Here is a 71,511-nt window from a genome sequence, read left to right as displayed (position 1 = left end):
AGAACCTCAAGGACGAGTTGGAGTCCGGCTTGGTGACGGTAGCGGAGGGACCGGCACGAGAAGAAGCACGAGTGGTTCGTCCAGCCGGCACAGCAGCAACCTTGATGGGACGGACTTGGTAATCGGTATGTGCCACCTCCTTGTGAAACTTCTTCTTGGACACAATCTCAATCATCTTCATAATGTAAGGCCCATAGCCAAGTCCTCGCTTAGGCATCATGGAGATAAGCCGGATTTCTTCAAAGATGAAGTCAAAGGCGTCAAAGAGCTGTGGGTGAGCCTTCATCTTGTAAAGCAAATTTCTTGTATAGGCAAGGACGTTGCTAGCATCACCTTCCTTGGGATTGAGAGTTTTGCGCAAGAGCTTGTTGAGATAGGCATAGAAGGGAAGGAGACCTTTGATGGTGCCTAACTCATAGTCCACATCTTGGTACAAGAAGTGAAGAGAATTTGTGTCCATGGGCTTCTCATCATGAATCTTGACACGATTGGTGCGAGAGCGAGTCGGAAACCCCAAAATGGCAGCAAACTTAGCATATGTCACGGAGTATATGATGCCATCTGTCATCCAATGAATAATCTTTTCTTTGTTGGGCTCAAAATAAAGTGTGGCATAGAATTGTGCGAAGATTTCTTTGCACCATGGGTATTGCAAGCCCATGAGTTCCTTCAAGTTTTGCCGAGCACAAGCTTCAATGACTTCATCAATAATTGAATCATGCAACTCCTCCATATACTTCCAATCAACCCACTGCATAAGAATAGGCCCCTTCTTAGGTGCATTCACTGTCTCATAGTAATCCTGCTGAAAAAGGTTCCAAAACCGAGGATCAGTGGACAACTGTTGAAATTTGTAGAGATCTTTCTTACGCTCTTTCTCCACTTCAGTCCACTTGCGGTTCCACCTTATGACTCTCCGATGATAATTAGGATCTCTAGAGGGAGCAGTGATAAAGAAAGGCCCTTCTTCCTGAGCGGCTTGCTGAGCGGCAATGTCCTCTTCTAAATGAATCTCTTCCTCAAAGGATGGTGCATGAGAACCACTACCTTGACCCGGCTCAGAAGAATCCGTAGGATTGCCTCTCCTTACTTTTTTAGCAGGTGCACTTGATCTTTCTCCACTGACTCGGCTGCGGCGAGGAGGAAGAGGAGCACCATGCTCCACATTAGCCACTTGAGCTGCTTGGTCAGAGGCTTGAGCTTGCGCGTCAATGGCATCTTTGCGAGATTCGGACATACGCCGTATAGCATGACGAGCCTTGGAAGCGGGAGAGCGACCTCGAGAACTCATTGTCCCACGGCGAGAGTAAACTTGATTCTTGAACTGACCCGTGATCATGAGGATACACTGATTTAGAACAGAGGATAATGATTAAGAAGAAGTGGAAGAAGAATATTTAAATGTGAAGCAAGGAGAAATTTGGACTGGGCCAAAAGGAGGTCGGATAGTCTGATTTGACGTCGGACTATCCGGTGTACATCGGACTATCCGACAGCATATCAGACAATCCGACGGCCTTTTGCCCTAGACCAACAAATCTCGATTCACACAAACATATCCAATGGAATCAAAGGATCTTCTAGGTACTAGATCTAGGCACTAAAACAAGAAGATTCACCGAAGGAAATCTTGAAATAATACACCATGAGGGAGATCGAGGGAAAACAAGGAAATACCTCAAGAACCACTAAGAGAATCACTGGGGAACCAGTGATTTGGAAGGAGTTGAGGGAGGGAAACCACCCTAAAGTGAAGGAATAGCAATCGGAGACTCCGAAACGAAGATTTTTGGTGGCCTAGAACTAGGGTTTGGAGTGGAGAAGAGGGGTGGAGAGAGAAACGACTGAGACAAATGACTGAAGGGGTAAGAAAGAGTTACCCCCGGGGAGGTTAAGTCCCCTTGCCCTTGGCCCCACGTCGGATAGTCCGATTTGAAATCGGACTGTCCGATTGTAGTCGGATAGTCTGACTTGATGTCAGACAGTCCGACATCCTTTGTGGCAGAGACAATAAAGGATGGCTCAAGGAAGATTTTTTTCAACAACATTTTGATAGGATGAACTCGATGGCTAGACTATTACTTGGACAAATGCAGCAAAAGAAAGAAAACTAGGCACCCTCGAGAGAGGGAATGTACGAATCTATAGCAAATTGTGCAAGGACCAAGATTCATTAGAGAATGAGATCCCCGTACACATAGATTTCAAGTTATCCACATAGATTATGACTAGTGTTTATTCATGAATTGAATGTTCACTTTGTCATGATATGGCAAGCAAACCTATTCTAGTAAATGAAAAACACATGCATGCAAAAGATCAAGCCACATTCCGAGAATCCAAGATATTTAGCTCACTTCTCAACTCACAAAACCTAGCTTCATCTAGAGGCTTGGTGAAGATATCCGCCAATTGTTTGTCGGTTCTCACATGTTGGATGTCTATGTTGCCTCTTGTGGAATGGTCTCTCAAGAAATGGTGGCGAATATCTATATGCTTGGTTCGGGAATGTTGGATGGGGTTATTGGCTAACTTAATGGCGCTCTCATTGTCACATAAGAGTGGGATTTTGGACACATTTAGGCCATAGTCTCTCAAGGTTTGCTTCATCCAAAGAAGTTGAGCACAACAACTCCCCGTCGAAACGTATTCCGCTTCGGCGGTGGATGGGGCGACGGAGTTTTGCTTCTTGGAAGACCAAGAAACAAGGGACCTACCCAAGAATTGGCAAGTACCCGATGTGCTTTTCCTATCCACTTTGCACCCGGCATAATCCGCATCGGCATAACCAATGAGATCAAACCTCGCTCCCTTAGGATACCAAAGACCAAGATTAGGTGTGTGCACTAAATATCTAAGAATTCTCTTCACGGCCACAAGGTGACACTCCTTCGGAGCGGCTTGAAATCTTGCACACATGCACACACTAAGCATAATATCGGGCTTAGATGCACAAAGGTAAATAAGTGAGCCAATGATGGAACGGTATACCTTTTGGTCAACGTCTTTACCTTGCTCGTTGAGGTCGAGGTGGCCATTTGATGGCATGGGAGTGTGGATTGGCTTCGCATTCTCCATTCCAAACTTCTTGAGCATGTCCTTCAAATACTTTGTTTGGCAAATGAAGGTTCCTTCCTTGAGTTGCTTGATTTGAAGGCCGAGGAAGAACTTTAATTCACCCATCATGGACATCTCAAAACGTTTGGTCATCATCCTACTAAACTCTTCACTAAAAGACTTGTTAGTAGAACCAAATATAATGTCATCGACATATATTTGGCACACAAAAATATCATTATCATGTCTTTTAGTAAAAAGAGTTGAATCGGCTTTCCCGATCTCAAAGCCGTTTTTCACAAGAAAATTGTGAAGACACTCATACCAAGCTCTAGGGGCTTGCTTAAGCCCGTAGAGTGCCTTGTGGAGCTTGTACACGTGGTTGGGATACTTCGGATCCTCGAAGCCCGGTGGTTGCTCCACGTATACCAACTCGTTGATGGGCCCGTTGAGGAAGGCGCTTTTAACATCCATTTGATATAGCTTAAAATTGAGGTTAGTAGCAAAAGCAAGCAATATGCGAATTGACTCAAGTCTAGCTATTGGCGCAAAAGTTTCACCAAAATCTAATCCTTCGATTTGGGTAAACCCTTGCGCCACTAACCTCGCCTTGTTCCTTATTACGACCCCGGCCTCGTCTTGCTTATTGCGGAAGATCCACTTTGTGCCAATCACATTTTGCCAAGGTCGCTCCACCAAAGTCCACACTTCATTCTGGGTGAAATTGTTCAACTCCTCTTGCATCGCCATCACCCAATCCGGATCATTAAGAGCTTCTTCCACCCTTAGAGGTTCAATAGAAGACACAAACGAGTAATGCTCACAAAAATTTGCAATACGAGAATGAGTGGATACTCCCTTGTTGATGTCTCCTAAGATGTTGTCGGTGGGGTGATCTCGTTGGATACTTTGGTGGATTCTTGGGTGAGCTAGATTTATCGGAGAGGGTGGCACTTGCTCGCCTTCTTCACCTTGATCCAAGCTTGAAGTGGAGGGATTGTCGGCTTGGGTTAATGTAGGTGGCTCTACTTGTGTTGAGGAAGAGGCCCCTTGTTGTGGCTCCCTAGGACGCACGTCTCCAAGAGCCAATCTTTTGATTGCTTCGCTAGGGTCCTCCTCTTCACCTAACACATGTGAGTCGACTTGCTCTACTTGAGAGCCGTTAGTTTCGTCAAATGTCACATCACGCGCGATCTCAACAATACCGGAGGTGTTGTTGAAAACGCGGTATGCGCATTCATTTGACCCATGCCCAAGCAAGAACCCCTCATCAACTTTAGGAGCAAACTTTGAGGATCTAGCCTTCTTATTAAGAATGTAGCACTTACTACCGAAAACACGAAAGTAAGAGACATTTGGTTTGTTACCGGTAAGAAGCTCATAGGGAGTCTTCTTAAGAAGGCGGTGAAGATAGAGGCGGTTGATGGCGTGGCATGCGGTGTTGACGGCTTCGGCCCAAAAACAGTCCGATGTCTTGTACTCATCCAACATGGTCCTCGCCATCTCGATGAGAGTCCTATTCTTCCTCTCGGCTACTCCATTTTGTTGAGGTGAATATGGAGCCAAGAACTCGTGCTTGATGCCTTCTTCATCAAGGAAACTCTCGATGCACGTGTTCTTGAACTCCTTGCCGTTGTCGGTTCGAATGTTCTTGATCTTGAGGTCGAACTCGTTTTGGGCTCTTCTTGCAAACTTCTTGAAGATTGCTTGTGTCTCACTCTTGTCATGCAAGAAGAACACCCACGTGAAGTCATCAACAATAACGAGACCATATTTGTTACCTCCAATGCTTAGATAAGCAATTGGCCCTGTCGGTGACATGGGACCGGGGGTATCGTGACTAGAGGCTTGGGTAGCCGCGGTCGCCCACGTGGCCTGACCCCCTCGGGGGGGGGGGGTCGGGCCCGAGGGTGACGCGGCCACCCCTCCCTCTGTCTCCCCGAGGGGTCGGGCCGCACCCGTTTCGGCCCCGAGGGCTGGGGCGCCCCGACCCCCTGTGGTTTTGGCGCCACGTGTGTGGGTTAGGTGAGCACAGCAGGCGCTCACCTAACCGCATTTATAGCGGGTTAGACGAGCGCGCCACGCCGCATTCAATGCGGCGCAGCGCATGCTTATCCGGTCCGTGACCAGTCGCGGTGTGTGACCGGTCAAAGACCGGTCAGATCGCGGGTTAGGTGGCAACAGGCGGCCTGTCACACGCCTCGCCCCGTCCCGTCGGAATGATGAGAGCTTCCTGGCTCTCGTCCCTAGCCGGAGCCGGCGTGCTAACTCCTGGAGTTGGTATGTCAGTCCCGGTCAGATTCATTCCAGACTTCAGCGCAAGAATGGCAAGGAAGTCGCCGGCCATTAAATGAAGTTTGAAATGGGCGTCCTCCGGAAAAGCTGACGAGCGGGGCAGGAGACGAGCGCACTGCTTGTCAAGGGTCACTTCCGGCTGTAGACTAGCCCTCATTGTAAAAAGCATGTTTCCTTTCTTAGGCAGCTAGAGGCCCCTGTGGTGACCGCTGACCAGATAAAAAGGAGGCCCAGGCCTAGAAGAAGGGGGATTTTCTTGGGGGATTTTTGAGGAGGAGCCTGAACTCTCTCTGGCTCTCGAGCTCTCTGTATTCCTTCACATACAGATCCACCAGAACACAGGAGTAGGGTATTACGCTTCTCAGCAGCCCGAACATGTCTACGTCGCCCGCGTCTTGTGCGATCCTTCTCGCTGACATTCCTCTGATCGAGGGCGAAGAACCTCACATAGCGCCCTCGGCCGAACCGGCAAAGGGGGGCCTGCGCGGTCTTCCGGTGAGGGGCCCCACGCTCCGTCATCTGGCGCGCCAGGTAGGGGGCGCGCGTGTTTTTCGAAGCCCTCGTCCTCTTTCGTGTGCGCCAAGCTTCTCCCGCTCAGCCCAATGGCCGAACGGGCAGTGGCGCACAGCCTCTCTCCGAACGCTAGCGGTGACGACGGGGAGCAGAACCCGCGCCGTCGGGCTCGCACCCCACCGTCCCCCTCTCGCCGAAATCTTGGGCGGGGGGAGGCGCTCGGGGAGGTCGGAGGATCCGCGACATCGCCGCCCGCGGGCGACGGGGGAGGACGGCGAGACGGGGCGCGTCGCCGCCTCGACTACGGCGATGGCAGCACGCCCCAGGGCGCGCTCCAGGCTGCGGGTGCGCTCTTGCGTCACCCGCCCGTCGTCCCCGATCCAGAGACTCCAGCCCGACGTTGGCTGGATGACGTGGCCGACTTGGTCATGACGGCGCAGCAGCGCCTAGGCGCCGGTGGGCGGCCCTCCGCCCCCGAGGCCTCTGGCGCTGCCGCCGCCGGCTCCACGTCGTCAAGGCGGAGGGCGCGGCGAGCGGCGGCCGTCACCCGCCGTTCGTCCGCCATTCCCTCGTCAACGCCTCCGACCCAAGAAGATGAGCGTGGGGGGTCGGATGCCCGGCTCGATATCGAGCGCCAGCGCGACGATCGTCGCGCCGCCCACGCAACGGAGGGCGCTTTCTCGTCCGGAGCGCCACTTCGGTCCGGGCACGGGGGCCGGCCCCCGTGTCCCCGGTTGGCGGTGCCGGCTGTCGAGCCTTTGTGGCGAGCCTTCGGAACGTCCGTTGGCCCCCAAGGTTCCGGCCCACCATCACCGAAAAATACGACGGAAGCGTCAACCCCGCCGAGTTTCTCCAGATCTACACGACCGGGATCGAGGCCGCCGGGGGTGACGACAGGGTCATGGCGAATTTCTTCCCCATGGCCCTGAAGGGTCAGGCGCGGGGTTGGCTAATGAACTTGCCACCCGCGTCGGTCCACTCCTGGGAGGATTTGTGCCAGCAGTTCACCACGAACTTTCAGGGCACATATCCGCGCCCAGGCGAAAAAGCGGACTTGCATGCGGAACAGCGAGGGTACGATGAGTCTCTTCGCTCGTACATTCAGCGGTTCTGTCAAGTCCGCAACACCATACCGTGCATCCCCGCACACGCGGTGATCTACGCGTTCAGGGGGGGCGTGCGGCACAACCGCATGCTCGAGAAGATCGCCTCCAAGGAGCCCCAGACCACCGCGCAGCTTTTTGAGCTCGCGGACCGTGTGGCTCGCAAGGAGGAGGCCTGGACCTGGAACTCCTCCGGCTCTGGCGTGGCAGCTCCGGCCGCCCCCGAGTCCGCCGCTCGGTCAGGGCGGCGGGACAGGAGGAGAAAGAAGAAGTCGGCCCGTTCCGACGACGAGGGTCATGTACTCGCCGTCGAGGGCGCTTCGCGGGCCCCCCGAAAGGGGAGGCCTGCGAGCGACAAAAAGAAGGAGGCCGGCGCTCCCAGCAGGGAGCGCCCGACCGGCAAGTGGTGCACCGTGCACAACACCTCCCTCCACGACCTCGCGGACTGCCGCGCGGTCAAAAGTTTGGCTGAGCGGACGAGGAAGTGGGAGGAGGAGAAGAGGCAGGAGCGCCGTGAGGGCAAGGCCCCAGCGGCTCCCGCCGGCAACCGGCGAGGTGAGGCCAAGCAGAAGGCCCCCGGCGAGGATATTGACGATGGCGACTATGACCTGGGGTTCTAGGAGCCTGAGGCCACCATCGCCACCGTCGATGGGGGAGCGTGCGCTCACGCTTCTCGCCGAAGCCTCAAGGCCATGAAGCGAGAGCTTCTGGCCGCGGCCCCTACCCATGAGGCGACGCGGCGGGCGTGGTGGTCGGAGGTTGCCCTCACCTTCGACCAGACCGACCACCCGCCATGCGTTGCCCGGGGAGGACAGATCGCGATGGTGGTTTCCCCCACCGTTTGCAATGTGAAGTTGGGGTGTGTCCTCATAGACGGGGGTGCAGCCCTCAACATCCTTTCCCCTGCAGCCTTTGACGCCATCAAGGCCCCGGGGATGGTGCTCCGGCCGTCTCAGCCGATCATCGGTGTGACGCCGGGGCACACCTGGCCGCTGGGTCATATCGACCTCCCGGTCACCTTCGGTGGCTCCGCCAACTTCCGCATGGAGCGGGTGGACTTCGATGTGGCGGACCTCAGTCTGCCCTACAACGCGGTCCTGGGGAGGCCTGCATTGGTGAAGTTCATGGCAGCGGTCCACTACGCTTATCTCCAGATGAAGATGCCGGGCCCCGGTGGCCCCATCACCGTCCATGGCGACCTCAAAGTCGCACTTGCTTGTATGGAGCAGCGCGCGTACCACCTCGCCGCGGCGTCCAAGCCCACGGGTGGCGACGAAAGGCTCGGCACCTCCGTCCCCGCCGCCCCGAGGCAGCGGATGGTCACGTGCGACGAGGTCCCGGTCAAGGAGGTTGCCCTGGGCGACGGCCCGTCCAAGACCACACGAATCGGTGGTCTTCTGGACGATAAATAGGAAGACGCGCTCGTCTCCTTCCTGCGGGCAAATGCCGACGTCTTCGCCTGGAGACCGGCGGACATGCCCGGGGTCCCCAGGGAGGTGATTGAGCACCGTCTCGCCGTGCGGCCGGGCGCAAGGCCGGTCCGGCAGAAAGTGTGGCGGCAGGCCCCGGAACGTCAAGCCTTCATCCGCGAGGAGGTGGCGCGACTTCTGGAGGCCGGATTCATACGTGAGGTCATCCATCCGGAGTGGCTGGCGAACCCGGTCGTCGTTCCCAAGGCGAACGGCAAGCTTCGGATGTGCATCGACTACACCGACCTTAACAAGAATGCAGGTCCTACTTTTCAACGTACTACTCGAATTTCTTTGGGTAGCCAAATAGGACGTAATGTTGAGGCCTATGTTGATGACTTGGTTGTGAAGACGCGCAACCAAGAGACCTTACTCTCGGATCTAGCGGAAACTTTCGAAAGTCTCCGCTCCGCCCGCATAAAGCTGAACCCCGACAAGTGCGTGTTCGGCGTGCCTGCGGGCAAGCTTCTCGGGTTCTTGGTCTCTGCCCGAGGCATCGAGGCCAACCCCGAGAAGATACGAGCTATAGAGCGGATGCGCCCCCCCAGCAAGCTTAGGGATGTGCAATACGTCACCGGCTACATGGCTACCCTAAGTCGGTTCATATCGAGGCTGGGAGAGAAGGCGCTACCCCTATTTAAGCTCCTCAAACGCTCCGGGCCGTTTACCTGGACGGAGGAGGCTGAGCGGGCCTTCACTCAGTTGAAGGCGTACCTCAGTTCTCCCCCAGTCTTGGTCGTCCCGGAGCCAGATGAGCCGTTGCTACTCTACCTGGCGGCAACCCCGCATGTGGTCAGCGCGGCGTTGATCGTGGAGCGCGACGAGGACAACCCTCACTCCGCGCATCCCCACCCTGTGTCGACTCGACCCGGGAGAGAGCAGGGAAGAGAGGCCCCCGAGCCGAACGGCGGCCCGAGGCCCCCGACGGCCGGAGCTGGCCCTCCGCCTGCTTGTCCGACGGTGCCAGGCGCCCCCAACCCCCAGGATGGCCCCGGGGCCACTGCGGGAAGGCCGCGCCTGTCGCCCTCTGACCCCGAGGTCGTCGGCACAGAAGCCGAGTGCGCCCCGCGTGGCCTCTCGGACAAAGAGCGCCCTCGAGATGCGGCCCCTGGCGAAGAGGATCGGCCCCGCCGAAAGGTGCAGCGGCCCGTCTACTTCGTTAGCGAGGCCCTCCGGGACGCCAAGACCCGATACCCTCAGGCCCAGAAGATGCTCTACGCTATTCTGATGGCTTCGAGGAAGTTGCGCCATTATTTCCAGGCGCATTGGGTCACGGTGGTTACGTCTTACCCCCTCGGGCAAATCTTGCATAACCGAGAGGGTACTGGACGGGTGGTGAGATGGGCAATCGAACTCTCTGAATTCGATTTGCGCTTTGAACCACGCCGCGCGATCAAGAGCCAGGCCCTCGCCGACTTTGTGGCGGAGTGGACCCCAGCTCCCGAGCCCGTCTCCGCCCCCGAGGCCACCTCGGACTCCTCGCAGCTGCCTCACACCGCCTACTGGGTGATGCAGTTCGACGGCTCCCTGTCTCTTCAGGGCGCCGGTGCGGGGGTCACGTTGACCTCACCGAGCGGAGACGTCCTCAGATATCTGGTCCGCCTCGACTTTCGGGCGACCAACAATATGGCGGAGTACGAGGGACTCCTTGCGGGACTCAGAGTGGCAGCTGGACTGGGGATCCGCCGCCTCCTGGTGTTAGGCGACTCCCAGTTGGTCGTTAACCAGGTCTGTAAGGAGTACCGGTGCTCTGACCCGCAGATGGACGCTTACGTGCGCCAGGTGCGGCGTATGGAGCGCCATTTCGACGGGATAGAGCTTCGGCACGTGCCCAGATGGGATAACGCGGTCGCCGACGAACTCTCAAGGCTCGCTTCCTCGCGAGCCCAGACCCCACCGGGCGCCTTTGAAGAAAGGCTTGCCCAGCCGTCGGCGCGACCCGACCCCCTAGGGGAGACGGACGCGCCTGAACGGCCCCCGAGGCCCGTCGGAGTCCAGGCCTCGGGACCCGAGGGGAGCGCTCCCAACTCCCCTAGATTGATTGCTTGGATCACTGAGATCCAGGCATACCTCGCAGATAAGACTCTACCCGAATACCGCGAAGGGGGTGAACGCGTCCGGCGCATCTCCAAGCGCTACGTGCTGGTGGAAGGGACCCTCTATCGGCGCGCGGCTAACGAAGTCCTCCTGAAGTGCATTCCTCGGGAACAAGGCGTCGAGCTTCTCGCCGATGTCCATGAAGGCGAGTGCGGAGCCCACTCCGCCTCACGCACCTTGGTTGGCAATGCCTTTCGCCAGGGTTTCTATTGGCCGACGGCTCTCAACGATGCGGTCGACCTGGTCCGGCGGTGCAGGGCGTGCCAGTTCCACGCCAGGCAAACCCATCAGCCGGCCCAGGCCCTGCAGACCATACCTCTTTCATGGCCGTTTGCTGTCTGGGGGCTCGATATCCTGGGTCCGTTCAGGAGGGCCCCGGGCGGGTTCGAGTATCTGTATGTCGCTGTCGACAAGTTCACTAAGTGGCCCGAGGCTTATCCGGTCATCAAGATCGATAGGCACTCCGTGCTTAAATTCATAAGGGGCATCACTGCTCGGTTCGGGGTGCCTAACCGTATCATTACGGATAACGGCACCCAGTTCACTAGTGAGCTCTTCGGTGACTACTGCGAAGACATGGGCATCAAGCTCTGCTTCGCCTCCCCCGCCCACCCCAGAAGCAATGGCCAAGTGGAGCGCGCCAACGCGGAAATCCTCAAGGGTCTCAAAACCAAGACCTTCAACATCCTCAGGAAGCACGGCGACTCGTGGATCGAGAAGCTGCCAGCGGTACTCTGGGCGAACCGAACCACGCCAAGCCGAGCAACCAGGGAAACGCCTTTCTTCCTCGTCTACGGCGCGGAGGCGGTCCTCCCATCTAAGCTCACCCTGAGGTCCCCTCGGGTATCCATGTATTGCGAGGCTGATCAAGATCAGCTTCGCCGAGACGACCTCGACTATTTGGAGGAGCGAAGGCGGCGCGCGGCCCTCCGAGCTGCACGCTACCAGCAGAGCCTGCGGCGCTACCATCAGCGCCACGTCCGGGCCCGATCACTCTGCGTCGACGACCTCGTCCTACGCCGCGTCCAAACGCGTGCTGGACTGAGCAAGCTCTCACCAATGTGGGAGGGTCCGTATCGAGTGATTGGCGTCCCCCGGCCGGGCTCCGTTCGGCTGGCCACGGGCGACGGCACAGAGCTGCCTAACCCGTGGAACATCGAACACCTTCGTCGCTTCTACCCCTAGGGGGGGTCGGGTGTCATGTCTTGGGCTCGGGCCAACCCCGCACCCCTCTTGGGCGTGCAGGGTTGGCCGGGGGCTACCACATGCATATACTTACCTTTTTTCTCTTCCGTATTTCAATAAAAGCACTTTCGATTCCCTGAGGACTGTGTCTGTGCCATCGTTTTCCTTTTGAAGAATCTTGGCTTGAATTAGCACGCTCGTGCTCGACCCTGCCCTCGGTGGCCCGGGCCGGCTAAAATCGCCAAACGGGGCCCAGAACCGAGCCGTGCCCCGGGGCGTGGTGAACTCCGGGGGGGGGGGGAATCGGCAAAGGCCCACAATCGGGTCATCCATAACCCTCGGTCACCACGCTCCCGGCCTGGCCAGTCTCGACACGTGGATCTCCTCAGGCACTAGCCCCGACCCGCGCCGCTTGAGGCTGGGGCCTGGGCACGAGCCCTCGTTCAAGCCAAGACACAGAAGGACCGCGGCACAGACCAACCTCGTCTCATACATACAACAAACAGAACTGACGTAGAAATTCCCTCTTTATTTGATTACAGATTAAATCAGTCTATACAAGAAGGGGGCCCGAAGGCCTCGGAAAAAGAAGAAAAAGTTATTAAGATTGGCGGGGGCCTGGGGCTCACTCCGACGCGCCCGGGTCGCCGGCCTCGTCGTCGTTGTCGTTCGCACCGTCGTCACCGCCCTCCTCGTCGGAGTCGAGGGCGAACGCGAGCCGAGGGGCCGTACCCTCGAAGCTGTGGACGATGTGGTCGGCGGCGTCCCGGACCTGCGCGCGCGCGCCGTCCTCGGTTCCGGGAGGGAACTTGTCCAGCGCTGCCCACGGGGAGAAGTCAGGGTCCCTGGCCTGGTAGCTTGCCAGTACGAGCTCCACCGCCCCCCGGGCAAGGTCCCTCGAGGATGACTTGATCGTCTCTTCGAGCTCCTCGGGGAGCCGCTGGAGGGTCCCGGCCATCTCTGAGAGGCGCTGGGCGACGCCCCCCTGGTTGGCGGTGAACTTCACGGTCCGCTCGCCCCAGAGGCCCACCTGCCGCCCGGCGCGGTCTAGACGGGAGACGGCGTCCCGAAGCATGCCGGGCCCTACCTCGTTCGCCAAGCGGAGGGCCTCGACCTCCCCGGCGGACGAGTCCAGCGCGCCCTGCATCTCGGCGATGGTGTGTTCGGCGGCTGCGAGGCGGGCGACTAGGTCGCCGTGGCCCGCGGCCGCCCCACCGCTGTGCGCTCTCGCGTCCAGCTCCTTCGCCCGCGCCTCGAGCTCAGCAGCCCGCTGATCCAGCGCGGCCCTCTCGGCGCGGGCGCCTTCCAGATTGCGGCGAGCCTACTCCTCCCGCGCCGCTTCGCGAAGGAACAGGCTGTCCGCCAGCCGCTGCGCCGCGGCCTCGGCTTCCTCGAGAGCTCGCCCCCGCTCGGTGAGCACGTCCTCGCGGAGGCGGAGCGCGGACTCCTCTTCGGCGCAGGCGGCCTCGTGCGCCGCCAGTGTTGCCTCCCGGGTGGCGACAGCGGCCTCGCGGTCTGCCAGGTCCTTCTCCTTCGTGTCCAGGGCGCGGGCGCGCTCCTCCAGCGCCGTGGCGCGAGCCTCAAGGGCCTCTTCGCGCTGCCGGGACGCCGCCTCGATCTCCGCCGCCCGCCGTTCCCGGGCAGCGGCGGCGTCAAGGACTCCCCGGGTGGCGTCGAGCTTCTTCTCTAGCTCCGCCGCCCGGCTCCCGTATTGGAGGCAGAGGTCGTCCCGCACCTCCTCAAGTACGGCGGTGGCGATGAGGGCAGTCTCCCGCTCCTCCTCCACCTCCCTGGCGATCTCCGCCAGGTCCCTACGACGGGCCTCGAGCTCGGAGGCGTGCCGGCGGTGTGCCTTGCGGCCCGCCTCCACCATGGCCTCCACCGAGCGTCGCCCCTCCTCGACGCGCGCCCACGCCGCGTCGAGCTCCGCCCGCTCCGCCTGCAGGGCCTCCATCCGGGCGCTTAACCCGTCCAGCACCGTGCTGTTCACGGCGACTAAGGCCTGCAGGAGGGGCTCCGCGCTCAGTGGGGCAGCGGAAGACAGAGGGGAGAGCCGCCTCGGTGTGGGTGCCGCGCGGCTCGGCCCGCCGATCGACGTGCCGGACCCGGGGGCGTCCCCCGAAGCTGGCTCGTCCCAAGCATCGCCCGAGGGGTCGGGCCCGAGCGGCGCGTCCGCGGCCTCGTCGTGGGTGGCCTCGGAAGTCGTCGTCGCCTCGGGCGGAGTCGGGTCGGGGGCTTGGCAGGCCGCCTGGCGTACGCGCGCCGCCTCCTCCTCCCGGACGGACTCCCCGGCCCGGCGGAGTCTGGCCTCCTTTCGAGCGGCCTCCTCAGCCTGGCGAACCCGGACGGCCTCCTGGGCAGCCTCCTCGGCTTCCCGGAGGCGGTCTGCGGCTTCTCGCCGGTCAGCTTCCCGCCTCCGGGCCTCCGCGGTCGCCGTCTCCTCGGCCTCGAGCCCGCCGGACTTGGAATGGCGGGGGGGGGGGCGACGGGATCTCGCTGAGGCAGAAGAAAAACCAGAAGACGGAAAGAAACGGGTGAGTGAAAACTCGCCTTGGGAGATGGGAGAATGAATGCGGTCGCGATGGGCGCGGGGACAAACCTGCGGGGAGGTCGGCTAAACGACCACCTCGGGGGCGAGATGAGGTTCCCCCGGCATGGCTCGGTCCCCCCCATCTTGCGGAGCCGTTTCTTCTTTCGCTCCCCCTCGGGCTGCGGCGTCGGCACAGCACCCTCCGGGCGCCTGCTGCTGGCACGCACCGCCCCGCCCCCTTGGGGAGGAGATGGGGGGGGCGTGCCCTCCTGCTTCCTCTTTCCCCGGGCGTCGGCAGGGCGGCTGCCCCCCGGGCCCCCGTCGCGGGGCCCAGAAGCGTGACCCCCTCCCGGGGTAGATTGTTTCCCTCTACGGCTCCCGCCCGCGCCATCGTGGCCTCGGGGGACCCGCTCCCCCGACGCCCCGACTGCCTGCATGATGGTCAGGATGTTGGCGCGATCCGGATCGCTGCAGAGGGGGAGGACACCTTGGGGGATAAGGGATGCCTCCACGGAGCTGAGATTCAGCACCCGTTGGACCACCATCCTGAAGTCCTCAGGGACCCAGTCCCATTTGCGCCCCTGGTGGGTCCTCATGAAGTCCTCGGGCCCGGTGTACTCCCAGGCACCCCGGGCGCGCCGCTGGAGCGGCGCGATCCGGCGACGAAGGTAGTCGCCGAAAACCATGGCCCCCGTAAGCCCTTGGGATCACAGACCCGCCAGGCGGTCAAGAACGGCGTCGTAGCTGTCTCCCAGATCTACCGTCGCCCGCCAGCTGGAGGCCTGCGCCGGGGGCTGGCTCGGAAGTCGGAGGCGCGCTTCGTCGGCGAGGGGGGTGTAGAACCAATTGCTCTTCCAGTCGTCCCACTTCTTGCGGAGGACGCAGGGAATGTAGCGGTGCAGCACCTGCCCCCGCGGCTGGAAGTAGCAGCCACCGACCACCGTCGGCGGCGACACCGGCTGTACAGTGAAGAACCACCGGAACAGCCGGAGAGATGGGCGCACCCCGATGAACATCTCGCACAGGTGCGCGAAGATGGCCAGCGTCATTATTGCGTTGGGGGTGAGGTGCGCCATCTGGAGATCATAAAACTCCAGAACATCCATGAAGAAATTAGAGAATGGCGGGACCAGCCCGGCCATTGCGAAAGAGAGGAAGAAGACGGACCGCCCCGGGTAGTGTGGCGCCAGGCATCCCTCGCCCAGCTCGACCACCTCCCGGCCGGTGGCAGATTCCGGCATGAATCGGCGCGGCAGCCCGGCCTGCCTCTCGCTCACGATGCGGGAAGGCGGCAGCACGCTACCATCAAGCGGTGCGGAGCCCCGTGCCATGACGCCGGCGGAGGAGGAGCTTGAGAGCGAGCAAGTGCGGCGAGGGTAGGGCACAGGAAACGAAGAGTTAGAGCGCAAGTGGCGAAGGCAAGGGGAATAGTGGCGAGAGGAAGGAAACGAATCCCTTCCTCGGCGTCTTTATTCCCTTGCCAGCGCTATGTCCGGCTCCTCGCTTCCCGTGCCCACTACCTTGCCCCCTCGTTTCTCGCGCCCACGCCTCCACTAACCCCACTCGCCCGTTTGCGGCGCACGCGGCAGATGTGCGGCCGTGACGGTTGAGATGGGGCAGATCGTGCGCGCATTAACTGCGTTCGCCAACCGAGAAGAGCGCCATCATCATGTCTCCAGGCGAAACGAACCGGCTTGTCCCGATTCGCGCGCTGCTCGAGTAATGCAGCGGTCTTGAAGAGACCGCTCATTATTGTCGATCGGTTTTCCCTTGCCGATGCGCGCGATTTACGACCGCTGGGTTTCTGCCCGCCTGTAGAGACCGGCCCCACCTGTCACCAGGCCTAAGGAGTGGCGTCACGCCCGAGCGCTTCCCTCGAGGGGGGCGATCGCCCTGGCGTAACGCCGGGGGCTACTGTCGGTGACATGGGACCGGGGGTATCGTGACTAGAGGCTTGGGTAACCGCGGTCGCCCACGTGGCCTGACCCCCTCGGGGGGGGGGGGGGTTCGGGCCCGAGGGTGACGCGGCCACCCCTCCCTCTGTCTCCCCGAGGGGTCGGGCCGCACCCGTTTCGGCCCCGAGGGCTGGGGCGCCCCGACCCCCTGTGGTTTTGGCACCATGTGTGTGGGTTAGGTGAGCACAGCAGGCGCTCACCTAACCGCATTTATAGCGGGTTAGACGAGCGCGCCACGCTGCATTCAATGCGGCGCAGCGCATGCTTATCCAGTCCGTGACCAGTCGCGGTGTGTGACCGGTCACAGACCGGTCAGATCGCGGGTTAGGTGGCAACAGGCGGCCTGTCACACGCCTCGCCCCGTCCCGTCGGAATGATGAGAGCTTCCTGGCTCTCGTCCCTAGCCGGAGCCGGCGTGCTAACTCCTGGAGTTGGTATGTCAGTCCCGGTCAGATTCATTCCAGACTTCAGCGCAAGAATGGCAAGGAAGTCGCCGGCCATTAAATGAAGTTTGAAATGGGCGTCCTCCGGAAAAGCTGACGAGCGGGGCAGGAGACGTGCGCACTGCTTGTCAAGGGTCACTTCCGGCTGTAGACTAGCCCTCATTGTAAAAAGCATGTTTCCTTTCTTAGGCAGCTAGAGGCCCCTGTGGTGACCCCTGACCAGATAAAAAGGAGGCCCAGGCCTAGAAGAAGGGGGATTTTCTTGGGGGATTTTTGAGGAGGAGCCTGAACTCTCTCTGGCTCTCGAGCTCTCTGTATTCCTTCACATACAGATCCACCAGAACACAGGAGTAGGGTATTACGCTTCTCAGCGGCCCGAACCTGTCTACGTCGCCCGCGTCTTGTGCGATCCTTCTCGCTGACATTCCTCAGATCGAGGGCGAAGAACCTCACATAGCGCCCCCGGCCGAACCGGCAAAGGGGGGCCTACGCGGTCTCCCGGTGAGGGGCCCCACGCTCCGTCAGGCCCAGAGAGGTCCATGTGTAGAAGTTCCAACGGTCTTGTAGTTGTCATTACGTTCTTGACCGGGTGATGAGCTCCAATTTGTTTCCCGGCTTAACACGCGCTACACACCCTATCTTTCTCAAAAGGTACATTTGTTAGACCAAGTATATGATCGTGCTTTAGAAGCTAGTGAAGATTCCTCATACCAATATGGGCTAGCCTCCGATGCCAAAGCCACCCCATGTCGGACTTAGCCACTAAGCATGTCTCATGTTTGGCTTTAGTTGAGGAAAAATCCACAAGATAAAGCTTGCCCTTGAGAACACCCTTAAAGACTATCGAGGAGTCATCCCTTCTAAATACGGTCACATCAACATCGGTAAAAAGACAATTGTAGCCCATGGAACATAATTGAGAAACGGACAAGAGATTATAGTTTAGAGATTTTACCAAGAGAACGTTAGAAATGGAAAGATCATTGGAGATTGCAATCTTACCCAATCCCATTACTTTTCCCTTTCCATCGTCCCCAAAGACTATGTTCTCTTGCGAAGTGCCATTTGGATCAAGGGAGCAAAACATTGATTCTTCTCCGGTCATGTGATTTGTGCATCCACTATCAATCACCCAACTTCTTCCACCGGAGAGATATTCCTACAAGAGATCAATTTCTAGTTTTAGGTACCCACACTTGCTTGGGTCCTCTCAAGTTAGTGACAAGTGCCTTCGGCACCCAAAGAACTCTCTTGATGGAAACATTTTTGCCCCTCGGGCCTACATACTTAGCAACAACACGACCACTAACATTCTTCTTAAGAACATAAGATGCATCAAAAGAACAATGTGAAGCATAATCATTAGGAAGGATACTTTTGGCCTTAACAAAATTGCTAAGACCTTGGGGTCTCTTGATCATCACACTCTTGTCCACCTTTCCTTTTGGTGGAGGAACATACCCAAGACCCTCATGGTTGAAGTTGTCCCTTTGATAGGCTAGGTACTCTTTTAGAGCCTTACTACCCATATGGCACTTAAGTAGGCCATTGTGAAGGAGTCCCATAAACTTCTCATTTTGCTTTTGCAAAGCACTCAAAGAAATAGAGTTAGTAGCACAAGCTTCAATAACAATATCTTTGCATCTCACACATGATTCATTGCTTGGGACAATTTTGGAACAAGACGGCTCGCTAGGGAGAGAGACACTATTCTTTAAGGTTTCGAACTTCTCTTCAAGAGAGAGGTATGCTTTGTCCAAGCCATCCACTCTCTCTTGAAGTTGAGCGTTCGCCACTTCAAGATTAGCATGAGACTCTTTGGTTTGCTTGTAGAGCCGTACCAAAGCCTCATTTTTCTCTCTCCTTGGCAAGCTCACTCTTGAGTTCATGAGATCGCTCTTTCTCACGAATGAGCAAATCCTCTTGCCTCTCAAGAGTTGCATATTGGTCCTCAATTCTCCCTAGCAACTCACTCAAGTGTGGTAGTGATTCCTTAGTTATGGACTTGGACAATTCGTCATCCATAACCTCATCCTCCTCATCACTAACAAGATCAACATTAAATGATTTGAGAGGAGAAGGTACCTTAGGCTCCTTTGCCATGAGGCAAATGGGAGCATCCTCATCACTTGAGTAGTCGAAGAGTCTCAGCGGTGATGAAGGCTTGACGGCGAACGTGGCGACTCCTTCTTCATCACTTGAGCTTGACTCGGAGTCGGAGCCGAAGATCATCCCAAGGTGAGCTTGGCAATAATGTTCCCGCTTGTTATGCTTATACTTCTCCTTCTTCTCATCCTTCTTCTCACCCTTCTTATCTTCCTTGATGTGGGAACCATCCTTGAGGTGAGGGCAATCCGCAATGAAATGCCCGGGCTCTTTGCACACATAGCACACTCTTGCGGAATGTCTTCCACTTGACTTGTTGGAGTGATGCTTGGAAGAATTTCCCTTGAAGAAGCCGCTTCGCCTCATGAACTTGCCGAACTTCTTGGGGCATTGAGAGTTTCGATTCAATGTGGGAATGACTAAGACAAGTTAGGCGAAACAGATATGCACCATAGAGGTTTATCCACCGTAGGTTTGTAGACAAGAATAGTAGTCACAGCGAGGGATGCACATAAATAAGAAAATACAAAAAACCTTTCCATACATTTTAGGCACAGAAAACCTGCTTTCAAAAAAGATGAATAAAGTGTTAACTAGCACAATCTATCCTCCTACGTAGACAGTTTGCCAGCAGATGCAGTTGGATTCTAAAACTTCTGCAGTACTCTGGGTGCTTCTGCTGGACCTTGGTGCTAGCATGCACATGAAATGACACCTAATGCAATATTTGAATACATGAGAAGGCAAATGAGTGCTGCCAAAGTCCATGGCAAATGTCACTTCTTGGTTGCGTAGCTGGACACTTGATCCATATATAAGACAAATACATACTCAAACTTAAAAAGAAAAGGTTAAGCAAGAGCATTGCTACATTATGATAAAGGTACACATCAGTCACAGAAACATCAGAGCTTTAGGGCATCGCATACCTGCAAAGGAAAAAGACTCTCTCCAGGAATAGTCTCATCAAATGCCTGAAATCATCAGAGTTGTGTCACTTATTTTATATTCTCAAAGGTACAGGCAAAATAAAATACATAGTACTATTACTATATTAGTGAAAGCAATACCGTTCCATCAATATCTTCTTCCCTCAAACGCATGACATATTCAAGAAGTTTTCCACCATTCATGTGCTCAGTATCATTTTCCTTCTGCTTCTGAGCCATCCTAGTCTTGAGTTCCTTCGCGAGATCATTTTGTGCACCATTGTATTGAAGCTCTTCACCAGTAGTGGATGTTGAAGCTTCAGCCCCATGATCTCCTCGCTTCTTAGGTGGGAATAAATCATCAAAGGAGGCATCTCCAGGTGTGCCTATCCTTGTTTTTGTTGCATCTGTTCCCCTTTATCTTTGGATGTAAGTGTTGCTATTATCATTATGCTTCTATAGCTATAGCCTTACATGAACAAATTTATGAAGAAAATTTTGGAGTTCCATCAATGTATACTTATTTTTATACACCCAACAAGCTTCTATTTAAATGTTTAGCTACATGTTCCTATGGATGCCCTGATGCCCAAAATTTAATGAAAAATGATACCGTTCCTTCTTCTGTGGTTAGTGGTCACATCTATAATCTATTGTACTTGAAATTAAATGGTTCTTGATATCTGAAATGTATATACGTTCGCAAGAAAATTGTATTGCTGCGAATTCTAAGTTCTGCCACTTTACGCAGAATCTGAATCACAAAAATATTGTGAAGTATCTTGGATCATTGAAGACAAGGAGTCACCTCCATATCATTCTAGAGTAAGCAGTTCGCAATCCTCATGACAGTTTCTTGATATGATTATACCTATTAGGCTATTAGTTTTTTTTTTTAGCTTGGATGCTTAATCTTAGTAAACAAGGTAGCAACACGTTTTCCTTTTAGTTTTGTTCTACTGGAAATGCTCTTTAGATAATTGAGTTCCAAGTAATTTGACAATATATGGTGCTGCATTCTCAAAATAGTTAGTAAACATAAGCTAAAGTCAATTTCCCACTGTATTAGCAATGACGTGCACAAAGCTAGGTTTTTCCGAATTCAAGCAAAACAAAACAATTCGAGGACAAATGTAGAAAGGAGAACTAATAATATGCCCCCACTCAGCCAGAACAACTCGGTTAACGAACAATTACATTTAGTGCATAACTAATCCTAATATGAGCTTCCTCTTGTATTTTGCATGGCTTTAGTTTAGCAACATTTTGCATTTTGTATGTGGCACTTTACAAGTTGTGACTTTAAATATATTTGAAGTTTGGGTTTTTTGCTGGTTTGTTTAGGGAGAAGCATGTCACGTGTTGTGATTGGTTGAGGTATACTATGTCATCATACATCTTAAGTTATTTTGTTCATTTATTTAGGGCAAGCTGTAATAGTTGTGCAATTAATATTTTTGCACCGAATAAATAATTGTTCAATTCCTTTGTACCCCTTTTTGAAGTTTGGTTATCATGTTCTCTGTTCTGTATGGATTGATTTTGTGTAGCTCTAGCTTAGGCTTATTATGCCATAAGCCAACTTTTTGGTTTTATGGATTGTTGACCGTCAAAGGGAGCTTAGTCTTATTCTAAAAGTGCAATGACCGGATTGTTTAAGTTCAGCCTATACACCCCTGCAATCTCACATCTGCAACAATCCACCCTGCCCTGAATTAAGAGTCCACAATATGCAAGGGGATTTAGGGGCTTTTGGCTTGTCAGAGGCTATAATCATGAATAAGTTAACTAATCTGTTCTAGGATAAGCTTTTATCTTCATCATCGATCTCCTCCTTGCTCTTGCTCTTGCGGCTCTCTTCTTCTTCTTCCTTTGCCTTCAATGCCAAGTCTTCCTTCTTGATGCTTGTCATTGAGCCTTGGTTGATGTATTGGATGACCTCCTTGGACTCTTGCACAAGCATGTCACGGGCAAGAATGCGTCCGAGCAAATCATGAGGTGTGAGAGTCTTGTAGTCCGGACGCTCACGAATGATGGTAACCAAGGTAGAGTTCCTTGAAGTGATGGCTCGAACCATCTTCTTGACCACAACCTCATCGGTCATGTCCTTGGAGCCAAGTCCCTTGATCTCATTGACGATCTTGCTCAACCGGTCATACATGTCACTTCGGCTCTCACCATCCAACATCACAAATCTCTCAAATTGCCCCTTGAGGATCTCCACCTTGGACTCACGAACACTATCCGTGCCTTCATGCAAGTTCCGAAGCGTGTCCCAAATCACTTTGGCACTCTCAATGCCATCCACACGGTTGAACTCACTTCCACTCAAGGCACTAAGTATTGCATTGGCGGCTTGAGCGTTCTTGTGCTCGTTCTCATCGTCCTCCTTGGTGGGATCTTCGGGATTCTGCAAAACATAGCCTTTTTTGACTATTCTCCAAATAGATGGGTTAATAAACTTCAAATGCATCTTCATCTTATGCTTCCAAGCGGCATAGTCCGTACCATTGAAATACGGAGCTTTGCCGCTATAGGTACTCACATAAAATGTAGATGTAGTTGGATAGTCATAAGGAAACATAACTCCCTTATCACCATCTTTGCCTTCCCCCGTTTGGCCCGACATGATCTCTCCAAGTGGTTAAGCCTAATTAGGAGATTAGGCTCTGATACCAATTGAAAGGGTCAATTAGGCCTAGAGGGGGGTGAATAGGCTAATTTAAAACTTTATGCGGAAGCTAAAACTGAGTTAGGGTCGGAAAGTCTGATCCACAGTCAGACTATCCGAAAATATCAAATAGTCTGATGTTGGATCAGACTGTCTGATCCACTAAAGGAACACTACAAGTAGATCTAGTGCACAAACAAGAGTATGGCGCAAACAGCGACTAGATCTAAAGCGGCACAAAAGCAAAGCTAAATAATAGGAGAAGAGATATCACCAACAATGAAGTTCACCGAGTTGTTCCCGGAGTTCAAATCCTTAAGGGGATTCTACTCTCCGTTGAGGAGCTCACTAAGAGCCGGGTCTTTGCTAACCCTTTCCTCAAGAGGTTGCACTAAGCACTCCTCCTTCCACTAAGGGGTATCTCTTTCCTTGTGGAGGCGAGATCCGGCCTTCACAAACTTCTCCCGGCCAACCACACGTAGATCGGTGGCTCGGGAGTGACACCTAGCCGTCTAGGAGTCCTCAACCTCCAAGAGTAACAAACACCACACAACTCTTGGTCAAACCCTAGTGCTCAAGATCGAGTGAAACACACACTAGGCCCTCAAACACCAAATCCACAACCACCAAGATCCACTACACAAAGAACAAAGAGGGATTTGAGAGAGGGAGAGAGAGCTCAAAGATCCAAAACACTTTAGCACCAAGCTCAACCCAAAGTGAATGTGAATGAATGAGTTGGGTAACCCTAGAAAAGGGTTAGGTGGGGGGTATTTATAGAAGCCCCTAAAATGTGGCCGTTGGGAGAGAATCTTTTCATCCCACCTCGGAAAGTCCGAGGTGACATCGGATAGTCCGATGTTTTTGACCCCCAAGCAGGCCAGAGACAGAGAACGAAATTCTGGAGGATTTCGGACAATCCGATCGATCGGAAAGTCCGATGTCATATCGGATATTCCGTTATTTTTGAACCAAGAATTTCATCCTCTCACAGAGACTCAAGTTCCATTGAATTTCGGAGTCTCTGGATCATCGGATACTCCGATCACATCGGATAGTCTGATTTAAAACTCACTCAAAAGGAATAAAAAGCAATTCAAAATAGAGAATGAAGTTCTGAGAAATTTCAGATAGTCCGACGTATCGGATAGTCCGACCTTATATCGGATAGTCCGATATTTTTTAGCCAACACTCAGACCGAAGACAGTGAGCAAAGTTCTGTGAAATTTCGGATAGTCTGAGCATCGGATAGTCTGATCAACATCCGATAGTCCGACAGACATAAAACAGGAACACTTCAAATAAATGATTTTGAGCACTAGTGTTCTACCAATTATATGCATGTGGCATCCCTCTTAATAGTACGGCATCCTAATACTCAAGAACACAAGATATACATGGATTAGAAGACAATTACCACAAAAGATGCCGCAATACTTATTGTGTTGACATCCACTCCTTTTTCATCCTTGCATACATCTCAACAAAAAGCATTAGTTACCCTCTAATTGTGTTGTCATTAACACCAAAATAAATGAGGGGTCCTAGATGCACTTTCAGTCGCCTGCCTGCCTACCGCCGCTTGTCTAGCTCCCGCCCCTGCAAACCGATGAAGGGAAGAGATAGATTGATGATGACATGTGGGCCCCACATGTCAGTGGGTCCCACAATATATTTTTTTTTCTTGTGAATGACAGATGGGTCCCACATATATTGGTTTAATTCGAATGCCACGTGGGACGAAGACCGGGTCAATTTTGCCACGTCAGCGCCACGTCAGCAAAACCACTCTCCAAAACCGCCAAGGGAGTCAAATTGCACCGGTTACAATAGTTGGGGGAGTCGTCCTACCCGGTTTTCCAGTTGAGGGGTACGAATTAGATTTTACCTATATTTAAGGGAGTCAAAGTGGACTTTTTCCAAACTCGTAGGTACCCTCCCCTTCTCTCATCTCTATTACGGTACGCTGTAGCTTAAAAGCGGTGTCGTACTCCTTTTAAGTCCACCGAAATTCCTGATCGAGTGCATTTTTCGTATAAAGGGTACCGTTTCTGACTGTACTATTTTTAAATTTTGTTTTTTTTCTAATTTCTTTCTAAATTGTATTAATATCGGCACTGAGTAGTTTAAATAATAAATATGGTCAATTATTAGCCGATCAAGCGTCGTTTCCGAAGAGAAGCCATTGATTCTGACCGTTTTCACCCATGCTTCCAACCTCCTCACACCACGTGCAGCACACCTACACATGTACTCCCTCCATTCGAAAATAAACGAATCTAGTACATACATCTGTTCAGATTCATAATATTTGGATGTGTTACATCCATTGCTATGTTAATTTTTATTGGGATGGAGGGAGTATAACATAGGTATAACGATTTTGCTATATATTTGTTGATAATATTTTTTTCTAAAAACTTGATAATGTAAATATAGCATAATCATAGTGTAATTATATTGTAACTTGTTGTAACTACAAATTAGTTTTAAACCGTTCGATTTGCTTTAAAATTTGTGCAATGGAGGTAGGAAAAAATCACAACCCACGCATATGTGAGGTGATTCGGTACAATTACCTCCGTTTTCACTGAATTTTCATGTCGCCTAAGGATTTTTAAAAGTTACGTATAAGTTAAACTATAGACTATAGTTATATGTAAGTCACACTGTAATTACATCACGATTATACTATAATTACATCTGTCAAATTTTTTAGTTAAAATTTGACAACAAATGTAGAGCTAATCCCTATATACATAGCCACCATATATATTCAATGTTTTATTTTCTAATCACATTTATAGTTTATCCCTACTTGCATGAGACTGGTCTATTACAATGTAAGATAATGTTATTTGTAGTATACTTATCCCCTCATCACACTTAGATGCGTTCTACAGATGGGCAAAGAGCTGAAAAGTCACTCTTTTTTCGCACAAACACATCCTAAACTACTGAACGAGGATTTTTTTAAGAAAATCTACATAAAAATTGTTTTAAAAATTACAGTAATCTACTTTTAAAATTTAAAATAACTATAAACATGTCCGTGCGTTGCAATTAGGGGTGGATGTCGAGCTGGCTCGGCTCGGTCTCGTTATCCTAACGAGCTAGAAACCTAGCTTGGCTCGGCTCGTCTGCAAGCTCGAGCTAGCTCGTTTAGCTCGCGAGCTTTGGGGACAATAGAGAAATTAGCCGGTGACCTCAGGGAGAAGCTCAACCTCACCGGCGCCGTGACCACGGGGAGAGCTTGCCGGCGACCACAGGGATGAGCTTGCTGGTGACCACGAGAGGAGCTCAACAGTGGATTGGACGAGCTCGACCTCGCCGGCACTGCAACCATGGGGAGGAGCTTGACGGTGAAGGAAACGAGCTCGAGATCGTCGGCGACCACGGGAAGAAGCTCGACGGTGGATGGGACGAGCTCGACCTCCGCCGGCACTTGGACCGTGAGGAGGAATGCTGGGGGCGAGCGGCGGCGTCGGGCGCAGCGGGCGGGCGGCGACGTCGAGCGCTGAGGCCGTCGGGCGCTGCAGGCGGGCGGCGACGTCGAGCGCTGGTTCCGTCGGGCGTTGCGGGCGGACGGCGACGTCGAGACTCGAGCGCTGGGGAGAGCGGCGCGAGCGGCTGGAGCATCCCACGCGAAACGCGACGCGAACGCGATGTTTGTGGCGGCGGAGCGATGGAGTGAGGAGAGAATAGATCAAAGACTCGAGAGACATCATCAGTATTAGGGTTTGCTCTAATCTGATGGGCCTACTGGGCTTGTGGGCTTTGTAGGGTGCCTGCTGCTGCTGGTTACAAAAGCTCGTTACGGCTCGCGAGCGTCTCGTTATCTCAGCGTCTCGTTATCTCTAATGAGCTGAAAGGCTAGCTCGGCTCGTTAGAAAAATAAAATGAGCCGAACCAAGTCAAGCCGAGCTTGTCACGAGTCGAGCAAGCTAACGAGTCATGAGCTTTTCGTCCACCCCTAGTTGCAATAGGTAAAGGCTATTTCAATCATATTATTATTAGTTTTTTAATGTAAAAAATAGTATATTGGATTTTTATTTTGATAGTATTGATATCTAATTTGAATTTTTTATGGGGATGATGGCCATATCCTATACATTGTTTTCTTATGATTTGGCAAGAATTCTAAAGGAAATAGGAGTCCGACTCTCGTCCCAAATTAACATGAAAGTTTTTTAAAAAGATTTCTTATATGACTTCTTACGTATTTTCAAAAGGTGAACAAACTTAAAAACTGACTCAAATACGAACAACGTATCAAAATATCAGCGAAAACATTTTCAACTTTTATAATAGTAGAGATTAATACTCCATTAATCATATGCTAGTTTTGCATATCTTTTCTTTTTCTCCTCTCAAACGTATGATAGGATATGGTGTACCCTGTTCTTTCTACTTGGTTACGTCAATTTCTTTTTTGATGGATGGAGTACAGCTCAATAATCCGTAGTTCCTCCAATTTCACCAGTTCGACTATCCACGCCATATCCTCTTCCAGTAAAAAAAAAAAAAACAATCTTCTTCCAGTAAAGCTGGGCGCAATGCTTTTTTCTTAAAAAAAAAAGAGAAAAAAAAAAGAAGTGGCTGATGCAAGTATGCAACCCAAGTCGCGAAACCGCGTGCTACTCTTGCTAAACGGTTTCAGCCCGGATTCCGTGGGCACCACCACCACTCGCCGGCAGATGCCGTCACCCATGGCAAAATCGTGTCGACATATATGACCTGGGCACCCCCACTTGCCGACAGATGGGCCCCACTCCACTGCGGGGCCCGCACCCTCGCATGCCCGCCTCACGATTGGCCGGCGGGTATAAAAGGCGGTGAAGTGAGTGGCGTGTGCGCTCTCTCTCTCTCTCTCTCCTACTGTAGGCCACCACCACCGCGACCGCACGAGTCAACCTCACGGCAGCCAAGCGTTTGGTTGGGGGGATCGGAGCGGCGGCGGCGGCGATGCAGTCGCTGCAGGACAAGGCGTCGGAGTGGAGCGGCGTGGCGGCGGGGGATGCGTTCGCCATCGACGATGGGAACGTCTTCGAGGCGCTGGGCGGCACCACGCAGCCGTTCGTCGACCTCTCCACCAACTTCTACACCAGGTCTCGCTTGCTTTCGCTCGCTCGCCGCCGATCTGGTTCGTTCTTCTTGCTCGCGATTTCGGGGGCTCTGATTCTTGGGGGAGTCAACAGGGTTTATGAGGACGAGGAGGAGTGGTTCCGGCAGATCTTCGCGGGGTCGAAGAAGGAGGACGCGATCCGGAACCAGTACGAGTTCTTGGTGCAGCGCATGGGCGGCCCGCAGCTCTTCTCCCAGAGGAGAGGTAACTAACTTGATTTCACTCTGCTTCTCTCTCCCACTCGAAAGCTCAGCTCGTACTTTTGCACATGTGGTGGCGATGCTCGGATGTCTCAACTCTCAAGAGGGACTGATGGTTGGGTGCATCAGCTAGTCGTTGGCTGTGGAGGAAAGAGTTGAGATATGAGGAAAATTATCGTTTTACTTGTTGAGAAAAGTTAACCCAGATTTAGTTACAAGCTAATAGCCAAGTTCCGCAACAATTCCACTAGTTACAAGCTAATAGCCAAGTTCCGCAACAATTCCGCAACATATTTTCTTGGGTACAGTTGGTAGAATTTAGCTCACTATGATTTACATTTCTTGTTCTCCTTTTACTTTAGTATCATTGCTTTTTCATAGTACTTGCCGTTGCCGGAGGTGAATCTCAGATTCAGTACAGTGATTTTTTTTTTTGAGCAAGAGAGCAGACCCTGTATAAAGATCTTCATTGTTCTGTAATCCAATTGTATACCAGCACTGATCAGTGATCACCAGTGAATTTTCTTCTGATCTCATTCTTTTACCACATCCATATGATCAGCAATTCAGCATTCAACAACATCTAGCTGGGAGCTCATAATGGTTTAGTGAGATGTTCACTCTTCAATTGGCTCTGCTGATTTATCACCAATCTGCCAGTTGATCTATATTGGCGCAAGAATTGTGTGATGATGCCCAATAATATGTGCTTGTACTTAGTGTTTCGCGTAACTTGCCCTTGAGTAAATTTTGGATGTGTTCTCTGATTTTCCTCTGTTACGAACCAATAGCAGCTAGATCACTCTGTCACTGTGCACATCAGCACATGTATCAAATACAACCGCCTGAATAACTTGTTGACCTAAAATCTGCCTATTTGATTTTTCTTTGTAGGACATCCTGCCCTGATAGCACGGCATCGACCATTCCCTGTTACCCACCAGGCTGCAGAGCGATGGCTGCACCATATGCAGCAAGCTGTGGATACTACTGACAGCATAGACGCTGCCACAAAAACCAAAATGATGTATTTTTTCAGGTCTGTGCTACAGCTGAATTCTTGCAAGCTTACACATTTTGTCCTAGGATCTTAATACTGCTCTCTTCCTCCAGGCACACTGCATACTTCCTTGTTGCCGGAAATGAGATGACAAGGCAAGGCCATGGAACTTCCTGCAAGTGCAAACATGGAGAAAGCAAACCAGCAGAATAACGATCGATTCATGCCTCTGGCCAGTAAGGCATCTGGATAATAAACGATTCGAGCCTTTAGCAGCCTATCCTGGTGTTATAGAAAAAAAAAACCATGGACGATGGAATTCAGACCATCTATTCATTCACAAAAACAGTTGAGCTAACTGTTGTAGGCTTACAGCCACTCTCGAACACGGAGCAACCCAAAATTGATAGAACCTGCCTCTGGAGGAAGTTGCAAACTTGCAATAGTTATATCATACTCTCTATATTGAACAACGGATGTGTTATTTTGCGTCTGGCTATAGGCTATAGCATGTGTCTACAGACAGGGGGGAGAGAGCAAGGTCCTCTGTTTGAAGAGTTTCTAGCAATTGAAGAGAAACTTTAGCTCCTTCAAACAGTACATATCATTATTTAGATTCTTAATAATTATGGAATCTAGAAAATAAACTAGGAACCAACATCTTTAGATCTCAGAAGCTTAAATTTCTTTAGAGACCAATCAGTTACTTCTCCGAACCTTAAATTTCTTCAAATAAGGTCTGAGAAGGGAAGCCTTGGCTGAAGTTTCTCTTATATAACCGCACTATCGTTGGTCCCACCCTCTTGTAGAGTTGTAGGCTTGCACATTAGTGCCTGACTGCCTGTAATAGCACTTATTATGATATAGGATGTGAACAACAATCATTATCACATTCGATGTGAACTTGGAAGCCTCGCATAACGTAACGGAGTCGGTTTGGGTGACATTGCCTAGCTATGTCACAACATGACATTGGGTAAATCTGGACCATCATAAACAAATCCAACGGATATGCCGCCTGGGCGCCTGGGTCCACCTGCAGGTGCAAAATAATACCCAATCCATCCATTCCAGCGCGTGACGGCATCCCAGATCCATCCATCGCGCACGCGCTTCGCCAGTTTGCCTCCCGTCACCGCGAGCCAGCTGGGAGACTCGCCGCCGCCGCCGTGACCGGAGACCGCCGCGAGTGGGGAGATGACCGGGCGAGCACCGCGCGAGGCGTCCGCGCTCGCCTCGCCCGCGTCCAGCCGTCGCCGCGAGCCAGCTGGGAGGCTCGCCGCCGCCGTGACCGGAGATCGACTCGCCACGCCCGCGTCCGGCTTTCTGGCCGGGGCCCTGTCGTCCCGCCGCGGCAAGGGAGGCGCCAGGCCGCCCTGCCCTGCCACCGCGACCGAGGGCGCGTGGAGGCGGCCGGGGAGGCGCTAGGCCGCCCTGCCCTGCCGCTGCGACCGGGGGCGCGTGAGGCGGCCGGCCACCGGGCCTGACGACGCGCTGGTGCAGGCAGGCGGCCTCCCAGCCCGAGCACGGCACATGGAGGAGGCTGTGTCGTTTGTGGAGAATGCTTCAAATTTTCCAGTGCCCGCAAGGTGTTTGTGGAAATGCCCCTGAGGCTGTGTGGTTCTCTATTGTGAAATGCAACCGTCAGGGCTACCGCTGGGAAGCCTGGTCCTGCCCTGCCTCCTGGGATGATACAGAGTCCTAATTGGAAGTGAATTGTTATTGTTGGCATTGTGAGATTGGGCAAATTGAATCTGTAATCTTGATTTTTGTCATCAAGGAAAAGGTGCCATCGGTAGCACTTAGGCAAATTGATTGAGATTGATTTGGATGTATGACTCATGATGCTGTAATTCTAAAGGTAGCTAACAAATTTTGAGATGTGTCATTGTGAAATCTTAAAGAGATATTGTGCAGCTAACAAATTTTTGAGATGTTGCCCAGGTCCATGGTTCTGGACTTATGTATTGTCTGGTTTATACTGGACATGATATATATACTCCCTCAATTTTTTAATAGATGACGCCGTTGACTTTTTCTCACATGTTTGACCATTCGTCTTATTTAAAAACTTTATGCAAATGTATAAGATATAAATCACACTTAAAGTACTATGAGTGATAAAACAACTCATAATAAAATAAATTATAATTACGTAAATTTTTTGAATAAGACGAATGGTTAAACATGTGAGAAAAAGTCAACGGCGTCATCTATTAAAAAACGGAGGTAGTATATACTATTTTCACGGCAAACCTAACCTACAAAGGGATTCACATTTTCACGGCAAGAATGGACGGTTTATAGCGCAAACTAGTGGAGACGGACAAACTAGAGTTAAAACTAGGGAAAATAAGAAGATATGAAATGAAAAGCACGATTCAATGGGTTAATTGTGTGTAAGATTATTTTTTGTTGCTAACAGAACTAGGCATGCTCTTATAAAGAAGTTGATTTTACAATATAGCAACACAGCCTCTCCACGTTTATCTAGGTCACTTAGGACTTGAAAAATATAGGACTCAACTAGATCTAGGGCAGAGGAGCAGCCTAGGATTGGGGATCTAGGAGACCGACGAGAGAAATTGATTTAGGTCTGGGCATAAAGGGATGGAAAAGAAGCTTAGAAGTGGTTGGGTTTGTAGGCTAAGGTCTCAACTCTCAAGTATTGATGTCTGGTGGTGATATTTTGAAACTTGAGTGTGGGAGAAATAATTGGAATGGACAGCGAAAAAGAATGTGCAAGCACACGCCTATTGAAAAGTTTGAAGTTTGAACCACCGTCAAATGGTTCGAGCCGGCTCGTTAGATCGAGCTGATGAGCTTTGAGAGAAGCTCGGGTCGATTTGAATACTTATCAAGCCGAGCCGAGCTTGAGCAACTCGTGACTTCTGAGTTTTCTTGACAGCCCTAGCTAAGAAAGTCTGTACCAGGCTCTACTTTGAACATGCCTAACAAAGGTAGCCTTGCATGTATAGCGAAACACATAGTCTAAGGAGGTAGCCTTGTATATATAGCCAAACACATTACTTTTTATAACGGAAATGAATTCGGCCTCTATATCCACTATACACGGCTAAATATGGAGAAACACGTAAGAAACTCGAAGTTTATATTCTGATAAACTGAAGCTAATTACAATATAACATACTCACTCATATCAGAAGGCAGCTATAGCCGAGCAGCCAGCCGGCATTGCCTCCCATTTTGTTCGTACTTATCATCACAACTCACAAGTTCTGCTACTAGCGACAGGCATGCAAGCCCCCTCCTCGCTGACTCTCTCCAGTTACTTAATTACTACTATCTGATTACCCCATATGTGCTATTCCTTTCATTAATTACTTGTATACGCGAAGTAGTGGCGAACGCGATCGATCGGGCCAGAAGCCAATCAGCCATGCATCACGGCTGTGCGACTCGCTTATTCGTGATCGCCCGCAGCACGGGGCACACGATTGGTACCAGCCGCAGCGCGGGGCACGCGGTCGACACCGGCAGCCGCACGAGGAACGCGGTCGACGGTAGCAGCCGCAGCACGCGGCACGCGGTCGACACCGGCGGCCGCAGCGCGAGGAACGCGGTCGACACCGGCAGCCGCACGGGGAACTCGGTCGAGCCAGCCCGAACCCGGATCATTGGGCTGGAAAGGGTCGCTTGGATCCACCAACATCTCTGCAAAAATGAAAAAATGAAGACAAAATCAGGGTATTGCACAATCAGGTGCATGGAAGCGAACTCAGCAAGGACGAAGAAGAAGGAGAAATCACCGGCGGTGCTGGTGATCACCGCGTAGGCGACGAGCAGCGCCGCCAACTGCAGGAGCGCCAGGGAACGGGCAGATCGAGCGAAGGACGCCATTGCGCGCGGTACTGATCACCAGCTGGGTCGATCGATCGGCAGCTCGAAGTGTTGAGTCGTTAGTCGTTACACACACAGCTTATATATTCTGCTGGCTTTCTTGCTGCATGTTCGATGGTGTTCAGGGGTGGCCGTATTTATAGGCATATCTGCTCGCCACTGTTACTCGATCGTCTCTCTCCATGCAAACTGGGCCCGAGAGTCTAAATCTAAGGGCATCTGGATACTAAATTTCCAATGTCTTTTGGCTTTCTACCTTGACAATTGCTTTATTAGTCAAGGGAGTGGATCTTATTAAGCTCTTGACAGCATGTGTGCTTATCTTTTTGTATATATACGATCTAAATAATTACGTATGAAGAGTTCTGGAAAAATACACTTCTTTTTTTTAATCGCGCCTTAGTACAACAAAAATTTACGGGATTTCTGTCAGAAATCTGATTTTGGGCCACCGGGTCCATGCTAAGATTTGTGCTGACTCCTTCTCCTTCTCCTTAAGTTCCACCGGTGGCCCAACCAACAAGGTTTAGCTGTGCGAGGCAGAAGACCGGCGGCGGCGGTGAGCGGTGGACACGAGCAAGCGGCGCAGCCGGCTTCGGAGATAGGGGCAAGGTAAACAAGGGAGAGGAAGAGGCCGAGTGGGCGGGCCTAGCAGGTGCCGTTCGCGCCATTAGGCGCCGACCAGGGTTGGAGGTGGGGTGGGCATCACCAGTGAGCTCGCTTCTTCCCATTTTGCCAAGCAATGTGTGGGAGAAAAAGGGGTTGAGAGTATACAGTTACTATTAATGCTTGAATCTCGATACAGTTCTAGCCATGTAAAAAGTCTCTCAAATCTAAGGGTTTTTTTTGTCAAATGTGCAACGAACATACATGTACACCTTATTCTTACAACTGAGAGAATGACTGATATATCTTGAGATTGATAAAGTTAACATAAACATCTTGGTATTAACTAGTACGTAGGTTATCACTAAAAGAATAATTTGTCACACATACCAGCACCCGTGTTTCATACCACCAAAATAATAATTAGCCACACGTATGACATATCAGCACACATTTCTCTTTACAAAAATAGGAAAAATTACAAAAATCACCTTAGAAATCACTTGAAATTTGACATTTTACCTTGTAAGTTAGTTTGCTGCGAATGCCTACCCCCTACTTAGTTCTGTTGTTAAAACCACCCCCAATGTACATGTGCTTAACCAAATCATTACGTTTTCATAAACTGTGAGGTGTCAATATGGTTTATACCAAAATCAAATATTTCTAGGAGTATAGTCTTGATATTTTTTTTTGAGAGTACTCAAATAGAATTTTTGATGAGTGCTTAAGCGTTGTTGCACTGAGTTTCGCTATATGACGAAAAAAATAAAGAATAAGTCTAATACAAGCATTTGGACAAGGATGACTCGGCTAGCTTAGCTTGGGTGGCTCTACATTAGTGATAACATGCTGATTCGGTTAAGCTCATATGTATTAGGGTGGTTTAATTTTTATATTAAAACCGACTAAAGATTGAGCATTTCGAATAAAATGATTTATCAAGTGAAATGTCAAATTTTAACTGACTTATGAGGTGGATTTTATAATTTTTCATATAAAATTTAAGGTTAAATTTGATCCACACGTGAAAAAAATCTATCCACTTATAAAATGAGGGCGGACCTTTCCCCTATTTAATCAAAACAAATAAGTAGAAAGCATGGCATGCTTTGTGTATATGCACTTTCTTTTGGACCCAAACACTTGTGCGTGTGAGCTTTTTCAAAACAGATAAGTAGCAAAGTACATCATGCCGTCGTTGGATGCAGGTTTTTCGAAACAACGGCACGGGTAAAGGGTTTGGCCGAGTAGCAAAACTGGAAGATCGATGCGTAGGTGCGTTATGCGTATGACGGGATTACACGACACGGCCGCCTCCAGCCCTCCTGCCTCGCCGCGACGACCTTGCGGACCCACCGGAGGTATGAATTTTTTCATTTTTAATTTTTTTTAAAATATTTACAGAAATAATCTATTGTCGCAAAAATTTTAAAAAGTAGACCCTGCCGCTCTAGTGGAGAGCGGCAAGCTGACGTGGCAGACGACGGCTCGACGGCGTCACTTGTGCATTTTGCGCTTTGGTCCTTGCCGTCCTTACAGGCGTAATGCATTTTGCCCAGCTGGAAAGAAGCATTTGGCTGGTTTTTTTCATCGGCAAAGGACCTAGATGCAAAAAAAACCAAATCAAATGCTTCTTTCCAGCTCTGTTGATATGGCCCTTCCCGGGTTGTCTTTTTTGCATGGAGGCCCCTTGCCGCCCTGGCAGTGGGCGGCAAGGGTGTTAATGCAAAAAATTCAACTTTTTCAATCGGCCGTCACCGCCCGTCGAGTTGCCGTCTGCCACATCAGCTTGCCGCCCTCCACTAGGGCGGCAGGGTCTATTTTTGTAAATTTTTCCAACGATAGATTATTTAATTAAATATTTTAAAAGAAAATTTTAAAAATGAAAAAAATTCCCGGAGGTATCGGCCGGCGGGTGTACTGTCCGGGGGGTTTGCGGAGATATGGTTACGAGCCTACGACGCAGGAGCCGGGGGATCGAGGCTGATGGCCCTTTGTTGGTACGGGCAGGGTGATGGGCCAGGCGCACGCGCACACAATGAATAAGTTTATTTTAGGTCTCTTAACTTGACAGCAAGTTTGATTTTCGTCCTTAAACCGAAATAGCAGATACAACGATTCCTTAGCTGCCAAAACCGGTGCAACATATGTCACAGGGCAGTGTAGCGGGTAATTTTGTCTGATGTGGTAATTTGACTGAGTCAACCATGCTTTTCAGCATGGGCCCCACATGTTAGGTCCTCTTCACCTATCTCTCTCTTCATCTCTTTATTTCTCTCCTTCTCCTCTCTTTGTTTCTCGCTGTAGTTTTTGTCGCGGTGGTGGCTGGAACAGGGAGTTGGCATGGGAGCAGACGCTGCATGCGGCGCGCGAGGCCATAGGGTGCGAATAGCGGCAACCAACAACAGCATGGAGAAAGTCGTCAACGTCGGCAGAGGATGAGGGATGAGGATCGGCAATGGCTTTTGTGACCCAACCAACTGGTCAGGGGAGCGAGACACCATCGCCACGCGTGTTCGTTCCTCTTGTGTATTCTTCAAGTCCTCGGAGCGCTAGCAGGTGTTCTGGCTAGAAATCCAGCCGACGTTCCTCCTCTGGCTAGACCTGGAGGTATAGCCGGTCGCACCAGTTGAGGATCTGCCTGTTGGTGTCGATGTGGTCGATGCGGTAGACCTCAGGAAGGAACCTCTCACCGCCGCCACGTCGGCGTCGACCATGTTGCTGTACATCACCTTCTCCTTCGGCGATAGGTGGAAGAACTCCCTCGTTGCGGTGAGGATCTTGTCCAGGAACGGCTCCGCATGATGTGGCCGGTCACTGCGAAGAGCCCCCACAACTTGATCGCTAATAGAAGCTTGGCCACCTCGTCGACGTCCCCACTCTCGGGCAGTCGGCTCATGCCTTTGGTGGGGATGGCAGCGAGCTCCTGCTGTGCTGCCTGCACGGCGCCGACCATAGGGCGCGGGAGTGTGCGGCGATGACTGGCGGCAGTGTGGAGGAAGGCGTTGGCATTGGCGGCGGCGGAGGGACAGGGATTTGAAGAGGGCGGAGGAGACACCGAGCCGTGACGTCCGTTTTCCCCTTATGCACTTTGAGCGATAGCCGTAGCCTCGCGTCGCACAATGAGACCTGAACCGATCCCTCCTCGTGATCTCCCCCTTCCGCTCACTCACCACCATCGCGGGAGAAGCTACTTCATTACGCATGGCAGCGTGCCCCGCCACGAGCACGTACGCGCGCTGCACCTACCCACCTTCTGTTATCGCATTAGGGTGACGGATCGATATTGGAGGGTCACACTTTATGTGGGATATATACCACACCTTTAACAAAGCAAGGTGTGGCAAAACTTAAGGGATGTTTGGTTGAGTACTTTAAATTACCAGAGCATGACATAAGTTTTCAGCTAACTTATGTAATACGTGGTTAGCAATATCAGAACAACAGTTTAGCTAGCTTGAGCTACTCTTTTTTACCTCAATGGCATGTGGAACTTACATGATGGAGAAAGCATCTTGTGATAAGTATGGCTATGAACCAAACAACCACCTGAATCAGTTAAACATGTACCAAACTTAAGATGCGATAATACTAATCAAGTTGTGGGAGCCAACCAAAATAGCCCCTTTTGCCACCGACCAATTCAAACAACCCAGCCACTTTGTACACTGACAGTTTGACACCACCTTGATGCCTACTTGCCTAGTACTATTTTTATTTTTTGTGTTGGTTTGTGTCTTGGTAGTGCCTCATTTGCAAAGAAATGGTATGCTTTTTCTCCTATCTCAGTAATTCTCTTTGCCACATCTAATTTGATACTATGTGATAGGCCATTAATTACCATAATCACTATCAGCATTGGAAGAGTACACTGCTCTTAGCATTGACAACACCAGTCTTTTATTTCCTTTTTAGACCGCATAGTTACACGCTCACACCTGTTCTATTCCAGCTAATGAAACACAAGCACACGGGACGGGCATTATTCGTTTTTAATTAGTAATAACACAATAGTGTGCTGTAGCTAGCGTTGTACCCCGCTCAAGAGAGCTAGCGCCCGGCCGTTCGCCGCACGTACAATATGCGTATGTAATCTCTGGTGTGCGTACGTTTTTATCACACGCACGTACTTAATTAGCCATATGCATATATAATTAAGTGGCATCATGACGGCCGGCCGGCCGGCATGAACAGTCATCATCAATTCATCACGGAGGCGGGATCTGTTTGTTCTGCGGTGGCGGCAGCGGCGGCGACGGTGGCGCCGGCGGCGTCTGACGGTACGGCAAAGGTCGCGGAAAGGGGTAGGGACGTAATCGGCCTGGGCCGGTGCGGCAAGGCCCGTCGTTGCACACAACATGGCGGGGGCCGGGAAAGGGAAAATCGAAGTCGGGATCATCCATGCTGCCGCCGCGTCGGTAGTAGCCAGCAGCCTGCAGGTCAGCTGGACGGACGAGAGGACAGGGAAAATTAAACGTCCAGTAGTACGCTGTTGTTAGTATGATACTGATGCAAATTAAAGTCAAAATGAGCTGAGAGAGGGGGTTAGGGGAAGGAAGAAGCTAGGTAGCTGACCCTCTTGGGCGCCGTGGCAGACGTGGACGGAGCAGCCGATGATCACCGCGGAGACGACGACAAGCAGCGCCGCGAGGAGACGGGTACGTTCGGTGAAGGTCGCCATGAATGCAAGCACAAAACACAACCAGCAAAGGAAACGGCCAAGACAGGTATAGTACCAACTTCCCTTACTCTGTAATTAGCTGCTCGCAGTCGCAGCTGATCGAGATGTTATGACAACTCTTAGAACCAAGTCGGTATTTATAGACAGCTCGATCGAGGAGGAGAGAAAAGGCCAGATAGATTGGCTCCTCCATTTAACTTTACATAGTATCTTTTATTTGAGCATATACTACTTAAAAAAATAGGTTTTCCGGCAGCCAAAATATGTTTTCATAGGAGGCTGACACAACCGCCAGCGACCTAAAACCAGTAAAAATCGATGATTTTTGCTAGCGGTTACGGTCCGCTTGCGAGCCCCTAAGACGACCGATTGCAAAATTCGATTTTCGCATGCAGCACTACTAGGAGGACCACCAGCAAAAAGGTTATTTTTCCAATAAAAAGTTAATCAATATTAAGAGAAGAGAAGCTATTGCATATTCAAATCCACATCTAGAGATCCAAATTCAAATCCTCATCAGATCCATATTCAAATCCATATCCAAATAGCACTACATAGATTTTTCACTCCATTTTCAATTTGCAAACAACAATAACAGATGCAAATGAAATAGCATCGCCGTCACCCGTCGCCGTGCTGTTCATCATTGTCGTTGCACCGACGGTGGTCGTCATAGGTGGAGTGGGAAAGGGAGGACTTAGCTCAGCAAGATCTGGAATCGCGTTGAACAAGCCGAGCCGAGCAACGCTGCCCTCTCCTAGTCTCTTTCCTCCATCGCCGATGAGAAGGAGGAGTGGTCGTCGCCGTCACAACGTCTATCGCTGCCATGGACGAGCTCCCCTCGCCAACACCATGGACAAGGATCCACTGTCGGAGCCTCATCGAAGCCACCCACGCCATGGGACCTGTCACCTCCACCGGATCTATGCCTGAGGTCACTGCCACCACTGCTTCCATGGCTTGTCGTCATCTTCGCCACCGCCTCCTCCCCTTCCGCTGCTGGATCTGTGGCATCCAGGCACCGTCACCACCGAATATGCCGCCATAAGATCCGTGGCTTGCCATCGCTGTTGCCACCAGCCTCGTCCCTTCTCGTCACATGATCCGCCGCCACCCGCCTCCCGTTGCCATCGCCATCGCTGCCGTGGCATCATCACCATCGTGTGGCACGCAGGCACGGTGGAGGTGGGGAAGTTGAAGGGAGGAGGGAGCTGAGGAGACGGAGGATTTAGTGGGTGGCATGGATAGTGGGCCATAGGGCTGTGCGATTTTAATGCCAGCGAAACATCAATTTTCGTTGGCGGATACTTAAGAAGTCTGCTTCAAAAAATAGAGTTTTTTTTACAGACCTCCTAAGCATTCGTCGGTGAAAATTGGTTTTTTGCTGGTGGTTCATGACCTAAAATCCTTCAATACATTTTTACAAGTGTTTATTTCATTAACCCGTCAATAAAAATAAAAGGGTGACACCATGAAAAAAATCGTTTTTAGTAGTGATAATAATGCTATGGAGTGTCTAGTCTATTTCTATATATTTGTATCACCCACACAATCGTCACTTCTCTTTTGGGTTTTAGTGCGGTTGCTCTTTTGGGTATATACATGGAGAAATCTATATGCATGGTAGTGCCGGTGCTGCTCGCTTTCTCCAGTTAGTCAAGGCTGCCCACAACCATGCCGTGCATAGAACGGAAAAATTTGGAGGCACGAAGATATGGGGTCAGGTCAACTAGTGCGCTACTACCTAGCTCGCTCCACCGATGACCCAATGGCACACCACGCACGCTCGCAACGCACGTCGTTCGGTTCGGTCCGCTCCGTTCTCTTGCCGATGCACACCGGTGTGAAAAAAAGAGAGTCAGAAATGGTCGCAAAACACCTTTAACCATTTCCATATCCTAGAAAATGGGATCGAAATTAATGATAAAACCAAAAACGAATACGGAACTATATACAAGACGGATTGAAAAGTGATAATTCATGGCATGACTATATAATGTAATCACAGAAATTTAAGTCTATAAGTTATAACATGTAAATTACAAACTATATATCTCTCTCCTTTAGCAGCTATGTTCTCAAAATGGATGATCCAACTATGGGTCAAATATGTACAATAGATATTGAGCTATTTATAGATAATGAGGTATTTAGAAATACGGTCATTTATGTAGCTAGGACTTTAATTTCTCGGTTCGGGTCGATATATTCTAATTTGTTGCTAAAATCGTTGCCTATCTTGACATATCAGCTTTGGCTAAGGCTGCATTGCTTGATCACTTGGTTTGATCTGGTACATCCATCACATTTGTATAGATCTATCGGCTAAATAAGTTTTTCCTATTATATCCTATTGTATACCGTCTCGGTTAGATCCGATCTATTAGATTGTTGCTAATAAGTTTACTTCTACTAAGTCGATAGGTTTTTATGCAATATTCATCGGAGTTCTAGCCGCATTATTCTAAGCTTTAGTTATCATATTATCGATTCATTAGCTGATGTACATTTTAATCTACCTACGTCGGACCTCCAGCCAACATATGCTTAAACCTTCAGACCTGCATCTACCACTATATCAGTATTGGTCAATTGGTTCAATGTTTTGATTATTCCTATCATCCTTGTTAGTTGCAGGATTGAACTAACGGGCACACCCTGAACCGATTTTTAGAAATTGCACTAGAGTTCGGCGGATCTCTCAGACCTTCGTGTGTTGGACAAAATTTTGTGGCAACATATTTTGGCACGCCCAATGGAACCATTATATTCAAGCCAACGTGTTGAAGAAAAAGCCGATGCTAACAACATGATCCCAGTCACAATAGAGAATTTGAAGGAGGAACTGAGGCAATAGGTGGAGCAGTCCGTGGCTGATTTTCAAAATCTTTGTCTAGAGTCGGTCAGCATGATGCAACAAGGACCACTTAAGAAGCCATAATTTCCAAGGCCAGTTCTGATCGGTAAACCAAGCCAAGATGAGCTCGCTAATCCGCAGAAGTTTTTTCAAGATTTGGTTCATGAAGGCATGAAGCTATGCATCTTGCATCAATCGGTCAATCTGAAGTGTTGACGCTGATGGATTTAGTCAAGCAAACAGTAAATGAATGAATTGCTCAAGATCACTAGTTTGTCTTCCAAAAAAGACGATGGCAAACTTTGATATACAGATCGATGTCAATGTCAATGTTGATGCCAATGATGATAGGAGTGCCTCAAATATCTTAAGGACATTCAACTTGAGAGGGGGGGGGGGGCACCACAATGAGATTCCTCCTGGAAATCATCAAACAACCGATAGAGGGCACTGGTACCAAGTACCAACATGGTGAAATTCTTTATCAGTATCAACCACTAAGAGATCGGAACATGCAAGGAACAACTCCTCATCGGTATAATATGGACAATACAAGAGATGATATGTGTGCAAGAAGATAGCTGAAGTGATGAGGTAATAGTTTGGGCTTAAGCCCAAAGAGCAAACTTTTATGTATCGACGGCCATTCCTGAGTGGTTTAATAAGGTTCCACTACCTCACCGATAGAGGGCCCTAAATTTCTCACCGATACACGCTCCATGTGGTGAAGCATCAGATGAAGAAGTTTTGCAAGTTAGATTTTTTTTTCATTATCATTATCTGGATGGACTTTCACATAGTTTTCATCATTACCTCCAAATTCTATCAAGATGGGCCGATCAAGAAAAACTATCCAACCTGTATTTACCACACTATATCAGTACTAGCCAATTGGTTCATTGGTTCAATTATTCCTATCATCCTTATTAGTTGTAGAATCAAACTAACTGACACGCACTGAACCCGACTTTTAGAACCTGCATTAGAATTAAGTAGATCTCTCAGTCCTTCATGTGTTAGACAAAAATTTTTTGGCAACAGCTAGTCATGTATAACTTCCTTGAATTTTAAATCTTCAAAATCGTTTGGCATGCGCTTTTCTATGGATATACCATAACATTGAGGTGTTTCTATCATCAGGTATACTCCCTTAGTTTTATGAACGATTGTGTTGAGTTTTTATACACATTTAACATCTTTTAGAAATTATATAATAATTATTTATTTGTTGTGACTTTATTAACTATCATTAAATATACTTATAAGCACGACTTACAATTTTTTATAGTTGCATAATTTTTTTAAATAAAATGAATGATCAAGTGTTTATCTAACATTAACTGTGTCGACTATCAACAACCGGAGGGAGTACGTGTGAACCTGGACCAACACAATATCGACAATTAACACAGCGGCACTTTATTTGTTTGAAACCAGTCACACACACTCACGCACCCACCTATCCGTTTTATTCCTGCTAATGAACACTAGCACATGGAAGACGGAAGAACGGTATATATGATCCATATAGCTAGTAACAAGTATACGTTCTAGTACCTGCGAGAGATCAACGTATATACGTACGTACGTACATACGTGCCCTCGACATATATAGATACATACATACGTATACGCGTATACTATTCCGTCCCATACAAAGCCAATTTCTAACTACGAACCTCGACACATGTGTGTTCAGATTCATAGTTACAATTGAACTCTTTTTGGGATGGAGGGGTAGCTTATAGGGTGCATTGGGTCGCGTGAGGTCGTCGTCGCGGCGGCCGGCCATGCTCGATCACGGCGGCGGGGTGTCCCCATTCTGCGGTGGCGGCAGCGGCGGCGTGGGATGGTAGGGGAGAGGTCGGAAGCAGGGATAGCGTCCGCGTCCATAGCCGGGGGCGGGGAGATCAGGCCTGATGGGTATTAGGCCACCGCCGTGGCCGGGGATCAGGGGATCGTAGCAGGGTCCCCGAGGCCCGTAGCCGCCCTCACCACCGCCACCGGGAACGTAGACGTCGTCGTCTTTGGGACGGTGATCAGCTGGCGCTGGATCAGGACGGGAAAATGCTCCTGCATCAACGCGCGCATGCATCCAAGCGTTAGACCACACAGGCACACATACACTGGACACTGATCAAAATAAAGTACTCCCTCCCTCCGTTTCAGGTTATAAAACGTTTAGACTTTAGTCAAAGTCAAACTGTTTTAAGTTTGATCAAATTTATAAAAAAAAATAGTAACATTTTTAAGCTCAAATTTGTAAAAAAAAAGTAACATTTTTAAGCTAAGACAAATTTATTATAAAAATATATTTAATTATTGATTTGATAAAATTAATTTAGTATTATAAGTATTATTATATTTGTCTATAAACTTAGTTAAACTTAAAATAGTTTTGACCAAAGTTAAAACGCCTTATATACTGAAACCTGAAAATGGAGGGAGTAGTAGCAAGTGAAGTCAAAATGAAAAAGCTGATCTGACCCTCGCGGGCGCCATGGCAGACGTCGACGGAGCAGGCCATGATCACCGCGGAGACGACGACGACGAGCGTGGCCAGGAGACTGGTACGTCCAGTGAAGGTCGCCATGCGTGCAACCACAGCCGAGAAAACGACCGACTGGTCGATCACGCGGATGCTGTGATGACAACTCTTGGATGGAGCCAAGCCGGGTTTTATAGAAGTCTCGGTGAGCTGAGATTAATTGGGCCCCTCGATTTGATCACCTTTATTTTTTAGCCTAACATAGTAATATTGCTCTGGTCTATTCTATGCTCATCGCTCACAGAATTCTCACTTGTTTTTGGTTTTAGTGACTTTTCTCGTAAATATACTCACGCTTGATCGTTAATTGTGACGTACATGGAGGAGGAATCTATCTATAGGCATGGTAGTGCCGTTGCTGTTCTGCTCACTTTCTCCGGTTAGTCAAGGTTAAGTTGGCCACAATCACGCCGCCGCGCAAGAACTGAAAAATCAAGAGGCCCGGCATAAATATATCAATTTTAATGGATCATGTCGTGTCACTCTCCTCTCGATCGATCAGCTCGCACGCACCGATGGAGACATGGAGTCAACTGGTGCGCTAGCTTAGCTCTACCAATCGAATCGCCCACTAGCACACACCACCAGGCACCAACGCTAGTTCTCATATCGCCCCGATCGATCGATCCGCTTCCGGTGTAGTACGCGCGAGCACGCGGGATCGATTCATCGATATTCGATACGACTGCGCCGATCGATGGGCGCGTCATGCGTCTCGTCGGCTGGTCACGAGTCATCAGCAAAGCCGTGCAAAACCGCGCTCGCGTATACGGCTCACGCGCGGCGCGCGCGCGGGTCCTCCGCTTCGTAATCGCGCGGATACGTCTCACGGGCTCGTGGCCCCTGCCAGCGATGAAGCATGCAACGGAGGATGGAAGCTGTAGGCCGCAGCGCTAGCCCACCTGTTGGCACTGGTGGGCTGGGTGCTGATCCCCAAAACCGAAACGAATAAGTTCATCCGAGATCCCTTAACTTGTAAATGAATCCGATTTTCATACTTCAACCAGAAAACCATATACAAAAGTCCCATAAATGTCAAAACCAGTGCAGATGAGGTCCCTCGGTGGTTTTGGCTGACGTGGCGCATACGTGGCTAATTTGAATTGGTCTTCATCTGATATGGCATTGACGTAACGCTTACGTGGCAATTTGACCCGGACAAATAGTAAACTTCGTGGGACCCACATGTCAGTTACACACATGAATTAATTATAAAAATGTTGGGTCCCACATGGGTCCCACGAGTCATTCTCAGCCCCTTTCTTCCTCCTCTCTTCCCATCTCCCTCTCCTCAACTCTCTCTCCCCTCTCCCATCCCCAATGCTTCTGAGCGCCCGCCGCCGGCGCCGACGCAGCTCCCGCCGACGCAGCCGGAGTACGCCCATCTGCGCCGACTGCCTCGCGTTCTCCCTCGAGGCTGACCCCTTCTGCCGGGAGCCCGACCCGTCGGCCGAGTCGTAGTGCGGGAGGTGGAAGAGTCCACCATGGCGCAGACGTAGGTGGGCACGAGACCAGCGTCGGCGTCGGCCTGCATCACCTCGAGCAGCTTCGCCGGGTCAAGGCCGTAGTCTGTCTCCGCTCCAGTGGGGATCGCCCGGATGTTGGCTGGATCGAATATAACATGTTCGTGTGGCTCAAAGGTCAAGCACGTGAATAGTGTAGTGATGCTAAATGTTACTTCTACTCATAAAGCATTTACCGAAGCAACTCTAGGTGAGGCCCTTTATCGTTTCAACTATTCTATATATATAATCTCTAAATAATCATCTAAGAGATATCATACTCGTTTCTACCGTTGTACATGGTATGAGTAAAAAAGGAGAAAACTTGGTGAGAATTGAAGAGAAATACAGATGCATTTTTTCCTATCGCATGTATTCACCTTTAGTAAGAGAGAAGAATCAGCATGTCGCAGTGATAGATCCAGGAAGAAATAATAGGAGGGTCTCCAGTGATAGATCCGGGAATAAATAATAGGAAGGTCCGAAGAAACTAAAACAAATCTAAAGCCCTCCTCCCTCTATGTATGGCAGAAAAAATATGTGAAGGCTTTGTGAAGGCTTCAATGTTCCTCACGCCCCCCAAAAGCGGATTGTGGAAAATCTCTCTCGCAGCTCCAGTCCAAGCCCCTCTACCGTCTATGGCGTTCTCACCGGAGCTGAGATGGAAGCATGTGGAAAAATTGATGATTATACTTTAGTTACAAATGAGGATGCTTATAGATAGGATATTTGTACATTGGTTCTTGTAAAATGGATGGTCTATAGTAACTTATTAATAAAGTTCCTTTCGAGGGAGGGGCGGAGACAGGAGTAGGGCAATTAGGGCTGTAGCCCTACTCCTGAGTCTAAATATTCATTAGAATTGTACTTTAAAACTTCGTAAAATACTCCATCTATAATTGAATAAATTTATAATTGAATAAATTATAGATGTTTTAACTTTAGTCAAGATCTAGAAAAAGTAGTAATATTTACAACACCAGCATAATTTCATTAAATCTATAATTGAATAAATTTTTATAATATATTTTTATTGGGTTAAAAATATTACTACTTTTTCATTAAATCTATAATTGAATAAATTTTCATAATATATTTGTCTTGGGTTAAAAATATTACTACTTTTTCTATAAAGTTAGTCAAAAACTTAGAGTAGTTTGACTTTGACAAAAATTAAAGTGTTTTATGACCTAAAATGAAGGGGGTAGAAAATTAAAGGAAAAGCTATGTAAATTACATTAGTTGAGGCCTAAGAATCCTGATTCCGCCACTCTTTGGAGGGATCGATTCATCCCATGTGTGCCTGCGTGCATCGTCAGTTATTCTATGGACAGAGAGAGCGTACATACTCTTTATATAAGTACAAAACGGTCTGACAATTGCATCAATTACAAAAGGAGAAATACGTGTTGGAGTTCTCTTAATAAAGGAATAAGTAATACTCCACCCAACAAATTAATAACCTGCATGTTTGTGTGCAGAAATAAGGGGAAATTGATTGTGCTGTATGCACGGACCTTAGGCAGATCATATCAGATTACATGGGGCGATCCTTCATTAGGTGGGTAACATCGAGAGGCCTTTTTCCAGCAACTAGGTAGCCCGTGCAAAATACGCGGGTATACGTCGTACGCTAAGTTTGAGACACTAAAACTAATATATTAACCGGAGAACGTCTACCCCGATTTCTTCGTAAATGATTTTTGTTAGCATTAGTTGCTTTTATAATTTTTAACATATTAGCTTTATATTATATCATATTTAAGTAATATCTATATGCAGTTATTTATAATCTTATTCATCATTTGAAAAGAAGGTAGACTTATTTTCTTTAGAAAATATTTCAACGAAAGTAAAAGTAAGTGCAAAGCAAAAGTAGTGTGTTTTTCTTTTTTTATTGCATATATATTATCATGGTTTATTAGAGGATGAATTTGGTGGGACATGAAGCTCCACTAAATTTTATATAGCCTAATACGATTTATGTAGTTTGAGAGATAATCCATCTATAAACATTTCATGTAGAGTGGGCAAGAGGTTCTACGCAACCTAACGTGAATATAATTGAACAATAATATTTTTGAAATGTGATGTACCATGAATGCACGCTTGTTTTCCTTATATAAGATAGATCTAATGATTAAAAATAATGATTTCACTGGTTTAAAAGGCATAGGAGTATTCCAAAAATGTAGCTTAAAAATTAGGTTGTTTAATATCCAACATTATTTTGAATTGAACATAGCTCAACTGGTTAGGTTTCTTGTGATGGAAATTGCCCACTCGTGTTCAAGTCCCAGACTTGACAAATTCATTCAGTGGTAGACGACGTACCCATCGGCAGCGAGGCACTCATGGTGACTTTGTCAATGTCAAAATATGTCGGTCCAATCTCTCAGAGGTACTCATAGGGGTAGAGTGTGTGCGTGCGCGTTCGTAAGGGTGAGTGTGCGTGCGTTGTGAGCGGCTGCATTTGTACTATGTTTCTCAAGAAAATATCCAACATTATTGATAAGTTTATTAGGGACGGGTGGATGGTGCGTAGTATGTACATGTCTGGGGTTTTTTTTTCTCAATTCGATGGATAGTAGTACGTATTGTACATGTGAGAAATTTTTTTCAATTTTTTTGGGTGAACCGTACGTATATACATTTCTCTCGTAGCAATTAGGTGGGATCGTGGCAGCGTTAACCCTTCTTTCTTTTCATTGGTAATTATTTTTTTCCTTTTTTTGCCGTGAGTAGTATAGTACAGAAGTACGTGTGTGTGCGTCTCTCTCTCTCTCTATATATATATATATATATATATATATAATTATATGAGATGTATTTTAAATGAATCTAATCTAATTGTTTAAAAATAGTGGATCCGCTGAATTAAATGAAAATCGAGGGTTGGGTTTTTTTTGTTTTTTCGCAAAATTTGTAAGGTTTTATCTAATTTATTAGAGTGACACGTGGCAACTTAGGAGCATTGGTAGGAGTCTCACCTGACGGTGTGAGAGTTTTTAGGAAGTTTAATGGATTTTTCATATATACTATATAGATACATAGGGCAATACACATGCAGCTTTTGCTTGCTTGTTCTGAAGCTGAACATTACCGTTATATTATCATGTTATACAGAAAAAAAATAGCTTTATCTTTAGTTCCATATAATTTATATTGCCTTATCAAGTAGAATTCGGTGCAGAATAGGTCATTTCTATCTTAAGGTTGGAATGATATATAGGTGGACAAACAGCTAGGATATGACTCAAATATTTTTTTAAGTAAATATTATTTAGTTATGCATATTTTGTGATGCATCAAATTATGGTATAACCTATATTTTGTTTTTCTCATAATTCAGAATTTTTAGAACTTTTTAAAGTTCAGAAATCTGTTTTAGTTATGCATGCCGGTGAAGTGATATATGATGAAATAGTACATAATGTCACTTTCTTTAATAATTGTTCATATATGTTTGAATAACATGTAAAGGGTCTCAACAAAACTTAAATGAATATAATTTTACAAGTTAAAATATAGTCAACATGTGTCTTAAATTCTAATTGTGATTTTAATCATAAATAATACAATGGTACAAATAGATCAAAAATTGAACGTATAATTTAAAAGATAAAAATTTAGTATTATTTAAAATTTACTGTTGCAAATAATATATATTTAGAAGTATTCTTATTTAAAATTTATTATTGCAAAAGCTTTCATAAAGAGAGAATGGGAGGAAAAAAACATAGAGGATTTCCTAAGAGAAAACGGAGAGGAGGATGGATGTCTTTTTTTAAGGATGAGAAAAAATAAATCTAATCTAATGGCTTGAAGTGTTATGTCCACTAAATTTAATAAAAAATTAAAGGGTAGATGTTTATTTTTTTATATATATGATTTAGATGTTACAAATGTTGAAATTTTTATATCGAATTTCCCCCATTAACTAATATAGGAAAAATGAATTATACATAGAGGGGAGGGAGAGAGAGGGGTGTACGTGGGGAGAGGGAGAACATAACGACTAAGGGGGAGAGGTGGGAAAGGTACATGGTATTTTTATATGAGATTAAATTTGACGGTTAAAATAATGGGCCTATCAATTTAAGTGAAAGTGGATGGTTAGATGTTTTTTTCTCATGATTTATAGTTTTTTTTAATTTATTAGAGTACCACATGGCGGCTTAGTAGTTTGTAGATGCCACATGACGGTTTAGGAGCGTTTGTAGAAAGTCTAATAAACTTTTAGTATATAATTATTAATATTAATTTGGGTTTTATGTCATGTGAGTCAAAAAAAAAGAAAAAAAAAGAAAAGGAGGGACGTGGGGCCAGCGTAATATCTATAATATATGAAAAAATATAATATATTATTGGTACGTACATATATTTTTGCATATATATATAGGCTGTAGTTAATATCTATGGGCTAGAATAATTAATTCGGTTTTTATCCTTGTGAGCGAACAAGAAAAAAGAAAAGAGAAAAGATGGATGTGGGGCCGTGCATGAAGTATACGTACATGCACATACGTGGGTTACGTGGGCCTTTTTAAGATAAATCAGATTGGTTATTTTTATTATAGATTAATGGTAAAAAATAATGGGTCCACCAGATTAAATGAAAACTAACGGTTAGATTTATTTTAGAATTCTAAATTTATTAGAGCGTCACGTGGTGGTATAGGAGTGTTTGTAGGGTGCCACATAGCGGTATAAGAGTGTTTGTAGAAAGTCTAATATTGGAGATAGATCACTGGTGGTGAAACCATCTTTTCTCGGTTAGCCAAAATCCACAATAGTCCCGGTTGCAATAAAAACCGGGATTAAAGATTATCTTTAGTCCTGGTTCAAAAGTTTAGAGCTACTTTTTAATCTTTAGTCCCGGTTGACTAAAGATCTATTTTTAGTCCCGGTTGGTAACACCAACCGGGAAAAAAAGATGCTTTTTAATCTTTAATCCCGGTTGGTGTTACCAACCGGGACAAAAGATATATTTTTAGTCCTGGTTGGTAATACCAACCGAAACAAAAGATCGTGGCGGAGAGTACGAGGCATCTGCCATCTGCGAGATCGAGGAGGAGGAGACGGGCAGCCTTATCTCTTCACCTCTTCATTCACTGACCTGATCTCTTCATCCCATCTCTTCCTCTTCCTCCTCCTCCTCTCCTCTAACTTCTCTCCTTCCCTCCCCCATCATCCCTTCCTCTTCCTCCTCTCTAACTTCTCCTCTATTTCCTCTCCTTCCCTCCCCATCATCCCATCGGGTGGCCGGCGGCCTCGAGGTGGCGCGCAGGCGGGCGGAGGCCCGGGTGGCGGCCTCGCGGTGGTGGGCGGCGCTGCGGCGCGGCGGCGGACCGCGGGGCCTCGCGGCGGGTAGCGCGTCGGCGGCCGGCGCGGCGGCGGCCGGCGCGGCAGCGGCCGACAGCCTGTGTTTTTTTTCTTTTTTTTAAGAATTTGTGATTCGGATCTGTGTATTTGATTTGTGTGTGATGTCCGTGAATATGTGATGTATTTGTGATGAATTTTGTAGAAGTTGTGATGTAATTTTGTTTTAAAATTTTGTGATCTATTTGAATATGGCCGATTTGGGGACTTGAGGATTGGGGATAATTTATTTGGTATTTTAGGATGGGGATAGAGTAAAATCAATATATTAAAAACACAATGAAGAAAAGAAAATAATAATAGAGCAACCGGACCTAGCTAGCTAGGCTAGCTGTTACCAACCGGGACTAAAAATGCTCTATCTTTAGTGCCAGTTGGTAACACCAACCGGGACTAAAGATGTATTTTTACTTCCAGTTTTTTCACCCGGAACTAAAGATAGTGATCTTTAGTCCTGGATTGATCGTCCCGGTTTGAAAATCGGGACTAAGGGGTTACGAACCGGGAGTAAAGCTCCTTTCTCCACCCGTGGATTCATTTAAGAGGGTTGGTCCCAGACAGAAGAACGATGAAAGCAATATCTATATATCCTAGCTACATGCTAGAATCACGCTCTCTCTGACCAATGGCTTTTATTTCTCACTGTTAAGCCCATCCATGCTAGCTAGCATGGTCATATTGGTTATTAAGAAATGCAACCGTAGTTTTTATTATAGTCGTACAGAACTAATTAATGCTACGATAAGTTCAACAATTGAGCCTGACTTAACTTCGACGCAGTTCACACGTCAAATATTCGAGAATTAAATTTCAAAATATATATTATTTTTCTCGATTTTGTATATATATATATACATATTTCTAAAAATTTTATAAAAATATACTTCTCCCGTTGATTAGTGATGTGGCACCGTATCGTTGGCGCACCTCCGTATCGTTGGGGCACCTAAAAAAGGCGGGACACCTCCAAAACGCGGGACCGGCTGTAGGGGGCGGTCCCGCGGCGCCAACACATGCACGACCGGGCGGCACAGGATCGGTGCCGCGCCATGGCCATGCGGGACCAATGGGAACGGAAGGGAGTGACGATGGCATGAGGTTGAAACGTGGGACTGGATTATGATCCCGCATAATGGTCGAGCGACACCACGCCAAATGCAAACGATCAAGTACATAATCAAATAAACTTATTCCTAATGCCCATAGCATTAGCTAATTAGTGTGTTGTGCTATATATGAATGTGTATATGTGTATGGCCACTTTGCGGCAGTGGCGCAGATTGGTCACGCGGCATCACCCGCGGTGCCGCCTGCCCGTTCTGCGCGACTGACTGGTTGGTGCGGGACCGTGACAGTCGCGCGTGTTGGCGCCGCGGAACCGTCCTCTTTAATCGGTCCCACATGTTTGATGTGAGCCAATGGTGCGGTGCCGCGTCCCCAGTTTACAGGAGAGGTATATTTGTGTAAAATATTTAGAAGCATGTATATATATATAAAATCGAGAAAAATAATATATATTTCAAATTTTAATTCAAATATTTGATCCGTATAAAACAAGCCATACAACGGCAATGCTACATCCGCCCACTCTCAATTTATTTTTATTTCCATCACTCACCGACCAACTTAGGTTTTTGTCATATTCTGTGTTTCTTGTATCTCGTACTCTTTCTATCTATAATACCTTATATTATTCGCGAAGAGAGTACCAACCATCTATCTCATCTCGGGATGGTACATTTATTGCTGTTGTGTCCTAATTATTATTACATATATGCTACCCCCTTCATAGTAAAATATAATCATTTTAAACACAATGACAAATCAAATATTTTCAACTTTAATCAGAATTAGAAAAAAAATCAATCATGTAAACTTGATGTTACTAAATTTATCATTAAACAAACTATTATAATATGTAATTTTTTATTTAAAACATATTAATTATTTTTATAGATATTATTGATCAAAGTAGCATCTTCAAGACTGTGTCAGAGTCTAAAAATACTTATATTTTAGGATTAATCGCTTAAACCACTTTGATTTCGTTTCTCTCTTCTATTGAGAGTAGTTGGCAGTGTTTTCACTCTCGATCTAATTGGAAGAGAGTAATAATAGACTTTCACAGGCCATAGCCCAATCGACAGTCACACTTGCTAGCTAATACTAGTTGCTGCCCAGGTAATTAATTAAGTGGCACAAAAGATGCCTGGATCTCAGCATTTTATATTGACGCATCAATTTCACATAATATGATAGAGTGATGCTCCGGTGCAATATACTTGAAATATTATACTCCGAGTAGAATTAATCTGGACCGTTTATTTTAAAGGGTAGATAAGTAATCTTCTAATATCCTTTAGGGGTAATTTTGGTAAGGGGTGTTTTGTTCGGTGCGCATCTTCGGTTCGCATCGGTTCACATCGTAGGCTATTCCTTCCCCGGCGTCGCTGCCTTGCCCGCATCCGTCCGTATCGCTCGCCGTCGCCGCCTTGTCCGCCTCCTCAGTCGCCGTCCCTCTCCTCCGCCCGCGTCGCCTTCTCCGCCCCCTCCGTCGCAGTCCGCCTCCCCCGCCCTTCCCGCCCTCGCCGCCGTCTCCAGTCCCTCCGGCGCCGTCCGTCGGCCCGGCCATCTCCCCCCTCCCCCTTCGGTTCGCATCTGGTCGGAGGCAGGCACCGGCAGGCGGCAGCGCGCCCGGCGGCTATTCCTCCTGGCAGGCGGCGTCGCGGCTGGTGGCGCGGTGCGTCGCGTCTGTCCGACGCAGGCGGCGGCGTGGCCTGCGGCGCTGCTAGTGGCTGGGTGCGGCGAAATCATCAGGTATCCACTCTTCCCATCCCCCCCCCCCAACCTGACTTTCTGTTCCCTTTCCTCTCCTCAGTGGTGACTTTAATATATTATTTTAACAGTAAAAGAATTATAGTTGATGTCTTGAATATAAACGGGGAAATCTTATTTTTCAGTTCAATAGCAGTTGAACTTGCCGAAATGGGACTAATGTGTTACCTGAATTGCTGAATCTAAATCTGAAAATTTTCTTCTGGATTTTAAAAGCTATTGTTTTTGTAAATACCAGTCCATAAAATTAGTTGTTTCCCATCGATGTTTTCATATCACATCACTGGTCAGAAGTAGAAAACAGCACATTCCCTTCGGTATATTTGGTTATACACATTGATATTTGATTCGTTTCTGTCAGTTTGATGCTTCAGTGGTGATGTTAACATGTCCTACAGAGTAGCAAGTGCAAAATGCATCTTTGAGTGAAAAACATATCTGCCAATGTTGAATCATTAGGATTCAATAAAGATGACCTGATTCTTGTGAACGATGTGGCTTGTGCAAAATTATTTATCTGATAAACGAACTATAGAATACGGTGGAGATTTACTCAGTTTGTCAACGACTGTTATGTGTGTTAGTTCTTAACTGTACCGCATTGGCTCGCCCTCTGTGCGTGTGTGTGTGTGTGTGTTTTACAAGTTATTACTGTTGTGCATGACTAGGAAATTTAGCTGTTAAAAGAACCACACTTTAGTTTTTTTCTTGGTCATCATTAGCTTTTCCTGTCTCAGGTTGAGAAGTGGAATGAACAGAGGGAGAGTGGGACATTTGCAGGACCACTCTAAATCTCCTGTTTGAGAGTCTTCTCAGATCAGTCCACTGCCCTCGTCGGTGTCACTGCTATCATCTGGTTTGAATTTATGCTGCTGCTTTTTTTCTTCAAGCTTGTGCTGCAAAGCAAGAGATCCTTTTATATGTGTTGCACTAATAATTTAGCATGGTTGCTTGACATGATGTTTCACACATCTGTTTATTCACATGATTTTATTCAAGTATAAGCAATTTGATACTTCATTGTTCACTGCCCAATTTTCTGTCATGGTCTGTAGTTAGAGTATTTGTCAATTTGACGCTTCAATGCTGAAATGGATAAAGTTAAAGGGCATGGAAAGAATGTAATCTACATAGATAAACCTCAGCAAAGGTGGGAAGTTAAATCATATCTTGTGCAGATAGTTCATCAGTACTACTAGCAGTACATTGAATTAATTTATTAGTGCTTGCCTTAGTTCTTTTAGCTTACAAACAGAATTTGCAGCCATTGTGGGGGATCTGTAGTAATTATTGTTCAATAGTTTAGAGTGGCAATGTATCTATGCAGTTGATGGTTGTTCTTTTTTTTTATATACTTATGAGGTATAAAGGACATAAGGTTATATTTGGGTGCTTGTTCTGTTTGTTTTTTCTACTTTTCCGTAGGTGAGGTCTGACATAATGTCTTCGAGCTATGTGAGCCTAGAGGATCAGGAAGAGTATAAAATAATGGGTACTGTGGTTTTTTCAAGCGAGGAGGAAGGTTACAAATTCTATGTAGACTATGCTAAGGGGAAGGGTTTCAGTGTGAGGAAAAACAACTTGAAGCGGAAGGACGGTGAGATTATATGGAGGCAATTCGTATGCTCATGTGAAGGGTACAGGGAGTTGAAGCACTTTGAGAGGACAGACCGAAAAAGGGAGCCACGGGCACTGACCTGCTGTGGTTGCTTAGCTAAGCTTGAGATTGAGCGGAACGAGGAGAAGGGTGTGTGGTTTGTTAAGGAGTTTGATAACCAACATACGCACGAACTTGCAAATCCTGACCATGTTGCTTTTTTAAGGAGTTCATCGTGTGATGAGTGATTCTAAGAAAGCCCAAGCGGTCGAGCTTCGCATGAGTGGCCTTAGGGCCTTTCAAATCATGGAGGTTATGGAGAATAACTACGATGAGTTGGACGAGGTTGGTTTTGTGAGGAAGGACCTTTATAATTTCTTTACTCGGTACGAGATGAAGAATATCAAGGGTCGTGATGCTGAAGATGTGTTGAAATATCTAACAAGGAAGCATGAAGAAGATCCATAATTTTTCCTCAAATACACCACGGATGAGGGAGGGCGTCTTAGGAATGTGTTTGGGCCAGATGCTGAATCACGTTTAGACTATGCTGCTTTTGGTGTTGTTGTTATTTTCGATAGCACTTACCGTGTGAACAAGTACAATCTTCCTTTCATTCCTTTCATAGGAGTTAATCACCATAGAAGTACAACAATTTTTGGGTGCGGAATTCTATCCAATGAGTCTGTCAACTCTTACTGTTGGCTCCTTGAGACTTTTTTGGAGGCAATGCGTCAAGTGCATCCAAAATCATTAATTTCCGATGGCGACCTAGCAATGGCGAAGGCTATCAGTAAGGTAATGCCGCGTGCTTACCATAGATTGTGTACTTGGTATATAGAGGAGAATATGAGTCATCACCTTCGTAAGCCAAAACTCGATGAGCTAAGAAAATTAATTTATAAGAGTATGGATGAGGAGGAGTTCGAGAGACGTTGGGCTGATTTTAAGGAGAATGGAGGCACGGGGAATGGTCAATGGATCGCCCTGATCGATGTACCGACTAAGGGAGAAGTGGGCAGCTGCCTATACAGATGGGAAATACTTGTTGGGTATGCGCAGCAACCAACGTAGTGAGTCACTAAACTCAAAGCTTCACACCCTTCTGAAGAGAAACATGTCACTAATGTGCTTAGTCAAACATGTTAAGTTGTGCATACAACGCCTGCGTAAGAAGGAGGCTCAGTTGGACGCTAAGTCTACCAATTCGGTCCCTTTTTGTAGAATAGACGCCGACCCATTGGAGAAAGACGCTGTCCGTATATACACAGCAGTCGTGTTCAAGAAAGTTCGTGCACAGATACGGCTAATTGCTGGACTTGAAGTCATCAGTGGGACTAATCAAGATGGTTCGTCACTGTATGTTTTTGGTTTGAAGGATGATAATGAGGTGTGGGATGAAGTGAGGGTTACTTTTAGAGGCCAGTCTTTGGAAGGTGTGGAGTGTCACTGTCGGAAGATGGAGTGCGAAGACATCCCTTGCTCACACATTTTTTGTTGTACTCATGTTCCTTGGTATTGACACCATCCCTCGATGTTGTGTCGTGGATAGGTGGACAATGGGAGCAAAGGCGGCATTTAGGTCATACAGGAATACCGATCCTAATGTGTGGTTTGAACACATGGTTCGTTATCGTAGCCTCCGAAATCTGGGAAGTGATGCTTTCTTTGAGGCCGCTAGGAACCCTGAGCAGACAGAAAAGACGATGGATTTCTTAAAGGGGATTTTGGATAAAGGATCGTCATCCCATGAGAACATCGTGGCCGGAGAATTTGGTCCTATGCCAACTCACTTTTTATCTAGTAACCAGCCATTAGAGAAGAGAGTCCTTGATCCTGATGAAATTAGGGGAAAAGGAGCTCCATCGAAGAGATGAAGGCCATTCCGTGAGACCTTGCACTCAAATAACCAATAAGGTTATTGTGGCTCACAAACTTTGTATCTTTTGTATTAATGGCATTGTTTTTTTGTTGGATTAATTTAATATTTTCTCAAGATGTGCATATTAAGTATTTTCCCTTGTGCATCAGGAATTTCTCTTCAAGATCTACCAGCCTTTGCAAGACTGACGAAAATAGTCCAGCTTCAACAAAACCAGGAGTTGGGGAAGGTGGTCGGAATTACTCTTTTGGCATTGAGTCTGGATATAATGTTGAATACTTGTGTTGTGACTCGTTTTTATCTGGCAATCTCTTTGCAGCAAGATCTTTTACTGACCGAACTAAATTAATGATTGCCATACAAACTGCCATCAAAACTGCAACGATCCGGTCGAAATAGCCATTGGATGAACTTTCTGTGCTTGTAAAAGAAGTGTCTACACTGAAGAGAAAGGGAATCATCAGGTTTTGGCAGCAACGAAAGGTATATTTCATATCTTACAAATATATAGAATAGCAACCAAAGCCAGCATCACTAGTTCACTTCAGTACTGCTTACTGTGCACTTTCTATAGAATACATGAAATTATTTTTGTAAAACAACAAAAAAAACATAAGTCATATATGAATTGTTCTACAAGCTTGGGCTTCGCATAACTATGGTACTGGAACGAGGTTGGTTTTTCTTTACAAGTAGAACCAAACTGGAGCATGTCCCTAGTTCAGTTAATTCTTCAGTACGTGAATCAGGGATAGATTATCGCAGATTTCTTACGACCATTTTTTTCGCCGTGCTGGCATATGTTCTGTAGCCATCTTACCCAGCCTGATTAGGAGCCCCTTTTGTTTTCCTGAACAATGAAATTTTTCAGAACCTTGCCAGGATGTATTTGTCTCTGAAGACTGAATATAAAGTAAAAGCTTTTGTTTACTGTTGCATCGAATTGAATTAGTGATATCAGTTTGAAGGTTATTTCCTTTTGTGTGTCTGTGATGAAAATTAGTGATACCAAGTAGGTACTTGTTTAAGGTCACAGTTCACAAGAACCAAAATGGCTTATCTGTATCTGGAGAGGTGGACAGCAGTTGTGTCATGTATGCCATTTATATTTTTAAGACTAACAACAATTTTGGGGAAGTATTAAACTGTTCAAAACATAAATAATGTCATACTGCACCCTTTGAACTCTCCATTTCCTTTCTCCTTGAGACCATGCTTATCATTGTTCTTTTGTTTTTACTTAAACAGGATTTCAAAGAAATATCCAAAGATGAATATTTTGCAAAGAACAACGAGTTCGCAACCTGGTCGAAGGAAGAAAAAGGCAAATTTTTCTCTGATCTTTCTTTGGAGTCTGCTCGTGATCTGTTTGAGAAGTTTGTGAAAACTTGGAACAAAGGAAAGCTTCCATCCCAATATTATGAGGGGATCACTCGTGGTCCACGGTCAGCACACAGGTGGAACATCAAAGCGTCATAAAACCTGAGGCCTTCTGTATTTTGTTGAGGAAATTGTTCTATCAGGCTAAGGGTAGTATTTATCTTCATCGCCTAGGTTTTTGTATATAAGTTCACATATATCATAATTTTGTATCACTGTACTGTTTTTAGCATTTATGCTAGTAATGTTGCTGACCTTCACTACAGATACTTATAGTGAGAAAATCATATACTGTTTTTGTCCCATAGTATGTTCTTGTTGTTTTCATGGTGATTTTGCACATCCATTTGTGTCCTTTGATAGATGGGTACTCCAGATCGCTGGAGAAGAAGCATCAATGAAGGATAGGTTTGTGTCGCCGCACAGACAGACGGCGAATCGATCTCACGCGATCAAAAACACAGTGGGACATCACGATTGTGAGCATGCAGAGATCCAGCCTAGTACTGTACATATGATCTGACCAGCCAATCTGATGAAATCATGTTCTTTTAACTGACCAATTTGGAATATAGTTCCATTTAATAAATATCCAAATAGTGTATCATTTAATAAATATTTATCAACTAGCTTATTCTAAATGATCATCCGTGCAAACTAACTTAGAATATTAAAAATAAAACATCTCATTGACAAAAGAACATCTCATAACTTAGATTTCCTCCCAATGCGAAGCTCACATCTTAGATTTCTTCGGAGACGGCTTATGCAGGATTACAAGTTGAAATTTCAGCCAACAATGTGCGGAGATGATCTAGACTCAATGGCACTACAGCACTTCATTAGCACCAACTGTTTGTTAATTTTGTTAATACTACAACAATTCAAACCCTTAGAAACGATTGTACTGCTTTCTGAGCCTGTCTTTTTTACTGTCTGAACTATGGCGCTGGCCTCATGAGCAATGAAATTGGAAACATGCAGTGCATATTTATGTTGAATCCTGGAAATGTTGGCCTCATGAGCAATGAAATTGGAAACATGCAGTGCATATTTATGTTGAATGAAATGTTGGCCTCATGATCAAAGAAGTAAAATAGCAGGGCTACGCCACACACAGACACACTGTGACCATCTAGCATAGAAACTCAATAATGCATGATATTCCATCCAGACAATCTGATTTATATTTGTTGAATCGTCAACCCAATTGAGATCTTATGAATTATACTGAATATATGTTAGAATTGATTGGAAATTTCAATATAATTACCACGCCTCGACGACCGATCTATATTAGCCACTGCATGTTCAGAATTTCACACTATCAAACTTTCAAACCAAAGTGAGGGATGTGGTCATGGGTGAAGGTGGCACAGACCTGACAGTACTATGTTGCCCTCGAAGACCTCACTCATGTTGCTCCCCTGAAACTCCTCAACCTCACTGAATCCTGCACATAAGAATGAAGATTAAACAAATTATAGAGAGGGCCATATAGACTGCCAGAACAGTGATGGAGGACATCACTTAAACATGTCAGACGAGTAACATGCCAGAGCATGAATTTTCTTTTCTTTTCTCATGTATTTTTGTAAAGGATAAAAAAATGATTAATGCATACATTACAGCTTAAGTTTGTTGCATTATTTCCTTTGATTTCTAATTGATTTCTAGCAGGATTAAATGATCTCTAGGTTTGGTAATGTGCAATCATATATATGTGCAATTGCATAAATTTTCACATGGACTAAACTCTTATTCTCTTTTCTGTTAATCAGGGAACTCTAGTTTGCTCTCCACATGCCATGTCCGAGGTAATACTACATCTAAGTCCACCTCAAAAGAAAGCTATCGAGGTTTCAGGACTTGGCAACTTGCTAAAGATTAACAAAATACATATTTACCGGGACTTGTGCAATGAGATTGCAAGAAGCTACGACAAGGAGAAGAAAGCATTCAATATTAATGGTACGTTCGTAACGATGACACTCGATGATGTCGATTGTTTGCTTGGACTGCCATCGAAAGGAGATGAGATATTTGAGGCACCAAAAATCAATAAACCTGAATTGTTCAACCTGTACAAAAAAGAAGGACAAACAACAATTACTTTAGAAGCATTACGGGTAGCAATAATCAACTCCTCGAGCTACGATGACCACTTCATTCGAAGATTTATTCTTTTCTCAATTGGATCCTTCATATGTCTTACAACTCAAAGATATGTGCGCTCAGGATATCTCAATCTCGTCGACGACGTTGACAAAATGAGGGAACTAAACTGGTCTAGTCTAACCCTGAATCAGTTACTGAAAGGCATATTAAAATTTAGAGAGAAGGAAACAAACATTGAGGGGAATGTATGCCTCTTACAGGTTCGTTTCAAAACAATGCACAAATTGAGTATGTTTACAAAATTGACATTAACATATTTTCATAGCAATACTCATTATCTTATGTTCAAATGCTTGCAGATTTGGTATTGGGAAAAACTGCGAATAGATAAATTGGCTGTGACAATATATCATTCTGGCCGCGAAAGGCAACTAATTCAGTACTGGGACAAAATAAAAGAAAAAAAACGACTTTTTTACCTTTTTGGAAAAGGGCAGGTAACTATCTCATTTTTAATACTATACACTAATTATATCAATTGTCTGTAAAATCTCTAATACACATTTTTGACTAAAACATAGGTTGTCGACGACATTAGGGGAACTATAGATTGCAAAGAAATCCCCAATGAAAATGCGCACGACAATGACTCAGAAACACGTACCAATGAAGATTTTGTATGCACTTCTGAAGAGGTATATATTATGGGGTTTTAATACGAACTCTATTTGACAAAATATGTTTGACATCCTTTTCTCACTTGTGGTATTCAGGTACACTCTATAATATCCACAGAACAATCAGCCGATATCACTTTACAAGAAAGGATACAAGAAAGCATCCAAACTTTACAAGATAATTTCAACGATTTCACAAAGGATTTTTGGCCACGTATGCGAGCATTGATACTAGATTGCATGGAAAATGATTCAAAATGCCCTGAACGAAAAGATACTACGCATGTGTTTGAGGTAAAGATGATAAGCTAGACTGTTAATCATTATTACTCACGTAACACCGCTAAAAAAAGGTTGACGCTATTGCAGGATGTTGAACAAGAACAAATTGATCCTAGGGAGCATGTATCAAATCATAACGAAGAGTACTATATAAACCAAAATGAAAACATGACTTGTGAAACGAAGGTAAACTGAATTTTAATTCTCTCGCTAACGTTTCTACAACTTATCATAATACTAACGTGCACTTTGTTACCTAACAGGACAACAGTAACCAGAGCAATCAAAGCAGGAAGAGACTTACAGGTCCTACTGGAAGAACATACAAACCGACTAATCGGACTGACTTCATCTACGAAACTAGGGGTAAAAAGAAGGACATAATCAGAACCCAAGCACAGACAAAGAAAACAATAGGTACTATGCTATTTAATAGTTACATATGCTCATGTAAATGGTACTAACTTTCCTCCTTTTCAAGCGTAAACGGATAAAGAAGCTAACATGCCAGACACAGACGAATTACGGGGTGAAAAGAAGAGGAAACAAAACAACCAAACACCGTATGAAATATCTGAATGTATGAACTCTCTACATCATCCATAATTTTTTACTTATATTCTATGTTTGTGTGTTACTGATTTGACTTACCCTATTCTAGTGTACATCGAGAAGGAAGATCTTACCCAACAAATCATAGACAATGGCCCACCAAAGAACGCCTTAAGAGGTCAAAAGAAGAAAAAAAAATGAATGGCTAGACACCGTTAAAAAATTCAGAAGGTAATGCCTAACCATTTAACATTTCTATAGATCTATTACTAATTTGTCCTACCTTCGTAGAGTTGACTAAAAAAGAAGACCCTTTCATTACCTACATTAATAACACAGAGGATAACAAAGTGATGGTGCATATTGAACAAGTGGAGGTTAAATGGATAAGAATGAAAGTACTAACACAACCAGAATTCTTGAATGATGATGTAAGTTCGCCTATTTAACAAGCCTACTATTCTTTTATAACTATATTTGTTATGTAACTCAACTAACCTCAAATTCAGGTCATGGATGCATACATCCAATGCCTCCGCTATAAAGTGAAAGGAATCAGGGGAGATGGCAAGGCCTTCCTAGAGATGGCCATTAAAATAAGTCTACTAAATGTAGAGGGAGTGCATGTCGAAGCAAGCAAACCTCGAAATAAACGATGGATTAGAGATATGGCACGCGGCTATCTAGCATTTGACATGGTAATACTTACTTAAGCTATCTATGTAATGGCTAATTCAATTTATGACTCTATCTTACTGTTGAACATCTGTAGATTTTCCTCCCAATTAATATTAAAGATACACACTGGTACCTAGCCGTTATTAACGCCAAGCGACGTGAGGTGTAAATACCAGATTCGCTCGCAAAGCCAATCAGTAAAGATGGTACCAACGTTGCACAAAACTTCCTAGCTGTTAGCTATCGAGAGGGGATTACACGGGACAGAGAAACAGCACCCACAGTTAAAACACGATTGGCCTAATTTCAATATTACCGAATGGGAGTACAACAAAGTCCAAAAATTGCCAAAGCAAGGAGACGGGTGGGTGACTCAAACTCTTCCACATGATATTCACATTATTCAATTACGGAAACGTGTTAGCCTAACGACAAAATTCTTGTAGCGTCTCGTGTGGCCTGTACACCCTTAAGTTCATGGAGCATTGGAGCGGATCTTATCTCCCAGAAATTCAACTACAGGCAACTACAACAACCTCTATTCATATTTTGCACCAGTGCTTCCCAATATGAAAAATCATTTAAAGTGCACTCCCTTTACATTATGCAGAAGGAAGTGAAAACATTTCGACAGGACTTAGCCGGAATTTTGATCAACTCCGAACTGAACAACATTAAAGATCGTCCACTGCTACCAACCACGACATAACTGGATTATCTTTCGAACATTTACCACAATTACCTTACTATGCTCTCTTCCCCTTATTAAATCATTTACATACTACTTGGGTATTTGACGGATCCCAAACATTGATGCCTTTTTGAGATAATATTCATATTTCATATTTGAATACTTGTTGAGAAGGAGCGGTATATGAAACCTTACGCTTCGGGGTGACTCAGGGCAGTAAGCTGTCGACGTCACCGACGTGCATCTGCTTCAACGTCGCACCTCAACTCCGATAACCCCTTCGCCGGCATGCGGATACCCTTCGCGCATGCCAACATCTTGCAAACTGACCCTGCTCCCAACCATTCAATCAAATAATCAAAGAACAATACAATGGATTGAAGAACAAACAACCTTAATCTGCAAAATCATAACAGTAAGAAATTTTGACATGTTTACTTACCACCATCCAAGGAGGAGGTTGCTAGAGGGAGACTCGGAGGAGATCGACACGGGATTGCTGGTGGCGCGGAAGAGAACGACGTGAGGTGACTCGCTGGAGAAGGGGACGGCGATTGCAGGGGGACGCCAGCGGTACCGGCACGGTGGAGAAGGGGGCGGGGGATGATGTGGAGGGGAGAGCCGCGACGGCGGCTAGGTCGATGTCCACGGAGAAGGGGCCGGGGAAATTATGGGGAGGGGAGAGCCGCGATGGCGGCTAGGTCGATGGCGACAGCGGTGGAGTGAAGGGGGCGGCGGTCCATGGGGAGGAGAACGTGGCGGCGGTGGCGGGGGGAAGCGACGCGGTGAAGAGGCCTCATCGAGAGCCGGCTGAGGCGGGTGGAGGGGCGGCGACGCGACGCGACTCGCTGGAGAAGGGGGCGGGGGAGGAGGACGGCGACGGTGGGGGCTCACAAGCCGGCGCGGAGACGCCGCCAGAGGAGAAGGCGGCGAGGGCGACGAGTAATGGGCTTCGACGGAGGGAAGCCGCCGATAGCGGGGGAGGCGGGGAGGCGGACGTCGACGGAGAGGTGCTGGCGGGGTAGAAGGCGGCGATGAAGGACGAGGGCGGCGAGGAAGGGCGAGGGCGACGGCGCTGGAGGGGGAGCAGGCGCCAGGACATGCGACGGAGGCAGGGATGGAGTGGAATGGTGACGGGCAGCGGTGAAATTGCGACGAAGCGAGAGGAATCGGATCGGGATAGGCTGAGTAAGAGACTGAAAAAATACGATAATACCCCTACGCGATTATTTTCTCTTGACGAAAACACCCTTTCATATTTCTACTTCCACTAATACTAGTGAGAGTAGAACTAGATCTCAGCTCTACAATAAAATACGATCAATGGCCCAGATTGCTTTCTAATCAGAGTATAAAGCACCGGAGTGGGGCTGAATATGATAATCTTTACTCCTTAGCGTACAGATATTTAATTTCAGACAAAGGAATACCTTTTTTAAAGAATAAAAGTTTCTTTTGAAACAAGTTGTTGAAGATCATGGGAATACGAACCTACTTCGTAAGTTTTACTATATAATAAAAACATCGGTAGTTCTCAAAAAAAAAAAAAACATCGGTGAAGGACAGCTTCAACTCTGAAGCGCGCACCCAGCCACAACAAAGCCCTGCCATGGCCGCCTCAGCCAACCGCGCCGCCGTCAACGGCGCCGCCGGCAGCGGCGAGCCTGAGGCGAGCCGCGACCATGTCATCATCTTCCCGTTCATGGCGAAAGGCCACACGCTCCCTCTGCTCCACTTCGCCGCGGCGCTGTCGGTCCACCACAAGAGCCTCCGCGTCACCCTGGTCACCACCCCGGCGAACCTCGCCTTCGCCCGCCGCCGCCTGCCGGGGTCGGTGCACCTCGTCGTGCTCCCGTTCCCGTCGCTGCAGCCGCCGCTGCTGCCGGCCGGCGTCGAGTCGACGGACGCGCTCCCTTCCATGTCCCTCTACCCGGCGTTCCTGCGTGCCACGGCGCTGCTGCGCGAGCCCTTCGCGGAGTTCATGGCGTCGCTGTCCTCCTCCCCGCCGCTCGTGGTCGTCTCCGACTTCTTCCTCGGGTTCACGCACGGCGTCGCGGCCGACGCCGGCGTCCGCCGCGTCGTGTTCCACGGCATGTCCTGCTTCTCCATGGCCATCTGCAAGTTGCTCCCCGTGAGCCCGCCGGCCGGCGTCGAGCACGGCGCCGGCGGTGGATCCCCTTTTCACGTGTCCGGCATGCCGGAAAATGTTATGATCACGGCGGAGGACATACCATATTCCGTTGCAAAGTTCACCGACATGGACGACCCGGTGACCCGGTTCTTGATTGACAACGTCTTCCAGTCAGACGTCCGCAGCTGGGGCATCCTCGTCAACAGCTTCGCCGCGCTTGACGGTGACTACGTGGCTCCAGTAGAGGCGTTCTACGAGCAGGGAGCCCGCGCCTGGCTGGTGGGGCCGCTTCTCCCCGCCGCCGGCGAGACGCCGGAGCGGGACGAGGAGAACGACGACCCCGAGGGCTGCCTCGCGTGGCTCGACGAGAGGGCAGCGCGGCCGGGGTCGGTGGTCTACGTGTCGTTCGGCACGCAGGCGCACGTCGCCGACGAGCAGCTCGACGAGCTGGCGCGCGGGCTGGTGCAATCCGGCCACCCCTTCCTGTGGGCGGTGCGGTCGAACACGTGGTCGCCGCCGGTGGACGTGGGTCCCGACCAGGGGCGCATCGTCAGGGGGTGGGTCCCGCAGCGCGGCGTCCTGGCCCACGAGTCAGTGGGCGGGTTCGTGAGCCACTGCGGGTGGAACTCGGCGCTGGAGAGCCTCGCCGCCGGGAAGCCCGTGCTGGCGTGGCCGATGATCGCCGAGCAGTATCTGAACGCGAGGCACATCGTGGACATCGTCGGCACCGGGGTCAGGGTGGACTCCGGCGGCGGCGCGGCCGTCGTTGGGAGAGCCGAGGTGGAGGAGAAGATCAGGATGCTGATGGACGCCGGCGGAGAGGCGGCGCAGAGGATGCGGGCGCGGGCCGCGTGGGCCCGGCGGGCGGCGATGTCGGCGGTGAGCGACGGCGGCACGTCGCGCGTAGCGCTGCAGAAGCTGGTCGGAGAGCTGCAGAGAAGCTACGACGATGTCGTCATCAAAGTTGGGTGACTCTTCACACCACAAAACGAATTAAGAATTTAAGATAATAAGATGACGATACTGCATGGAGACTATAGATGGCCATCTGGGCCGCCCGGCACGGCACGGCCCAAGCCCGGCCGTGCCTGGGCCGAGGCTTGTCAGGCCGGCACGGCCCGACCGATGCACCGGGCCGTGCCGTGCCAGCCCACGGGCGGCATACACGGCTCAGGCACGGCCCAATACTAGTCGGGCCGGCCCGAAGGCACGATGGGCTATTGTTTGAGATTATAAAAGCTGTCGATACATTGTATTTATAATCATATGGTAGCTGGTTATAAGAGTGTGTCATTATTGGTTGTGGTTGTACATGTATCCATCGATTTAAACATGTGCGGCTATGCCGCTACCATCACTATAAATAATCTACACTTGCCAACGGCTTCATTTGTAATGGATATATTATTGTTACAGAGTACGATCTTCTTATTATTCTTGAACGATCATGATTCATCAAATCCAACAATCTGTATTCATCTTCTATATCCGACTAAACGATCCTGATTCATCAAATCCAACAATCCATATTCATCTTCTATATCCGATTGAACGATTCTGATGGACTCTACACACTACACCTCTGACCTACACCTCTCCATCCTCGCACAGTCGATCGCACCCCAACCCGTGCCCCGCCTCCCGCTCCCACCCCTCGACCCTAATCGCCACCCGCCGCCACCGCTCACTCTTGCTCGCCCACATCGCCAGCGACAGCCGCTTCACCGATCTCCTCTGCGCCACCGCCGGAACATCCGTCGCACCGCCACCGATCGATTCCCATTGCCGCCACCGCCGTTCTCTTCCGCCCGTCTGGTCAGTCTCTCCATCACGTCGTCCCCCGACTCCCCTCGCCTCTCTCCCCTCTCCCTTCTCCTTCGCGCCGTCCGTCGCCTGCATCCGTGCTGCCACCGTTCTCTGCCTTTTCAATAGTGTTGCCCCGCCTTGAGCTGATTCGCCAAAAGGCACGTATATCATCCTCCATCCCTCCTCCCTTCTCTTTACTCATCCAAAAATTTAATCCAGAATCAACCAAAATAAAACAACGAAAATCATCATTTTGGTATGTCCATCCCATGTTTCTAATCATTATACGTATTCATTTTTAAGGGAATCCCATAACTGTACTTCTGTATTATCATGGGAAAGAATGTTCCTGTGTTCTCAGTGGAGGAGAGTACATGAAATGTTCAGAAAAGAAAGGGCATCTGTCCACCGTTTTTATCTTTAAAACAATTTGCAGACAATTGTGCAATCGATTCCCTGTTAATAATTTCTAATGGAAAAAGGTGTTTAAGCAAGGGCATCTGTCCACCCTTTTTATTTTTAAAGAAGAGCAAGTTGCAGATAACCTGCTTAGTAGCACTTGTGAGACAATCTTAATTATCCTCACTTTAGAATCCTTGAACACCATACGATTTCTCTTGGATTCAGCCCACTCTGCAGGCCCTCCTCTCTAGCTCGATCTACTTCAGTGGCCTCCTCCCATCCTTGATTCTCGTTGCTGGCGTCACATTGGCGGAAAAAGTTTACTTGGTGACCCTCAAAAGTAATCAAAATCTAATCCGTGACCCTAAACCACAGAACCGGATATCTTAACCCCCAAACTATTGAAACCGGTGCAATTTGACTCTCTCGGCGGTTTTGGAGGGCGGTTTCACTGACGTGGCAGTATCGACCTAGTCTGTGTGCTGACGTGGCGCGTAGGTGGCATTTCAATTAAAAAAGTTATATGTGGGACCCGTTTGTCATTCACACACACAATTGTGGGGCCCACTGACATGTGGGCCCCACATGCCATCTTCTCCCTTTCTTCTTCCCCCCTCCCTTCTCTCTTTATTTCTCCCTCTCCCCTACGGCCATCCGTGGGGAGCGAGCGGCGGCGGCGGCGGCGGGAGCTAGCTGGAGCGACGGCGGCATTGGACTGGAGCTGAAGCAGCGGGCTGGAGTCCATGTCGCGTCGCTCGTCGTTCCTCTCGCACCACCACCACCTGCACCACCCGGCGCCCGGCATCGTGACGTCGTCGGTGGCCGAGCGGCAGCGGCGACAGCCCATGGGCGACGGCGGGAGGGCAGGCGGGCGAGGGCAGTGGCGGCTCGCGGCAGTGGGAGGATGAGGGGAACGGCGGCAGGCGGGGGAAGTAGGCCACGGTGGCGACTTCGACTTTGACTCCTGCAATGGCGATGGCGATAGCGGCATGGTCGGCGGCGAAGCGGCCGAAGAGGAACTTGGATACCTCGGCAACGAGCCCCTTTCTCGCATAGCACGTGCCTGGAAAAGGCGTGGTCGCAGACAACGACGAAACCGCGCGGCCCCACAACAAGGCGGAACCACTCGAGGAGAGGGAGGAGGGAGAGCGCGCCGCCGAGGAGGTCGCCTCACGCCATCACCCCCCTAATTTTGAATGTCAAAAGTACTTTCTTAAATATGGGTTCTTGGACTGTCTATAATGGGGAACAAATTAGATTTTGAGAAGATAAATGCCTAGGTAACTTGGCTTTTAAGGATAAATATTCGTCTTTGTATGCAATTGTTCGAAGGAAAACATCTTCTATTGCCACTGTTATGGGATATGTTCCGCTTAATGTTTCTTTCAGGAGAGCTTTAGTTAGTCAGAATCTTGTTTGTTGGCATGAGTTGTGTGCCTCTATAGTACATATCCAGTTGAATGATTCGTCTGATAGTTTTAGATGGAATTTCCATCAGAATGGCTTGTTCTCGGTGAGGTCTATATACCTAGCTTTAATTAATAATGGCTATATTGAGATAAATAAGTGTATTTGGAAGTTTAAGTTGCCACTTAAGATAAAAACTTTCATGTGGTACTTGCTTAAAAGGGTTGTGTTAACTAAGGATAATTTGGCAAGGCGTAACTGGAATGGCAGCTTGAAGTGTTCTTTTTGTTTGAAGAATGAGTCTATTCAACATTTCTTTATGAATTGTCATTTTGTGAAATTCCTATGGAGAACAGTTCAGTTCTCTTTTGGTTTTAATTTTCCAGTTAGCTTATCTCATATTTTTAATGGGTGGTTTTTGTGAGTTGATAAGAAAATGAGTAAACTAATACTTATTGGAGCTTCTGTCATTTGTTGGGAAATATGGCTTTGTAGGAACGATATGGTTTTTAATAAATCACCATCATTTTCCTATATGCTGGTCATTTTCAGGGCAACTCATTGGCTTCGGTTTTGGGCACAACTAGAAGATGAAGAGTTTCTAAAAATTGCATGTCGAAAATTGGAGACTACGGTTATGCAACTTTTTGCTAATTATGGTTGGAGATTTACAAATAGACTTCAATAATTGTGATCTCCTTACGTTAGACTGGATTCTTTGCTTTTCTCTACGGTGTGTTCTATTCATTTAGATTTACACTTTGTTCTTGAATGTTACTATATAATAATTGGCTGTAGCTCTTTTGAGTAAAGGTCGGGATATTATATTCCATTATTAAAAAAAAGAACTTAGAACTCCGAGCTTATTGATGTTCTCCCAAACAACACGTACGTGTACAAAGGGTTCTCATTTCACCGGTAACTTTGGTAACCCACGATCACAAATGTAAGTTTATTACGGGTGGAAAATATGCTGGTCATACTACTCCAAAGCAGGCTCCTTAAGCATTAATTTCCGACAGTTTTCTTTCCTATTAGCGGTGGAAGTAAGCTAATTAAGCGCAGGCGAGAACATGCAGCTGGCGCCGGCTTTCAGGTTTGCTGTGACTGAACGCTGCACCCTTGTATAGCTGCTGACGCGTATGGCCGGCCGGGCGGTGAATCTGCGATGGCCAGCGGAGCACACAGCACCGGAGCACGTCGACGACTCTGTCCGATACTCCGATCCGATCCGGACCAAGTTGAGTCCAACCGTTGCGCCAACTAGTTTAGCACAAAGTTGCACAAACGATACCGTCGACACAGTCAGTGTGATGCCACACGCAGGTTGTCTTACGTGGGCCGGGTGCTGGGCTGAAGCTATACCCTGGAATAACATTGTTTCATGGCCCGTCAATGAGAGCAATAACACGTCGAAGAGCGCAAAAGTTTACTGTAAGCATTAATCATCCCAAGGAATCTATTAACTTATTAAAGGAATAGAAAAGAAAGCCTCCACGTTCGCTCTCACGATCTAGAAATTCTCATATTAATCGGAGAAAAAGAAAAATATAGTCCATATAGAAATACAATTTAGAAATAGTTGAAATTCGGAATTAAAAAATAAGGAATATTGAAAAATGAGACTAGAGTCCATATAAAAGTACAATTTATAGATAACTGAAATTCGGAATTTAAAAATAAAAAAAATATTAGAAGTAGAGTATAGAGTCCACATAGAAATACAATTAGGAAATAATAGAAATTCGAAATTAAAAATAAAGAATATTGGAAGTAGAGTATAGAGTCCATATAGAAATACAATTAGGAAATAATAGAAATTCGGAATTAAAAATAAGGAATATCAGAAGTAGAGTATAGAGTCCATATAGAAATACAATTAGGAAATAATAGAAATTCGAAATTAAAAATAAGGAATATTAGAAGTAGAGTATAGAGTCCATATAGGAATTTAAAACTAACTAAAAATCGGAACAAACATAATAAAATTAAAAAGTAGAGTTTATAGTCCGTATAAAAATATAATTTACAAATAACTAAAATTCTAAATTAAAAATATAGGAAGAAGAGTCTAAAGTCAATATAAGAATACAATTTAGAAGTAACTGAAATTCGAAATTAAAAATTAAAGAATATTGAAAGATGAGTTTAGAGTCCACATAGAAATACAATTAGAAATAATAAAAATTAAAAATTAAAAATAAATAATATTGGAAGAAGAGCCTAAAGTCTATATAGAAATACGGTTTACAGATAACGAAAATTCGAAATTAAAAAAATAGAAATATTGAAAGGTGAGTATAGAGTCCATATATAAATATAATTTACAAATAACTAAAATTTAATATTTAAAATAATTAATAACTAACACGTATATAAAATACAATATAAATATTACACATTAATAGTTTCGTAAAGTTAGTTCAAAATTTAAAATTATGTTGTTATTTTAATATCTTTGAAAAATACAATGAGAAAACATATATGCTATTATATGATACAAAATATAATGATGCTAGCCGCGCAATCTGCGCAGGCCACCATGCTAGTTTCAATTTAAAATAACTAACTTATCCCTAAAGAAAGGGATAAGTCCATTTTACCCCCCCCCCCCCCCCGCGCGAACTATAACGTAGCAGTTATCTAAATTACACCCTTAACTTCAGAACTGGGTATAATATACACCCCTCAACTCTTAAAACCGTTCAAATTAACCTCCCCCTCCTTGCCTGAAGCATGGTGGTTTCGCCAATGTAGCACAGACATGGCCATCTAAGAGCAGTTACAATAGTAGACTATTAGCCAACTATAAACATATTTTAATAAGATAAATGGTGAGAGAGAAGAGTAGCAGGCTACAGATTTATAGCTGGCTGTAGCACGGACTTCAAGATGCAATGTGTGTATGATAGGTGGGACCATATATTAATCGTATAGTAAGTAACTATTGTATG

General features: G+C 47.5%; 3 protein-coding genes, 1 long non-coding RNA gene, 1 other non-coding gene and 1 pseudogene across 5 annotated transcripts; 2 read left to right on the top strand and 4 right to left on the bottom strand.

Annotated features, from left to right (window-relative positions):
* Positions 1–12,344: 12,344 nt before the first annotated feature.
* On the bottom strand, positions 12,345–13,673 carry LOC136357085 (basal body protein 10-like; annotated as a pseudogene).
* A 13,534-nt stretch (positions 13,674–27,207) lies between these two features.
* Positions 27,208–29,152, top strand: LOC4341418 (group 2 truncated hemoglobin 3-2). Its single transcript, XM_015785480.3, has 4 exons — positions 27,208–27,462; positions 27,553–27,683; positions 28,574–28,718; positions 28,793–29,152. The coding sequence occupies exons 1-4, from the start codon at positions 27,320–27,322 to the stop codon at positions 28,890–28,892; spliced, it is 519 nt and encodes a 172-aa protein (XP_015640966.1). The 5' UTR covers positions 27,208–27,319; the 3' UTR covers positions 28,893–29,152.
* A 2,623-nt stretch (positions 29,153–31,775) lies between these two features.
* Positions 31,776–33,383, bottom strand: LOC136356816 (uncharacterized). The gene is made up of 2 exons (XR_010741827.1): positions 32,450–33,383; positions 31,776–32,354 (listed from the first exon to the last, which is right to left on the bottom strand). It is a non-coding gene; the product is annotated as an uncharacterized lncRNA (long non-coding RNA).
* A 3,643-nt stretch (positions 33,384–37,026) lies between these two features.
* LOC4341417 (uncharacterized) lies at positions 37,027–38,003 on the bottom strand. Its single transcript, XR_010741826.1, has 2 exons — positions 37,725–38,003; positions 37,027–37,593 (listed from the first exon to the last, which is right to left on the bottom strand). It is a non-coding gene; the product is annotated as an uncharacterized protein (transcript).
* Positions 38,004–42,083: 4,080 nt separating this feature from the next.
* Positions 42,084–43,533, bottom strand: LOC4341416 (uncharacterized). Its single transcript, XM_015786258.3, has 2 exons — positions 43,175–43,533; positions 42,084–42,760 (listed from the first exon to the last, which is right to left on the bottom strand). The coding sequence occupies exons 1-2, from the start codon at positions 43,278–43,280 to the stop codon at positions 42,486–42,488; spliced, it is 381 nt and encodes a 126-aa protein (XP_015641744.1). The 5' UTR covers positions 43,281–43,533; the 3' UTR covers positions 42,084–42,485.
* A 20,841-nt stretch (positions 43,534–64,374) lies between these two features.
* Positions 64,375–66,319, top strand: LOC107276789 (UDP-glycosyltransferase 73B5). Its single transcript, XM_015786998.3, has one exon. The coding sequence runs from the start codon at positions 64,421–64,423 to the stop codon at positions 65,912–65,914; it is 1,494 nt and encodes a 497-aa protein (XP_015642484.1). The 5' UTR covers positions 64,375–64,420; the 3' UTR covers positions 65,915–66,319.
* The last annotated feature ends 5,192 nt before the right edge of the window (positions 66,320–71,511 follow it).

This window comes from Oryza sativa, chromosome 6, assembly GCF_034140825.1.
Source record: "Oryza sativa Japonica Group chromosome 6, ASM3414082v1".
In the NCBI taxonomy this organism is placed as follows: Eukaryota; Viridiplantae; Streptophyta; class Magnoliopsida; order Poales; family Poaceae; genus Oryza; species Oryza sativa.
Note: the sequence above shows the minus strand (reverse complement) of the source record. Positions and strands in the feature narration are given on the sequence as shown.

Bases quoted from the DNA above. Each gene is read 5' to 3' on its own strand.
- LOC4341416 (XM_015786258.3), bottom strand. From the start codon at position 43,280: ATGGCGACCTTCACTGGACGTACCAGTCTCCTGGCCACGCTCGTCGTC. The intron at 42,761-43,174 runs GTCAGATCAGCT...GCGTTGATGCAG, and splicing joins CTGCCATGGCGCCCGCGAGG to GAGCATTTTCCCGTCCTGAT.
- LOC107276789 (XM_015786998.3), top strand. From the start codon at position 64,421: ATGGCCGCCTCAGCCAACCGCGCCGCCGTCAACGGCGCCGCCGGCAGC.
- LOC4341418 (XM_015785480.3), top strand. From the start codon at position 27,320: ATGCAGTCGCTGCAGGACAAGGCGTCGGAGTGGAGCGGCGTGGCGGCG. The intron at 27,463-27,552 runs GTCTCGCTTGCT...GGGAGTCAACAG, and splicing joins TCCACCAACTTCTACACCAG to GGTTTATGAGGACGAGGAGG. The intron at 27,684-28,573 runs GTAACTAACTTG...TTTTCTTTGTAG, and splicing joins GCTCTTCTCCCAGAGGAGAG to GACATCCTGCCCTGATAGCA.